The sequence below is a fragment of the Neofelis nebulosa genome, chromosome 2, assembly GCF_028018385.1.
Source record: "Neofelis nebulosa isolate mNeoNeb1 chromosome 2, mNeoNeb1.pri, whole genome shotgun sequence".
Lineage (NCBI taxonomy): Eukaryota > Metazoa > Chordata > Mammalia > Carnivora > Felidae > Neofelis > Neofelis nebulosa.
In genome coordinates this window covers 199,347,588-199,418,307 of record NC_080783.1, presented here as the reverse complement: position 1 = coordinate 199,418,307, position 70,720 = coordinate 199,347,588, and the positions used below count along the sequence as shown (strand labels likewise).

General features: G+C 55.5%; 1 long non-coding RNA gene across 2 annotated transcripts; it reads left to right on the top strand.

Annotated features, from left to right (window-relative positions):
* Window positions 1-35,431: 35,431 nt before the first annotated feature.
* Window positions 35,432-42,312, top strand: LOC131505140 (uncharacterized). Of its 2 annotated transcripts, none has more exons than XR_009258287.1 (3): window positions 35,432-35,617; window positions 37,504-37,573; window positions 41,418-42,312. It is a non-coding gene; the product is annotated as an uncharacterized LOC131505140 (long non-coding RNA). The 2 variants fall into 2 exon arrangements; XR_009258288.1 differs by lacking the exon at window positions 41,418-42,312 and adding an exon at window positions 38,123-39,507.
* Window positions 42,313-70,720: the final 28,408 nt, after the last annotated feature.

Genomic DNA, 70,720 nt, shown 5'->3' with positions numbered 1-70,720 from the left:
GGTGAAGGGCGCCCTGACCCCATTCCTGGCTGGGCTGATGCCTCCCCATGCTTCAGGTTTTTTCCATTTAAAGCTCCCTCCTCAGAGAACCCTCTCTGACCACCATCCCTGTCCTAAATTAGTTTCTCCCTCCTCAGATTGTCTCTCAAATCCATTTCCTCTCCTCCAGAGCACTTAACACAAGTGTAATTACACACAAATTTGTGGGTTTGCTTAATAGACTCCTCAGAGGGGAAGGGTTTCATTCGATTAGCTCAGTGCCTCAGTCCTAGAACGTGGCCTTGAACATAGTGCGTTCTCAGTACAGACTTTGGAAGGAAGGAGGGAAGGAAGAAAGGGGGAGAGGGAGGGAGGGAGGAAGGAAGGAAAAGGAAGGAAGGAAGGAAGGAAGGAAGGAAGGAAGGAAGGAAAGAAGGAAGGAAGGAAGGAAGAAATGGAAGGAAGGAAGGAAGGAAGGTAAGAAGGGAGGAAGGAAGAAGGGGAGAGGAGGGAAGAAGGAAGGAAGGAAGGAAGGAAGGAAGGAAGGAAGGGAAGGAGGGAGGAAGGAAGAAGGGGAGGGGAGGAAGGAAGGAAGGGGAGAGGGAGGAAGGGAGGGACGAAGGAAGGAAAAGGAAGGAAAGAAGGGAGGAAGGAAAAGGAAAGGAGGAAGGAAGAAGGGGAGGGGAGGGAGGGAGGAAGGAAGGAAGGGAGGAAGGAAGGAAGGAAAGAAGGAAGGAAGGAAGGAAGAAATGGAAGGAAGGAAGGAAGGAAGGAAGGAAGGAAGGAAGGAAGGAAGGAAGGGAAGGAAGGAGGAAGGAAGAAGGGGAGGGGAGGAAGGAAGGAAGGAAGGAAGGAAGGAAGGAAGGGGAGAGGGAGGGAGGGAGGAAGGAAGGAAAAGGAAGGAAAGAAAGAAGGAAGGGAAGGAGGAGGAAGGAAGAAGGGGAGGGGAGGGAGGGAGGAAGGAAGGAAGGAAGGAATGGAAGGAAGGAAGGAAGGAAAGAAGGGAGGAAAGTACAAGGGGAGGGGAAGGAAGAAGGAAGGAAGGAAGGAAAGAAGGGAGGAAGGAAGGAAGGGAAGGAGGGAGGAAGGAAGAAGGGGAGGGGAGGAAGGAAGGAAGGAAGGGGAGAGGGAGGAAGGGAGGAAGGAAGGAAGGAAAAGGAAGGAAAGAAGGAAGGAAGGGAAGGAGGAGGAAGGAAGAAGGGGAGGGGAGGAAGGAAGGAAGGAAGGAAGGGGAGAGGGAGGGAGGGAGGAAGGAAGGAAAAGGAAGGAAAGAAGGAAGGAAGGGAAGGAGGGAGGAAGGAAGAAGGGGAGGGGAGGAAGGAAGGAAGGAAGGAAGGGGAGAGGGAGGAAGGGAGGAAGGAAGGAAGGAAAGAAGGAAGGAAGGGAAGGAGGAGGAAGGAAGAAGGGGAGGGGAGGAAGGAAGGGAGGAAGGGAAGGAGGAAAGACAAAAAACCCTCTAGTGCCCACTGTGGGCCAGGCTGAGGCTGGGCCCCGGGGCTGGAGGGATGAAGTGGGTCTCAGCTAGCTGGTTCCTAAGGGGCAAGTAGGAGTTTGCTTGGCGTTGAAGACGAGGTTGCTATGCTGGGGCCCTGGGAAACCACCTGTCTCTTCCTGGCCACCGTGAGAAGAAGCCATTGCCCGTTTGAAAACGATTCATTGAGTGGTTCTGTTCAACGTGTGTCAGGATGAACAGGTCGGAGCCCGGGCCTCAGCTCAGTCAGCCCAACCTGGGTCGAATCCCGATTCTCCTCTTGACACTAGGTCCCCCTGGGCAGGTCACTCAGATCCTGAACCTCCGCCTCCCACTCTGTGAACAGATGACCACTCGTGGGTGCTCATTCAAAGTCCCATCCACCGTAAGGGTGGTGGGCATGCCATGGTGCCTCCCCTCCTGGTACAGGGTGGGGGGACACACCCGGGCACAGGCAGCCAGCTGGGAACACCAGGCAGAGCAAAGGAATTGGAAGGGAGAGGCAGAGGGAGGACTCCAGGAGCCAGCCCGAGGCGAGGTCAGGGAAGGCTTCCTGGAGGAGGAAGCTCCTATGACCGTGTGTACGTGTGTGTGTGTGTGTGTGTGTGTGTGTGTTTCTCCCCTTCCTGTTCTCCCTCTCTCCAAGCTCCTGCTTTTCTCATTTCCTCACCTCTGTCTCTCTCTGCCCTGACAGGTGGCCTGAGGGACACAACCCTCAGGAATGAGGCTCTGCTCCCCCAAAGCAGATCCATAGACGACCCCCCGCACCCTGGTTAAATGCCCCCCACCTCGCCCCCCAGAACTGTTTCTCTCCAGTTTGGAAGCTCTCAGGGCTAGACGCCTGCCGCTGCACCTCTCTCGACACACACACACATACACACACACACACACACACACACACACGCACATGCACGCACAAGGCCCAGTGCAGCGTGGGCAGTGAGGGGGAAAAGCCAGTAGCTGAGGATTAAGAGAGGCCCCTGCAGGACTTAGAGTCAGCTCTCAGGCAGCAGCCCAGGAAGCAGCGGGGACTGTCCCCTGCGGGGACAGGCCCCCTTTCCTCCCCGCCTGCTGGGCGGGTCTGCTGGCTGCTCCTTCCCAGCCCCTCTTGGCCCAGCTGAGTGGGTTAGACCCTTCCATTCTCGGCGCTGCCCTTTCCTCCTCTGTAAAATGGGCTCAGTGACGCTCGTTCTGAGAGCAAACGAAGAGTAACAACGGCACAGCGGACACAAAGGATTTGCAAACTGCAGGGTGCTGTGACCACCCGAGAGTATCGGTGATGCCCGAGGGGTGGGAGCGGAGAGACCGAGCTCCCGGCCCGGCTCTGTCTCTCGGCCGCTGGCTCAGGTCCCCCTCGGTCATTCATTAATTCACCAAGCCATTCTACAGATCTTTAGTAAGCCCCTGCAGAGTGCCCTGCATCGTGCAAGGTGCAAGGACGCCACGGTGAGCAAAGCCAGACCGTGACCCTCAGTGTCCTCCTCTGTAAAATGGGGGGATCACCTGGATGGTCCCGGGGCCTCTCCAGCCAGCCTGGAGCCTTCCCTCTACAACGACTCCTTGAGGCCAGGCTAAGGGCTCGGCCAAGGGCCCGACAGGCGTCTGGGAAGTGGGTTGAAAAGAGGCCGCAGAAGACGCATCGAGGAGGGGGAGGTGGTTCCCCAGCGGGTTCACCCCCCAGACAAGGGAGAGTTTCCAGAGAAGACCAAGCGTGTGCCCCACCCCACCCCTGGTCTGCCCATCAACCTGCTGGTCTGCTGTGACCTCGCCCTCTGGAGCTCCAGGCTAGGGGAGGAGCCCGGGCACCTGCCAGGACTTGGAGCTTGACCCCATGGTTGAGCAGGGAGTCCCCTCACGCCTTGTGGCGGCGGGGGGGGGGGGGGGGGGGGGCGGTGAAAGCAGGAGGGTGAGGAAGGCCTCTTGCAAATTGGTGACAATGAGTTCTTACTAGGGTGTCTGCTTCTGATGAAGGTACTTAGAATAATAATCATGATAAGAGCCAGTGCTTGGGCACCTGCTGTGGGCCAGCGCTAGCTGATGAGATTTCACTTCCCCCTCAACCTCTCCTTGGGGGAATACATGCCAGCCTGTGTCACAGATGAGAAGACAGAGGTGCAGGGACAGCACCCGGTCCAGGGTCACCCCCATTACCACCTTGTTTTTTAAAATTTTTTTTAATGTTCGTTTATTTTTTAGAGAGAGAGAGACAGAGTGCGAGCAGGGAAGGAGAAGAGAGAAGAATCGGAAGCAGGCTCCAGGCTCCGAGCTGTCAGCACAGAGCCCGATGCGGGACTTGAACTCACGAACCACGAGATCACGGCCTGAGCTGCAACCGGCCACTTAACCGACTGAGCCACCCAGGCGCCCCAGCCCCGTTACTACCTTTTAATCTCCCAGGGTCATCTCTACCCCTGCAGGGGATTATTTTATTCACGTCTGCCCCTCCCACTGGTTCCCAGCCTCCAGGTGGCCAGTGACTGTGTCTGCCCCATGGCTCACGACACCCCAGCGCCCTGCACAGTGCCCACCATGTAATAAGGGCTCAATAAAACTTGTGAGAGAGGGATAGGATGAGACCTCTTAGGGAAACTGAGTCTCTCAGAGGAATTATGCCCCCCTCTTCATCCTGGACCCCCAGCAGCTGCCTCCCACTCCCCGTCTGGCCACATCTGGCGCTAAGTGACCGGCTGACCCAGGCGTTAACGGCCTGCCTGGCGGGCCAAGCCCTGTAACTGAGCTCTGCGTGGGGAGAGCCAAAGTGACCCCCTTCCCCTCCTGGAGCCCCAGCCCTGGCTCAAAGCGCCACCTACCCCCCACCCCGGGCCTCCCTGGACCAGGCTGTTTGTGTTTGCACAAGAGCGGGACCCGGGGAGGGGAGGTCACAGGCCCCAGGTAGAGCTGGGACAAGGGGCCCCTCCTCTGAGTCCTCCTGCGTCCGTCATCCCCACCTGCGCAGGTGGTGGAACACGCTCTGATTTCAGCGTCCCTGAGCGCTTCCCCGCCCTCCCCACCACCCTACGGGGCACTCCGCCTGTCACCCAGTCCCCTGCTAAGTGACAGTCCCCCCAGGAGACAGAAACCACATAGGAGTATGAATGGCGAAAGCTGAACACAAATTTAACTGCAACCGTGGGTCAGAACAAGTGATTAGCTAGTAAGACGTGAACGCTATAGAATCCGAAAAAGCAAATATGAGGGGCCAGCCGTTAGCTCAGGCTGAGGGAGGACACCCGAGGAAGAACCCCCGACCCCAGAGGCCGAGATCCAGACCTGGACCGAGAGGGCACAGTGTGGCTTACTGCGTGGCAAAGAAGTCACTGTGATGCCATTCACATGGAACATGCCGGAAAATCTGCCCTCCAGATCTTGCCAGAAATCGTCTCTTTAGCGGATGCCCGTAAGAGCTGTTGATAGGGAGGTGACTCTGGGTGTCCCTATTATGAAACCACCTTAGGGGGTTGCTGGGAGAAGCTGCTAGCTGCTTACCCTGTGCACTGCCAGGGGGTCAGCCCCTGCACCGCAGGACCCCGGGGAACATGACCATATTGCAGGAGTGGGGTCCCGGTGAAGCTTAGGCCACAGCAGGTGAGTGCCGGAAAAGCCACACGTGTCACAGAGGCTCCCTGTGGCCAGCGCATCCCCGTGTCCTGTGGGGGGGAAGCCAGTGCTGTGGTAATACATTAGCTTGCCCAGCAAAGGGGTCCTGGGGACCTGGGAAGCCACGTCTCTCCACTGCCCCCTATTGACTGCGTTTAACATCACGCCTACTGAGAAAGGGAGATACTGAGAGTGGGGCCCGTTTCTATTTCCACAAATCAGGCGACAAAGGGACTGTGAGAGGCATGGACCACTCCTTTGGTTACTCCCCTTCCCCGCGCGTGCTCAGACCCACCTCTGAATTTCTGTGCAACGGCAAACAGGGCGCTCTATCGGCACCCAGCCAGAGGCAGCTGTGTCTTATAAGTGACCAGATCTTCCCCTAAAACGAGGAGACCCGCAGCCCTGAGACTCACTGCCTCCACTGCTGGCTGTAACTTACTCGCCCCTCAAGTTCATCACAGTTCACTGGCCAAGGACTGAATTGCCGTGTTAACTCGCGACCTCTGGTATATAAAATGAGAAGAAAAGGAGAGAGAAGCAAGTGGCTGGCATACGTAAGCAAACGGGACGGGTAGTGAGCAAATGGAAAATACGCAACGCTACTCCAACGCTCGTTTTTTTCCAGTTGGCCACGAGGCCACGATTGATATCTCTGATTTCCTTCTCCCGTCACCCGTTCCATATCCTCCCCCGCCACCCACCCACCCCCTCTCAGCCAAATGCTCAGGGGCCCAGAGTTCTTCGCCTGGTGGAGTGACCCGAGGCTTTGGCACTGGAGAGTCTGAGCCCTCCATCAGGCTGCCCTTCTTTGCAAGGAGGGTTTGCCGGAGTTTTCCGTTAACCTTCCCTATGGGGTCAGGAAGGGGCACCTCGCAGAATCCCCTGTCCCTGACAGAGTTCCCCTTCCAGCCTCCGCCCCTCCGCCCCATTCTGAAGCAGCAACTCGTTTCCCTTTGGTAATCAAGATCCAATCAAGATGAGACTCTTTCTTGACTGTTGGTTCAATAGCGTTAAGTCCAGAATGGCCAAGGGACAGTTTTTTGTTTTTTTTTTTTTTAACGTTTATTTATTTTTGAGACAGAGAAGGACAGAGCATGAACGGGGGAGGGTCACAGAGAGAGGGAGACACAGAATCTGAAACAGGCTCCAGGCTCTGAGCTGTCAGCACAGAGCCCGACGCGGGGCTCGAACCCACGGACCGTGAGATCGTGACCTGAGCCGAAGTCGGACGCTCAACCGACCAAGCCACCCAGGCGCCCCAGTTTTTTTTTTTAATGTTTATTTATTTTTGAGAGAGAGAGGGAGACGGAGAGCGAGTGGGAGAGGGGCAGAGAGAGAGGGAGACATAGAATCCAAAGCAGGCTCCGGGCTCTGAGCTATCAGCACAGAGCCTAACGCGGGGCTCGAACCCACAAGCCGCAAGATCATGACCTGAGCCAAAGTCGGACGCTTAACTGAGCCACCCAGCCGCCCCAAGCCAAGGGACAGTTTTCATCTTGATGTGTCCCCCGGTGGAAGCCTTATTCCTTTGGGAGCCAAACCCTCCGAGCCAGCAGAGTAGCGAGCTGGCACCATGAGAACAGACTCTGTGAGTGGGTGATTACGCGTGACAGTGACAGAAGACTCTCTCTAGTCTCTTGAACCCAGGGCTCCGGGTTCTGGGGAGACAGCCCCAGATAAAGGTCTCAGATTCACAACGTCTCCCGCATCCTGTAAGAGAGAACACAACTGAGTCTCCACCCACCGTTCCCTCTTTCAGTTAGGCCAACCCCTCTGGGTACGTGGTAAGATTGGTCAATTCCATGGTCACGAGCCAGTGACCACACTTCCCTCGCTGAGACCTGAGCTCCCTTCTTCCCTTGAAGAACGCCACAATGGTGGCCAAGGCATCCTGGGAGCCGACGCAGGCCGACGCTGGAAGAATTGAGGGCGGGGAAGACAAATCCGGGCCCAGAACACGCATCCCTTCCGATGAGGATGAGCTCTGCCCCCTCCGTGAGGACCGGGTCTCACGGCATCCCTTGCCCCCAGGTGGGAGACAGTGCCAGGCCCGGGCCCCAATGTGGCTCTCTGCTGGTGGGGGATTAGGCTCTTCTCGGTGACCTTCACCTTGGTGAGGAGCAGCACAGGCCACACGGTGAGGGCCCCAGAGCCCAAGCACAGCCTCAGGCTCCGCCACCACGACCACTCTGTTCATGTGCCCATCGAGTGAGCACTGGGGTGGCTGTGGGGCAAAGGGCTGTGCGGAAAGCGTCATCGGGTCCACCTGATCCCTTGGGACCTCATCCACCGTGGATTCCCTTTGGTGAGCATCCGCTTGAGACACAAGTATCTTCACCCCCGACCCTGCCGCCCTCCCCGCCTCCCCTCCGCCCGCCCTCCCATCACTGACGAGCAGCTGCTCCGGCCGGCACTGCTCCAGGCACAGGACAGGGAGGCAGAGGACAGAAGGCACCCGGCCCCTCCTCGCGGCGCACGCGGTAACGGGGAGAGGTGACAGACTCACCAACGACGGGCCAACTCCGTGACAGGCCAGCTGGTGAGGAGCATGTGAGGAGGACTCTGCCTCTGACAGGACAAGAAAAGGGCCCCGTGGACAGGACGGGGACACGGAACAGTGTGGGGGGCACTGGGTGACCAGAGGGGGCCGGGACCTCAGAGGGAGGTCAGGAGGGGCTGGGGGTGGGGGGAGGGAAGACACATGAGCTGGGATGTGACGTGAAGGACCCCGGGGGCCGGAGGGGGGTCGTTATTAACAGAGCCCCTCACTGTCCCCAAGTGTCCCAGGTGTGACATAAGTCAGGAGGTCGCCTTTGCCAAGAGAGCTAAACGAGCTCATGCACATATGTCTGAACCCAGTGTGGCGCTCGGGACACGAGAGCTGTGACGTCCTCCCCGCCGTCACCCCTGCACTCCGGTTACTTCTGTCTGGACCCAGGTGCTACCCGGTCACCTGCTGTTTCAAAGTCTCAGAAACCGGCAACGAGGGGTGTTTGGGGTGAGCGCCGTCCCCCCCTCGGACAGAGCCGCCCCCTCTTGCCCCGGGGCTGTCGGGGGAGACTGAGACCTGAGCCCCCACGGGCGGGAGTGCACCCAGGTGCGCGCGGTCAGCCTGTCCCCCGTCCCCATCCCCGCAGACCAGCCAGCTCCTGCTGACAGGCCGTCCTGTCGGGAACCTGGGGAAGTCTAATTAATTATGCTAATTGACACCTTCGCCAGATGTCTGCCGTGTGACGCCCGCTCCAGCAATACGACGTTCAGATAATTCTGTTTGAACAGCACTTTCCGAGCAATATGCTTTCCATTTGGCTCGCCCGGAAAATGATTTCTTTTCGAGGACAGGGCCCGGGCTGGGCTGGCCGGCGCTCGGCCCTACTTATTCCCCTCTTAGAGGGTCATGGAGGGTGCCAGCGTCAGGCACCGGCCACGCTGTCCCTGGGGCTGACCTCGAGCAGAGGGAGGGCACTTAGAGCAGAAAGAGCTGACAGTTACGGAGCACCGGCTCCGGACTGGATGTGAGGGTGACTGGCCTGCGTTTCGTCCTCAGGCCACCCTTGAGGGAGAGTGTTATCTCTGATTTCTCAGGGCAGGAAAGTGAAGTTCAGAAGGACGGTGATTTGCCCCAGGCCACTGCTGCCCCCGCCACCTTCACCCATCACTGGCCTTGGCCCTTGGTCCTCCAAGTCCGGCCCCGTGCCTGAGATGACACCTCAGGGTCCCCACAGTGTGGCTGACAGCCTCCTGGATGGGAGAGGGGCTTGTGAACATGCTGATCCCAGGACCTTCCCCGGATCCCAGAACCGGGACCCCTAAGGGTGGGGTACGACCAGGGGATCTGTATTTAACCTCCTCCCCGAGTGAGTCTGATGCTCTCCAAGGTCTGAGAGAGCACCTTGTCTGAGTCTGTCGCCTCCCCGCCCACCTCACCCCCGGACCCTCCCCATAGCTGCCGGCCTGGGCTGACCTCCACCCCCCCACCCCCTCCCCCCCCCACCTCCCGCTGCCCCTCGCCAGCCACCCAGCAGCTCTGGGCCCAAACTGCCACCACCCTGACACTGTCCGGTCCCTGCCCTTGGTTTCAACCCCATCACCCTGACCTTCCCCCTGGACCCCGACCCTCAGGCCCGAGGGCACAGACTGGTACAGCCCCTGGGGTGGGGGCGGGGCCTGGGTGGAGAGGCCCCGCCAACTCTCACGCCCGCTCCGCAGGAGGGACTGGGGGGCTGGGCTTCGAGCCCCCAGGCCCGGACCTTCAGTCCTGCAGCAGCAGAACGAAATCCAGAAGCCCTCCGTGGGTCTGGAACTCAGCTGACCCCCGCAGTGATTCACCTGCTCGTCCACAGCCCCTCTCCGTCCACGCCAGGACCGGATCCAGCCGCGGGAGCCGCACCCCCAGCACCTGCCCGAACCCTCAGAGCCCGACCGGCGCCTCCTGCTTCCATTATCGCTCCCGGATCGCACCCGGCTCCAGGTGTGCGGTCTGGAGAGAGACAAAGTTAACCACCGCTTTTTGCCTCCACACCGTCCATTACCAGGAGACTTGGGTCTGATGGAAAGTTCTGGAACCCCTCCGTTTAAGGTCCCCGAAAGCTTGTGCCAGGCACACGGACTTCACCTGCCTCACCCCACCCGACCGTCACAAGATCCACCGGGGTGTTGTTACTCGCCCATGGTGTGCATGGGGAAACTGAGGCAGGAGAGGCGTGGATCCCGGCCCACCGGCAGCAGGCAATGGCCCCGAGCCCCCCGCCCCCGCGGCGCTGTCCTGGCGCCACCCGCCGTGAGGGGGCCTGGAGCCACCATGGCTCCTGGGCAGGGATCTCGGGGTTCCACCGCGAGCACCCCTGGGAACGAGCGGTCACGTGCAACCGCCTCCCGCGGACGCGTCTGCACCGGGGATCCCGGCGCCAGAAGAGCTCGGGTGAAAGTCACGTCCGACGGCACCACCGACTCGGACCCACGAGCTCCATTCGGACCCCGTGACTTGCTCCAGAGGCCGCGTGGGGCCCACGCTGTGCTCGGTAAATGTTGACGCGGCCTCTGGCCAAAAGCAATGAAAATCTGACCTAGAAAAGTGAACAGGACTTTGAAATCATGAGCCCCGAGCCCCGGCCTGATGTCTGGGGGAGGACAGCGCGAGGCAGCAGAAGGAAGAGAAGGAAAGCGACCCGGTGATCTCCCCTCCCGCATGCTCCCTCCAGGCCTCCATTAACCTCTGCGGGGCCAGAGCCTGGCCTGCGAATGGAGAGCAGAGGAGGCAGGGTGGCGTCAGGAGGGCACCCGGCCCCCAGCACGGGGAGGCACCCTCGCAGGGTCACCTCGCCCTGGAGGACCCCCCCCCCGGACCACCTGCAGCGAACAGCCCAGAGAGAAGGAGCGAAGGGGCACCTGCCGACCCTGCCAAGGTCATGGCTCTGAGCACTTCCTCTCCGTGTATTGGGGTTGGCGGCTCTGTGGAGTTTTTAGCCACCCGCCTGAAGGTGCCCAAAGCCTCAAAGGCCACCGAGTCTTCTCCACGACAAGGCCATCATGGTGACATCTCGTTGATGGTGCCACGGTGTTTTGCCCCGTCCACCAGAGCAACCACTCTCTCATCAGTGCCCTCTGCTCTCTGCACCTTGACTTGAGGGCCCCTCTTCCTGCCCGGACTGGGCCCCTCCTCCACTCGGGCTGCTTCACCGGCAGCGACAGGAAGTGGAGGAGGAGGCTGTGGAGGAGGGGCGCGATCGCGCTGCCAGTGACTGTGCCCACTGGGCGTCTCAGACCCCGATGAAGCCCAACACCAGTGTCTTCCCCCATCGCGGGGTGGGGTTGGCAAGGCAGGTGGTAGGAGAGGGGATCTGGACTGGGATTATCCCCCCCTCCTCCCGGCTTGTGCCCACGTCGCCCGCATCCCCTTGGCACAGGGCTAGCTGACTGTCTCCCCCGCTGTGAGCACTGGTGACCCCGGAGCCGTCTGCAGTCACCACGGAGAACACATACCCCACCGCCCTGGGTGGGGGGGGGGGGGGTCTTTCTGGATCTCAGAACTCCGAGCCAAGGGGCTTCAGACAAACCCCTCACGTCTGGGATACGGGACCTTGAGGACACAGGCTGGAGGAAATTTGTGCGGCTGCTGTCCAGACCTCACAGGCCGCGGCAGACCTGCTTGGGCGTTTACGGCTGGAGCTGGAGCCTATTTCCCCGTCTAAATAATCAGGAAAACACCAGGGGCCCGCTTGTATCACCAGGTTGAGGGGCTGCGAGCTGGGGGGGGGGGGGGGGGTAAGGCCCTTCCCCCTGGTGGGGGCGGGGGAGGGGGGATGGTAGGGCAGGAATGTCGTCCCACCTGGAAAATGGGGTTGGCCAAGATCTCCAATGTGCCTTTCAGGCATTTCACAAATCATGTTTTTAAACCGCTGCTCTCAAACCTCCCCCATCACCTTGCCCAATTCCTCAACAGGCCAGAGAAGGTCACCGTCTGCCCGCCCCCCCCCCCCCCACCGTGGAGTTACTGGGCGCAGACCTGCCGCCTAATTTCATGCAAATCCCAGCCCACCTTATCCTGCCCTGGGTTTCGGCTCCTCTGTGTTTTCTTGGTGACACAACCCATCCTTGTCTCCAGCCGAGTCTCTAATCCCTGCAATTTCCATGGCGCTCGTAATTATGAAAAAAAAAAACCAAACAAATCTGAAGCACAGAAATTGTCCACCCTGGCTGTGAGATTACACACTTTAGTGGACTTTATTGAATTTATTTTGCAGTTACTGAGGAGATGAAGCTCACTGTGCTGCTCCAGAGGGCAAAACAAGGCCCGCTGGGAGAATCTTCCAGAAGGCAGGCTGGAATTCAAAAGGGAAGGAGCACTTTCTGATGTCAGAGGGAGAGCATAGGCCGGCAGAGTAGAGAGCCGGGCGTGGTCCCTGTGGGGACAGCTGTAGGTCATAGCTGGGTTCATTTCCTGACTTGTACTTCCCAGGGGTTTGTTTGGACGAGCGAGTTAACGTGATGCCCCCGGCTCCCCGTTTCCTCCTCTGTGGGATGGTGACAGCCATGCCTAGCGAGTGGTCATGCTGTGATTTCATTATTCGGTGTCGGGGAAGCTTCCTCCCACCCCGAGTGTCCCCCGAGTGTCCCCCGGATACCTCGGCCTCCCCACCCACAGAGCTGAGCGAGTTTGAGGAGGAGCAGGAAAAAATCATCCGTCTCGCTCTCTCTTTGGGAGTCTGGCCGCTGGAGGGGAGCTCCCCACCCGATCTGCTTTCCCACTACCAGAGGCTTATACACCCACACCCCAAAACCGGGGAAGCCTGCCCCACGGGTCCAGCGCTGCCTCGGATGGTAAGGTCAGCCCTGTCTAACCCTACGGTCCACGGTAAAAGTCCACAAGCCCCGCAGCTTTGTCAGTGATAAAGGGGACACTGCTTCTCCACCGGCCATGCCCTGGATCCTCTGGTTGGTTCAGATTCAAGGCAGGAGATGTTTCTGTCCCACCCCTTAAAGCACAAGCATTATTAATACAAGGGCTGAGAGCTTCGGACGGCACAGACAAAGGAGCTGACGTCAGGTCTCTGTTTCTAGAACATACACTCCTCAGAGGCAGGAACCACGACATGTGTCTTCTCCGCTGCCAGTCCAGCCGAGCATAGAGACCAGGATGGAGTAGATGTTCAATAAATAACACTGACCATGTGAATTTTACCGCCATGACAGGGCTGTGAATAAGGGCTCCGGGAACACAGAATAGGGGCGCGTAAGTCGTGTGAAGGGCGAGGGTAGAGCTGGGGAGGGCTGAATCTTCAAGGGGAGCCAGGAGAAACCGGTCAAGTCCAAGGTGACGGTGAGACCAGGTGTTTCAGGAACTAGAGGGCCGCCGCAGGGTCACGTGGAATTCATGAAGAAACAGGAATGACGGTAGAGAGTCTGCGGGGCTGGATGATGACGAACCACGAAAGCCAAGCCAGATTCCGACATGTTCCTGATGCCAGTAGGGCATTGATTCTCCCTAATGTTTGTGGAACACCTGCTATGCTCCAGGCACAGCCCTAAGCACCTGACCTACGTGAACCCATCCAATGAGAAGCCCGGGAGGTAGGGGTCACTATCCTCTCCATTCGCAGCTGTGGAAACTGAGGCAGCGAGAGGTGAGGTAAATTACCAAAGGCCACACAGCCATTGAGTGGTGGGGTTGGGATTTGAGCCTGGGCACATGGGCTCTGGAGCCTGAGATGTCAGCCACTGCACTGCTCTTCCACAGGAGGAATATGAGGGTCAAGCATGTAGTTCAGAAGGAGTGTTTGGAAGGCGCATCTGGGGACGGGATGTGAGGGTTAGAAGAGCCAAGCCCTTCGAGCCATTCAGAAGCCAGTGGTTGTCATCTGTCGGGAGAGGGAGGACAAGCGGATGGGCGCTCACTCGGGAGTGCCATTGCAACAACCTCTCTACACCACAGCTCTACAGAGACTCTTCACACCCCAGTGAATCCAAATCTCACGTCAGTCCTCCCCGCCTCTGAGGGTCCGACACCGCCGTCCCCAGCCCGGAGACAGCAGGTGGACAGGTGGTGTGGAAATCCCACCACATCCCTCCCCCACCAAGAGCCCCCTAGCAGCCCAGCCTGCAGGAACCCCTGAGTGCCTTCCGTCAGCCCCGGCAGAGACCAGTGGGAGCCATGAAGCCACCAGATGGACAACCTCCCAGTCAAATTAGAAGAATTGGACCGATTCCCCCAAACCCCAAACTGGTAGAGCTAAAAACCAAGATGAAATAAGTGGTCTGAACAACCCTACAGCCATCAAACAAGTTAAATTTATAATGCTAAACACTCCCGACAAAGAAACCCTTTCAGGCCCCCGTGGCTTCACCGGAGACTTCTACCCGTTGTGGCAAGAATTAATGGCAACACGTCACAGTCTCTTCAAGAAAGTAAGGGACATCTATACTGAGCCTGTAGTTAACTTACTTAGCGGCGAAACACTGAATGCCTTCTGTCCAAGATTAGGAACAGGGGCTAAGATGCCTATTCTCATCTCTCTTATTCAACGTGGTACTGGAATTTATAGCAACAAGTCAACTGAAAAAGGAAGAAAAAGCATGCAGCTGTTTCCACGAGCTACCAGAACACGCAGAAACCAGAATTAAAAACACAGTTCCGTTGTATCACAGAAAGCCAAACCCCGAGCCATACCCCTAACAAAGCATGTACGGAATCTGCAGGCTGTAAATTTTAGAAATTAGCCACACGGGAAATTTTAAGAGACCTGCATAAATGGAGAGACAAACCATGTTCATAGATTTGAATACTCGGCGTGAGTAAAGACGTCAGTTCTCACCAAACTGCTTTGTAGGTTTCCCACGATCCTTATCAAAATCCCACCGGGAGCTTTTGTAAACATAGAGAAGCTTATTGTGATATTTCTAGGGGAAAACACCGACCCTAGACCAGTGAACATACCTTGACAAAGAAAATGGGAAGAATCGCTGTACCTCACATTACGTCTTATGCTGCGGCTGCATTAATCAAGGCACTGAGGTGTTGGTGGAAGGACAGACTCATAGATCAATGGAACAGAAGAGAGAACCCAGAAATAGACCCACACAGATATGCTCAATTGATTTCTGACAAAAGCGCAAAAGCAATTCAGTGGAGGAAGAATTGCCTATTCGACAAGCAAAGCAATAGCAATTACCCACCCCGAGGCAAAAAAAAAAAAAAAAAATTAGCCTCAACCCATCTTCAGACATAAAATGGATCAAAATGGATCATATACGTAAATGAAACCCATAAAAATAGAAAGCTCCTAGAAGAAAATATGGGACAAAAATCGTCACGATCTGAGGCTAGGCAATGTGTTCGTAGACTTGACACCAAAATGATGATCCACAAAAAAATATAGATGTTGATAAATGACGACCTCCCTGGAAATAACATCTTTGCTTTTGGAAAAGCCCATGTGAGAAGGCTTCTCTGACAGTGTGACTAGGGCCATTTAAGCAAGGTCAAGGACGCAGAGTGGGAGCTGGGACTCCCCAGGAAAGGGTTTATGGAACTTGAACCGGGCAAGACAGAAGAAGACAGAAAACTTTTCACGTCACACTTGGATGAAGGGTTTTTGAGGGTTTGTTTTGTTTTGTTTTGTTTTGTTTTGTTTTGTTTTGTTTTTTCCCATCTGCTTAGTGAAGAAACATTGGAAATGTATGTAGACACTTCATTCATTCATCTGTTCATGCATGGTGCATTTATCGGATACCTGCTATGTGCCCCTTACTTTCGTATGTGCTGGGGCCCGAAGTGGATGAGGTAGGCAAGGTCTGTCTCTCCCACCCAGGACATGTGGTCCCTGTAGTAACCACTGCAGAGCACAGGAGGCCTGGAGGCATCACACTCATGTTTAACTGCTTTGAGCCAGAAATGAGCCAGGTAGGGGCGCCTGGGTGGCTCAGGTCATGATCTCGCGGGTCGTGAGTTCGAGCCCCGTGTCGGGCTCTGTGCTGACAGCTCAGGGCCTGGAGCCTGCTTCGGATTCTGTGTTTCCCTCTCTTTCTCTCTCTGCCCCTCTCTTGCTTGTGCTCTGTCTCTCTCCCTCTCTCTCTCAAAAATAAGTAAACATTAAAAATTAAAAAAAAAAATAATGAGCCGTCAGCTCTTGGTTCACGGGCCAGAACTAGTCACATGGTGACAGCCTGACTATAGGGGCTGCTGGGGAAGGAAAACAGGGATATTTGACGCATCCTGTCTCAGGCACCAACTCCAATGAGTATTATTCAAAGTGGGTTGCATTAAATCACCTGCATGGCGAACTGTCTATAGTTTTCTTCCCATAGACTGACTTGATTTCATCGTTCTCGAGGATTCCTCGAGCCATTTCTCAAATCTAGAAGTCAAAAAGCCGCTATAGGCAGTGCCACTCACGTCCGTAGGGATGGGGGAGGTGCCTCATAGTGACTATAGTCAAGATTCCGGAGCCCAGAAAGGGCCAAACCAGAAAGGCAGCCTGTTGGAGAATGTCACTTCAGCAAGACTTAGCATTTCCTCTGGGTGACAGACACCTTGAACACCACCGTTCTCCTGGACGTGACAGGGAGGGGAAGAGAAACGAGTCTGGAGAAAGGTCTGGAGTTCCTAAGAAGAGCCTCATTAGTGGGAAGGATTGGGGGGGGGGGGGTAGCTCCGGGTGGGGTTTCCGACGACAGTGACCGAGTGGCTGGGCTTGGAGCCTGCATTAAAAGTCACAGCAAACAAACCAGGAGACATGGCCCATTCACCACGTCTCCTACCCGAGGGGTGTTAATCTTTCTGAGTGACCGGGGCTCCCTGCCCGGGAGGCTTCTGGAGCCGGGAAAGCAAAAGGCACCAAGTCAAGGGCCTGGGAGGGACCCTGGCATGGTGGCCAGTCCAGGCTCCACATCCCAGGGATGGCCCCGGTTGGGCTGTGCTCCCATGGTCATTACCTCACTAATTATCTCAAACCCAACGGAGAGGGGCTATGGGTTGCATTTTGTCCCTCAAAAAGATACAACGAAGGGGCACCTGGGTGGCTCAGTCGGTTAGGCATCCGACTCATGGTTTCGGCTCACATCACAATCTCCCGGTTTGTGGGTTCGAGCCCTGCGTCAGGCTCTGAGCTGACAGCAGGACGCCCACTTGGGTTTCTCTGTCTCCCTCTCTCTCTCTTCCCCTCCCCTGGGCTCCTGCAAGGGCCCAGAAAGAGATGCTGTCCTTGCCAGACCTCCCTTCTCTGCAGGGAATGGATGTCTTTTCCCCTTCCCGATGCATAAAGGAATTCTAGCCCAGGTTCGAGGCTGACACCTTACTGAAGGATGGCAGGTGGGTGACTGAGAATTCAAGGCCGAGCGAGGTGGAGCTGCCTGGACAGTTCTCAGTTTCCTGGAGCAGAATCTGGAGCGCTCAGAGGGAGGGAGTGGCTGGGATGGCCACGCGTTTCCTGCTGGATGTGGCTTAGGGGAGTCCCCCCCTTCCCCATGGCCGCTGCCCAGGACAAACCCTGATTCTCTGCCTTCTGAACAAGTGCCAGAGCTTCCCCACTCCCCCTCACCCTTCCCTCTGTCAGTAAACAATTATTGAGCCCCTACTGTATACCTAGTATAACTAGTTCTGTATATCTGTATACATACTGTATATCTCCTGTATAACTAGTTCAGGAATGGGCACATGACTCAGGCATGGCCAGTGAGACTTCATCCTGGGACTGTGTTGGAAAACTGAGCAAGCGAAGTGCTCTTTCCTACTGAAGCTGCCGGGGGCCTCCGGGAGAAGGGCTGCTTGGAGGGGAAGCTCGCTCAAAGGAAAGCAGATCTGAGCACCTAGATCCAGCCATACCTGAATTCCCTTGAACTTCTCGGCTACAGAAGCCTATAAATTCCCTTTTCTGGCTTAAGCCAATTTGAATATCTTCTTATAACAGAAACGGACCCAATTAAAACAGTTATTATCCCCGTTTGCCCACAGCACCATGAGGTAACCTGCTGCCATTTGCACACTGGTCACTTAGTGCCCAGTTGCTGGGATTCAAGCCCGGGTCCGGCTGTCTCTAACGGTGATGGTCTCGGAGAGAGCTTTAGGAGTTGGAGTCTAAGAGAAGCAAAGTGACAGGCCCTGCGAAGGGTCGGCGGGGAGAAGACGAGCTCAAAATGCAATTTGCAGAGGTTGAAATTGCTCGCTGAGCCAATCTAATTTGAGATGGCCCACGTTGCAGACAATCTCCACAATTTCCTGGAACCCTCGCTGCTCACCTCAGGGCCAGTCTGACCGTGACAGTTCCATTATTAGGTTTGGCAGGACTGGATGTCACTGTACCCACCTGCTAGATCGAACAAGGAAGCGGGGGGAGGAAAGTGATCTCTCTCCCCTCACCCCCAGGGGAGCAGCTTTTCAGCGGCCATCAGGGCTTTCCGTGGGTGGGTTGGGGGGAGGGGCCTCCGGGAGGCCAAGGCCTCGAAGGAACCTTGACGGGTAATCATTCCCCAGAGTGGCAGGTGAGCCATGATTAGCGCTCCAGGCTCGGGAAGGAAGTGGCCCTGACTCTGCCAACTCCCTATGACTCCAGCCTGGAAGTTGCTGGAACCCGTGCAAGTGAGCTGAGGCCTCTCAGCGCCGTGGGGTCCTTTTTCTGTTATAGCCCAGGATCCACCACCAGAAGACCCTTCTGGATTGTTCTTTGTTCAGTGAGCAGACATCTCTGCTTCTATACCAAGAGCTCTGAAGGCGGGAATCAAATCTCATTCAGGTTGGATCCCCAAAGCCAGCACAGTGCTGGCACATTGTAGGGACCTAGTGCACATTTCTTGCCTAATTGGATAAATTTTATATATATATATATATATATATATATATATATATATATATACATAAATCGATGGGGAAGGGGATGCATGGGCCAAGGAGGCCCATCCTCAGCCTTGGGAGTGCACTATGGGATGGGGTCACCTACTCCAGGGTGAGCTGGGGGTGGGATGTTCCAGAGGAGTCTTGGGGAGACGTCCTGGAGAGGGGGATCTGAGCTGGGCCCCCAAAGGACTGAGAGGATTTAGGAACCAGAGGGAAGGGGAATGTATTCTAGATGCATTCGAGGCGTACCTCATACGCACCCAGTGTGTGTGTGTGTGTGTGTGTGTGTGTGTGTGTGCGTGTGTGTGTGTGTGTTTGCTTAGAGACTGGTGTGATGGGCCTTATGGGGGCAGAAATGAGATTCTATGATTTCAAGGGACCCACGAGTTCTCCTAACGGTCCTGGGAGAAGGTGTAATTGTTCTCACTCTGCGGCTGAGGGAACCGAGGCTCAGGGAGGTGGGGTGATCCACCCTCGGTCACACAGCGGCAGAGCCAGAATCTGACCAAGGTCACGTCGCCCACTCTCACCCCAGCGTATCTGGGGAAGTCAGGTCGCCTGTCCACGGAGGTCTGGGGGAGTCGGCTTCTGTGTACCGGGGGAGGCTCTGCAGAAGGGGCCCTTCGGGACGCAGCCTTCTCCCAGGGGTCTTTCTTGAACCATTGGCAAGGACCAGGAAGACAGCTTTCAGGGTCAGCTCAGGGCAGCGCGGTGGAAAGCTGGAGACCAGCGGATACACACCGGTGGTCCAGCCCCGAGTGCAGACTGACCTTTGAGGCATAACACAAGGCTGGAGGCCGTGTCAGAGTCTGAGTCCCGACTGGCTTGCACAACCCCCGCCCAGCCCAGGGCCTCACCCCGGGGCTGGGAGGCGGCCATGCGCTCTGGGGGTGGGCACGGGGCCTCGGAGGTGGGAGGGCAGGGCTGGGGGAACCAGAGTGTGCGATCAGGTCCAGGGAGGGGTAAAGCAGCCACGAGTCCCATGTAGCCCGAAGCAGTCTGTTTATTCTGTAATTAAGAACAGTGTCCCCTTGCACTCTCAAATGTCCTGGCTTGGACAGTCATAGTGGGTCACCCTAAGGTGGGGTGAGAACTAACACTGGCCGGGCTCCTTCAGTGCCCGAGGCACACGCAGCCCCCCATCACCGATCCGTCACTAGCACCCTGGATCCCGTGGGGCTCCTCCGGCCCCGCCCACTGGCAGGTGACAGGCGTTAGTCCCAGAGGCTCTCCGGGCCAAGCGCAACTTCCTGTGGGAACGCGCACCGCAGGATGGAAAGACCCAGTCCCAAGGGCGTGGACACCTGCTCCAGCAGGACCGCTGGCCGGAGATGAAGCTTCACAGAGTTTCTCCTTGGCTTACGGCTGGGGGCAAGAATTTTCGTTGTGTTTGAGGCAAAACAACAACAACGACAACAACAATAATCAACTTTCAATAGTGTGTGGTAATTACTGAAGGATGGAAACTCAAAATAGATGCTCTTTGCTTAGCCAGGCAGGAGAGAGGATTTGGAACATTCGAGCCGGGGCCCTAAGCTTCATGTAGGGTGGGGTGTAGAGGCAACGGCCAGGGGGAGAGGGGTACACGGAGCGAAACCAGGAAGCCAGAGGGACCCTCGGCCCCAGGGACGTGCTGGCACTTAGGATGTCCCACAGCACACGGGATGGGGCTCAAGGCAGTTGCCATACTACCAGGGATAAAGGACGAGGAGCCGGGGCCTTGGGGACGCACTGGAGACACGCAGGGCCTGGGTGCTCTGTGATGCTTCAGGAGGAGCCCGAGAGAGCAGGTGGGACTTGCTCCCAGCTCCTCACCCTGCGCTCTGCCCTCCGCCACCCAACTCCCCAGAGGATGCTGCAGTGGACAAAGCCTGCCCTCCCCTGACCTTGTGATGTCGGATGCGACTGTGGGACTCGTGTTGGCCAAAGGAGCATGGGGAGGGGTGACAGTTGCCTATTCTGAGCTGAGGCCTTAAGAGACGTCCCTGGCTCATGTGCCCGCTGTTCTTGCATCCCGGCCCGTGGGCCTTGAGAAGAACGCGAGACAAGACAACCAGACAAGACGGTGCCCCTGAGAGATGCTCCCCCCCCCCCCGGGGCAGCCCTGTGGCGCACGCAAAACCGGGAGCAGCTCCGCCCTACCAGGCAGCCGAGACCCGAGCCTGAGAAAGAGCAGCGTGTGCTGCTATCAGCCCCTGAGATGTTTGAGGTTGTTATGAAGGAAAAGCAAAAAGTAAAACAGAAGGAACTAACGCAGTCACGCAAGCAGATTTCACAAGGCAGTCCTTTTCCTGGAAACACCTGTCAGCGTCTCTCAGCACACCCCGTCCCTCGGAGCTGCTGCTCTGGGAGGGGAGATTATTCTCCCGCAATCAGAATGGCTCAGAGCAAGACATAAACGGGCCTGGTTAATGTCAGACGACAGTCCCTCTCCCACCTGAGGAGCACAGAACCTCGCTCCCTGCTCGGGTCTCCCCCCGATTATCTGTGAGCGAACAGGGTTGGGAGACTCATGCTCAGGCCTCCGTCCACCCTCAGCCGTCCACGCTGCCCTCTTCGTGGACTGCCGACCCCTCCGGGCCATCAGTGGGGCCCGTCACCCCTGCCACCGATGCCGGGGTCCCCGGGAGCCTGCGCCCTGCTGAGGGCTGGGGTCTCTCCCTGTCGGATAGGCAGTGACCCCAGAAGGCCCCGGGTGGTGCTGGGTCGGTGGCTCGCTCTGGAGAGAAGGACCCGTCCCCACACTGGATGTGACCTGGGCCCCCACACAGCAGGGCTTGGGTTTGGGGCCTCATGCAGCCTCTCATGACACAAACGGGCTCCAGTCCTCACCCCTCTGCCCAGGAAATCAGAACCCTGTCCCGGAGGCAGGGGAGGGAAAGAGCTTGATAAACACCCCCGCGTCCCCCATCATCACTTCCGTCTTTCTGCCCAGACGCCTGCCTCCTGAAATAAACTCCCTTCTCCTTTATTCCAACGCATTTAACTGAGACCAACACGTACTCAGGATGATGCCTAACTACCCACTAAAGAACAGGGACCCAGTTCCAATCTGCCCAGAACACCTCTGCCCATTTAACAGATGGAGAAACTGATGCTCAGGGAGGTGCCACAAGTTGTCCAAGGTTGTGCAGGTGCTGAGTAGAGACGGGATGGGGTGGGGTGGGGGGAGCCCCGGCCCCGTGCTTCCAAAGATCTTTTTTCCTCCAAAGCGTCTTAACTTTTCCTGGAGGACAACCCTTGAAGTCTGGTGTTTGCTCGTAAAAGTCACGTGGCTTTTGCAATCTACTCCACGATCTCTCTATCTCAATTCTAATCCAAAAATATGTTTTATATCCCTTGCCACCTGAGACCAAAAATAAATAAAAACTAAGTGCCTCTGCTTATTCTATGGTTTCAGGCGCCCCCTCTGGTACAGGGCAGACCCCCAGGGTGAGCTAGCCCAGACTGAGCGTCCTAGGAAGACACAACACACTGTCTGGGGATGGGGCAGAAGGTGCCAAGGGTAGAGGGCGGGCACGATTGTCCTGAGGCTAGAGGTTCCAGAGGATTGGACTTTAGGGGGAAGGGGGGTCGTCTGGCTATCACCCGCCAGCACCAGATGCAGAGACCAGGATATTCAACTTAGAAAACCAAGGAGCATATCCTGGATGCTGACGCTTCCATTTTACAGATGGGGAAAGTGAGGCCCGAAAAGGGAGGGCGACCTGCTCAGTCACCCAGAGAAATGGCAGCCAAATCTGAGCCGGAATGGGGTCTCCTCGTGCCCAGTCCGGGAAGCCTGACTCCTTGGAGTCCAGAGTATGGAGACCGCCCTCCCTCGTCCCCCAGTCCCAGCCCTCGGTGGCCTTGCTCGTATTGCTGTTGACCAGAGGTGAGCGGTTATGGGTTCTGTTCTCCAGGAGCCCATGAGTCATCGGCGTGGGGAAGGAGAACGGGCCACCTCCCCAGGCCCTGCTCAGGCACCTCCAGGCTGTGTGACTTTGGGCAGCAAACACGTCTCTGAGCCTGCGTTGCGTCAGCTCTGAAACGGGGACAATAATAGACGTGTAAGGTGAGGACTGAGTGAGATGGGTCAGAAAGGCACCGACCACGGAGCCCAGCAGAGTGACTGCTCTGCCTGGGTCACCCCTCACTTTCCTTACGACTTTGACTCTTGTCATCACGGTCATTCCTGGAGCCAGATTCGGGCTGCGGGAGGCTCTGGACAGAGCTTCAGAGCCAGGTGATCTCGCCTGCTCAGGGCCCAGGGGGCAGCGCCTGAGTCAGGTCCCCGGGCCCTCGAGGCAGGGAGCAAAGTCTCAGTGCCAAGGGCAGAGGGGCCCAGCGTCGGGGGAAGGCCCTGCTTTGAGCTTGGCCGGTAGGGCCGGGCCCCACCAGGGAACCAACAGAGATGTGGGTCCAGCTCCTGGTGTGGCATACCGTGCCCTCGTCCACCGCTTAGAGCAGCCACGCATGCAGGGTCATGATCCCCAGGTACACATGGGGAAACTGAGGCTGGGAGAGGTTACACGACTGGGCAAGCTGGTGAACCAGTTAGCCCGGTGCTCAGTACATGGTTGGTATGTGTTATTACTCTAAGGTAGGAATAGCAGTGGGCCTTCGTGAGCTCCTACTGTGCGCTCCAAAACAACAGTAAGGCTTTGCCCGGGCTCCGTACCCAGGAGGCCCAGCTGGTGCTGGAAGCCAGCCAGTGTCTGGGCAAGGGTCATCACTAGAAGGTCACCGAAGACAGGCTCTTTCCCCTCGTGGAAAGTTCGCTCCGTCCTCTGTTTCCTCATCCAGACTGGGCTGGGGTGGGCGGACATACCCAGGTCGAGGGCCTACTGTGTGCTGGTGGGTTGCATTGTCAAACCTCACTGAACCTTCCTGAAGCCCAGGGAGGGCATATCATGGTCCCTGCTTTGCTGGGGAACCTGCTGCAGAGCACACAGCTGGGCTGGGGACAGCCTGCACTTGAACCTGGTGAACTTGGTCCGGGAGGCTCCGTTTGCCCCTGGGCTGGCCTCTGGACCCTACCCCTGACTCTCTCTGACGGTCTCTGCTGGGGGAGATTGACAAGGAGTGGGGGCTTCCTGGAGGAGGTGGGTCCTGAAGGACAGGTGAAACCAAGGACCAGGGTGCAGCGGGGGCTGGCCAGGTTCAGAGGCAGGTGCAGCCAGGGGCAGAGGAGAGAAGGCTAGCAGGGCCGGGTGGAGGAGGGGCTGGGAGCGCCCTGCAGAGGGTGCAGCCTCTGTCCTGGAGCTGGGGGACTGGGGAGGTGGTGGTGTCCAAGCCAGGAGCCTCGGAGAGAAGCCAGACTGAGCTCTAAGGACCCCGGGCCTGGATCTACCTGTCAGGGGAACTCTGTGGCCTGGCTGGGTCTCCCTCCTGGCCTCCAGCGGCGCCTGGACAAAGCTGATTGGATTCTTCCTTCCCCCTCCTCCTTCTCCTCTGCCCACGGTCTGTGAGTCCTGGCCGGAAGTAGTCAGGAGCAGCCAATCCTGGACCCCACTATAGATCATCACGGAGGCATGATAGCACTTTAAGGGGTCCCCACAACACTGGAATGGAGGGCGGCCACGGACACATCCATCCACACATTCGTTCGCTCACCGTGCTGCGAATTACGTACCCACAGTGTGCGGGGCACTGAGCTCCTTCCTTTGCAGTGGCCACCGCTCCTGGCCAGGCAGCACTCGCTCTGTGACGCTCTGGTCCTCCCGCTAGAGCCCGGGAGGGGAGGACCACTCCTGACCTCGTTTCACTAGTAAGAAGTTTTAGACTCAGGGGCCTGGGGTTCCTCTCCAGGGAAGGTGCTGGAACAGTCTGGGAAGCAGACAGGGAGGCCCCATAAGTGAGGAGAGGGGGTGGGCAGGCCTGGCTTGGAAAGAGAAGAGCCCCCTCCTCCGGACCACCCCTGCACCCCTGCCCGCCAGGCCCTCCGCCTCCTCCGGCCCAGGCCTGCCTGCTGCCTGCTGGGACAGGGACCAGAGGCTGGGGGTGGGGGTGCATGTGTGCATGTGTGTGCACATGTGTGTGTGCACGCAGGGGAGGGAGGGAAAGACACACATGCACACACATGCACACCCACAAAGACATCAGAGAACCGGAAAGATTCCAAGAGAGACTCCGAGGGACACGGAGAGTGGATCAACAGCAAGAAGATAGAGACGGGGAAAGACGGTGGGAGACCCAGGATGAGACGGAATGATGGGAGAGGCCCGGAAAGGGGGAGGAAGAGAGAGACCAGGGAGGGAGAGGGTCCTGCGTTCGGGGAGAGACAGAAGCCCCAAGAGGAAGAGGGGCCGGGCAGGGGCACTGCCAGGCCCAGAGGTGACAGGACCACAGGAAGGCAGGTGAGCTCTGCCAGCACTCATGTTACAGGACGGGGTGGGGAGTCCCCGTGGGGTAGGGGATGGGGTGCCGCGGATGCCGACCTAAGGGCCCCCCCATTGGTGGGTTCCCCACCCCTGCTCTTGTACCTTCCCCCTACCCCTAACATCAGTAAGGCTCAGCTCAGCCACCTAAAGGGTAACACAAGGGTGGATGACATCATTCAGGCCACTGAGGGGTCCCACATGTGATGGGAAGGGGCTGGGGGCTTTGGGGCCTACGGAGTCAGCCTGCTGCACCCTCTAGCCTCTCTGGGCCAGCCCTCCTCTGCAAGGGCCAGTTAACCGTGCCCTGGGGGCGAGCTCGGTGAGGTGCAGGCCCAGCAAACACTGGAGGGACTGGCTGACCCCAGTTAGTAGTGTTACAACAATCATCTGGTCCAAGCAGCCCCATCATACGGAGGAGGGAAACTGAGGCCCAGAAAAGGCAGGAGCAGGAGGGAGGCAGCAGGAAGGAGCCCAGGCCTTCCGAATCTGCCCCTCGGTGCTGACCCGTGATGGGTCTCAGCAGCAGCAGTCCCTTCCCTGAGTATCCGCAGAGAGCCACCCATCTGCCACCCGCCTGCCCCAGATCATGACCGATTCTGCCCGGCAACGTGAGGCCTTCTCATGAGCCCTCAGAGGTTTTCAGGTTTCCCTGCGGATATGAGCAGCAAATATGGGGTGGGGGGCTGGAGAAAGGGGGCGAGTACAAGGAGGGATGAGTGGGGAGAGACAGAGGCCACCAGCACAGAGAGAAAAAGGAAAGAGATTCGTGAGGGGGTGGGGGGAGGGGACACACCAAGGGAGATAAAGGCAGAAAAATACATAAAAAGGGAAAGACACAAGAACATACACCCGCAAACATACCCACACACGCAGACGAAGAAGGAACCTTTGGGAGAGGGGATGGAAATGAGAGCCTGGCAGAGGCTTAAAGAGAGAGAGGAATAACCGCCCCCCGCCCCACCCCCCCCTGCCGCTGCCCCAACACACCCATCCAGACGGAGCTGAAGACGGACAGATACAAGCCAGGCCGAGGGGAAAATGGGGTATGGAAGCACAGAAGGAAAAAGGGACACAGACTGCAAGACGGAACAAAAGAGAGGGAGAGATTAATACACAGAGAGAGAGAGGGAGAGAAAGAGAGCAGGAGAGGGGCAGGAGCCAGCAGCCTAATCATCAGAGGCTGGAGCTCACACATTTCTCCCCCTACCCTTCTCCATCGCACCCCTTTCTCTCCACCACCTCCTGATCTGGCTCATGAGAGCCCGAAACGTTGGCCCCAGGTGACAGGTGAATTCTCCCACGCCCAGCGGCCCGGCCCCCATCTGCCTTAAGCCAGAGTGCCCTTGACACAGAGAGTGTTAAGGAGTCCTCTGCATGGAGCAGGGACATCTTCTCTGTCTTCACCTTGAACTTGATGCCCTGATGGAAGGAGAGAGACCTGCCCCCCTCTGCTCACCAGGCCCAGGCCTCAGAGTCACTTGGTTCTCCCTGCTGACTTCTGAGCCACGGGGGCTGGAGGCGGGTGCAACCTGCAAACCCCAGCGGGCCTCTGTCGGGCGCCCACTGCGGGCGAGACGCAGCCCCCACCCCAGGGAGCCTCCACCTGAGAGGCGGGCACCCCCGGCTCCAATGCCCCTTCCTGCGTACGACTATGGTGAGTCACCTGACCTCTCCAAGCCTCAACACCCACCTCCGTGAAATGGGAATAATCGTGGCTACCTCTCACAGGGGCTCCTACAGCTGCGTAAGCAGAAATGGAGGAGAGCTGCTGACTCCCCTCCTCTTCTGAGGGTAAAGGGAAAAAATGAAAGAGGCCAAGGGCCAACCCCAAGTACCCCAAACTGCATCCTCAAGAGCTCTGCCTGGCTTTTTCCAGCACGGTGGGCCTTTCCGACGCAGGGAGTCAAGGTCCGAAGCATATCAAACGCCCCCATTCCGGCCTATTGTCTCTTGCCACCGTTGTTTCATCCTTCGCGCGGAGCAAGGTTGGGAAGACGGTGCTAATTTAATTTGCCAGAATGAATAAAGATAGGACAGTATCGGAGGGTGATGAAGCAAGGGGAGCTCGTAATTCGCATCCCAGTGCCCCCTCCACACGCCCCGTCTGGACCCCTCACGCCGGAGCTGATTAAGCCTGAGAGTCTCCGTCTATTTCCCTCCTCTGGCACTGTGGGAGGCTGGCAGTAGTGTGAGGACGAGGTGTGTAAAAGGGCAAACGAGATTAAGGGGAGGGAGGAGCAGAGGTCTGCGGGTCCCCTGGTGTCCGCGGTCGCTATGTTGGGGTTTGGGGATACGCAAAGAACATCTCCGTCAAGGACCGTGTCACGAGACACCCCCGGGGCTTGGAGTGGGGCGCGGGTGGAGGGTGTCAGTGGGTGTATTTGCAAGAGGGTCCGTCGCAGAGTCCAAAGGCTGCCCTTCCAGGCTGGGTCTGGGAACAGCTGAGATCAGGCACTCGCTGTGTTCACGGGAGGGTGTTTCTAGAGCACACAGGGGCACCCGCGTCCTGTGCGCACAAAGGCTTTTCATCCGTGCACACAAGGATTTGCGTCATCAGTGAGACAAGGCGTGTGTCCTCTGAGCCACGGGCACGGCTTGTTGCTGGGGCATCCCCGGCAAATCGCCGCGGTCCCGAGACTCTGTGGCCGGGCCTGCCAGGGCGGACTCTGCGGTCGCTTCCTTCGTGTGCCGTCGGAGGGGAGAGCGCTGGGTCTCCCTCCGACCCCTGTGCTTGGGGCGTGGTGCTCCTGGGGTCCCCGGCAGAGTGGAGAAAGAGCTGAGTCACAGCCAGGGCCGGAGTCACGGGCAGGGTGCGGGAGCTGGAAAGGCCGGGCCAGACTCGGGCTCAAGCACAGGTCGCAGCCTCTGAAGCTTCAGGGAGAAGAGGCGGTGAGGCCCATGGGCACTGGGTGATGAGTCAGGTGTGAGACGGTGAAGGGGGATGGGAGGTGGTGCAGTCCTGCGGGGCTGGGGTGCCGGCAGCCGGAAGGCAGGCCTCTCTGGGGCCGAGCCTTGGGCTCCTTGACCTTGCAGGGTCCAGGCCACCCTGGATGGTGCATATGTGACAGAACCTCTTGTCAAGGGCTCAGGGGCCCCCAGAGACTTGGGGCTCAGGAAGCCCCTGCACAGAAGCCGGCCCCACAGCCTGGCAGGCAGAGATACTGCGGTCTAGACGGGCCGGGGCCTGTCCCAGCTCGCACCATGAGTCAGGGTTGAGCCGGACCAAACCCCACGCCGCAGAGAGCGAGGGATACCCTCTGGGGCCTCCGTCCCACCAAGGCATCAGCCTCTGACAACATCACAGCTCAGGTCTCCCTCTGAGGAGTCGCTCCCGCCGGGTGTGCCGTCTCAGGAGGCCCCTGCCAGCGGCTCCCTGCTCCCCGGAAGGGCTGTGCCGGCCCCTCCCCGTCAGCCCCCAGCGGGTCCGTCTGGGACCAGGCAGTGACTCTGCGTGACAGGGGCGGGGTCAGCAGGCAGCGCGAGGCCCAGCGAGCCCGGGAGGAGGGGGGGCCCGAGGGAGACAGGTGCAGGTGCCAGGTGGACGCCGCACCCCAGGGACTGCTCTTCCACGGGGACGAGCCGGGTGTGGGGCGAGCGGTCTGCCCCACGCACACTCCTCTGTGCCCCGGGCTGGCTGTCTCACTGCTCTGAGCCAGGGAAGGGGATAACGACACCGGCCCCCGATGACCGCGGTCCCAGGACCCAGTGATGTGCCCTGAAATACACACCACGCCCGCCCAGAGCCTGGCACGTGAAGGTCCCAGAGAGACAGGGCTCCCTCCTGGCCACCCCCCAGGGCAGGAATGTGTGCTCCATGGTCACACTTCTGGGACTTGTGCCCTGCTCCACTGTTTCCTGGCTGTGGGACCATAGGAAGCATGGGAAGCCCCCTCCCTTTCCCTGGACCTCAGTTTCCTCATCTGCAAAATGGGAATCATGACAGCACCTCCCTCCAAGTCATGGTGAGGACTCAGTGAGATAATCCTCGCAGAGTGCCTGGCACAGGGCTGGGCACAGAAGATGCACGGATCAAAGGCAGCTGGTGTCCCTTCAAGCTGGGGCTCTGCAGGGGCCTTTTATGTTTTCCTTGTTTTTTATTGAACAATAATTGACACATAATACTGTATTAGTTTCTGGTGTGCAACATAGTGATTCTATTTTTTTTTTATTTTTTTAGTGTTTATTTTTGAGAGAGAGAGAGAGAGAGAGGGAGGGAGGGAGAGGGAGAGGGAGAGGTGCAGAGAGAGAGGGAGACACAGAATCCAAAGCAGGCTCCGAACCGTCAACACAGAGCCCGACACGGGGCTCGAACCCATGGACTCATGGATGGTGAGATCATGACCTGAGCCGAAGTCAGCCACCTGAGCAACTGAGCCACCCAGGCGGCCCAGTGATTCTATTTTTATAGACATTACAAAGTGGTGACCACAATAAGTCTAGCTGCCATCTGTCACCGCACAAAGTTGTTACAATATGATTGATTATATTTCCTACTCTTGTACGTTATATCCCCGTTAATTATTTATTTCATCACTGGAAGATTGTACCTCTTAATCCCCTTCATCTCTTTCGTCCATCCCCTCTGGCAACCATCAGTTTGTTTTGTCTCTGAGAGTCTGTTTCTGTTCCATTTGCTTGTCTCATTTGTTTTCTAGATGCCACATGTAAAGGGTGATCATACAGAGTTTGCCTTTCTTCGGCTGCCTTATTTCACTTACCATGATACCCTTCTAGTTCCATCCATGTTGTTGCAAATGGCAAGATTTCATTCTTTTTCTGGCTGAGTTATATCCATATATCACATACATCATTTATATATCATACATGTCAGATATATGTATCATATCACATCTCCTTTCTCCATTCATCTATTGATGGACACTTGGGTTGCTTCCTTATCTTGGCGACTGTAAATAATGTTGCCATAAACATAGGGATGCTTATATCTTTTCAAGTGAGTGTTTTCATTTTCTTCAGATAAATATCTTGCAGTATGTTGTATTTTTAATGTATTGAGGAACATACCACAAAGCTATAGTGATCAAAACAGTATGGTCCTGGCACAAAAGCAGACACACAGATCAATAGAAAAGAATAGAGACCCTGGAAAGAAACCCATGTGTACGTGATTGATTAATCTACAGCAAAGGAGGCAAGAATATACACTGCGGAAAAGACGGTCCCTTCAACAAATGGTGTTGGGAACGCTGGACAGCCACATGCAAATGAATGAAACTGGGACCACTTGTTTACCTTACACAAAAACAAACTCGAAAGGGATTCGAGACTCAAGTGCAAGCTTGAAACCATAAAACTTGTAGAAGAAAACTGGCAGTAAGCTCTTTGACGTGGCTCTGAGTGACATTTTTTTTTTTTTGGACCAGTCTGCTCAGGCAAGGACGACAAAAGCAAAAATTAACAAACGGCACCACATCCAACTAAAAAGCTTTTGCACAGCGAGGCAAACCACCACCTAGTGAAAAAAAAACAAAAAGCCGTCTACGGAATGGAAGGAAATATTTGCAAATGATATACCCCATGAGGGGTTAATATCCAAAATATATAAAGACCTTACACGGCTCAATAATACAAAATAAACCATCCAATTAGAAAATGGACAGAAGACCTGAAGAGACACTTTTCCAAAGAGGACGTCTAGATCTCTTGGATGTCTGTTGGCCAACAGACACATGAAAAGATGCTCAGCATCGCTCAACATCAGGAAAATGCAAATCAAAACCACGATGAGATGTCACCTCACACCCGTCAGAATGGCTGGTCACCTTTTCCTCTTTCTTTTCTTTTTCGTGACAGTGTTTCTTGTTCATTCATGTGGAAGATTCATTAAGAGCGATGAATCTAGAAAAGTCATGAACTCTTGAGAAGCTATGACTCTGTAAAACGTATTTATTTTCAGCATAAGTGAGGACATCGACCATGGGGTCATTGTAGAGCACGCAGAATTATTTTGCTTTGAATTTATTTTAGGTCTGCCCACGTGCACCTGCTTCTGGCTGTTCCGCTCAAGGAAGAGGTGCGGGTTTTGCTGGGTCTGTCAGCCCTGACTGGACCTTGGAAGGTACTCAGGTAAACTCCCACCTGGACCCTGTCACCTGCATGAGTGGGAGGCTGATGGAGACCTCAGTCCTGGAGGCTCCTTCCTAATTCCCATCTGTCTAAGCACAGACCCATTTCCTGGCCAACTCTGTCCTTAGTCAGGTGACCAACTGCCTGGAATTGCCCAGGACTGACAGCATTCTCAGGAAAGGCAGGGGCCCATTCCTGGCCTCTTGAGGAATACCAACTTCTGCGTTTCAAAATCCACAGAATCACAGCATCTTGGGGCTGGCCCTCCTTGATCCTTGATCTTGGCATTGACTGATTACCTGCTGTGTCGGGGCCAGGCTTATGATCGTGCATGTATCCACAGCCATGCCTAGGATGAATGTCCCCTCTGCCCACTTTGCCTCTTCCCTTCTCTTGCCCTCCTAGGAGAATCTTACCTTTGTAGGGGGGTTCCAGAATTGGGGGGAGGGACGCAGAATCAGAAGTAAGAGTGGAGAGAATCCAGGAGGGTGAGTTAAGCTCTGGAATGAAGGCTGGGGTGGTAGGGAGGTGGGGGGCAGAGGTGGTGGCCGGTCAGGGGTCGGGGGGGACGTGGGCTTCCAGCCGGGGGAAACAGCCCCGGCTTTGCACAACCCTTGGGTGGCTCCATTCCTGGGATTCTTGGGGACCCGACTCTGCTGGACCTTCACCCCTCAGCCTGCACCCCTGTTCTCTTCTCCCACCTCTGCGCTGGTGGCTCTTAATATACAAATGAATTCTACACATTGGGCTCCAGTTGGCTGGGGAAGCTGTGCAGAGCCATGACTTTGGAGGGGCTTCTGGCTTCTAGGGGGAGAACCCCCCTCCCCCGACACCATTCCCCAAAGCCGCAGGTGCCCAGGGGGTGGGAGAAAAGAGCATGGAGGCAGAGCCAGGCAGGTGGCGTTTGCACCCAGTTCCGCCCTGCCTGGCTGTGTGACCTCGGGCGAACCGCTGCCCCTCTCTGAGTCTCATCTGGGAGGTGCGGGAGGTGACACACACTGACCAGCCGGTAGCCGGACTCTCAATAAATGTTAACTTGATTACCGCTCTTAGACCACCTTCTCCTTTGTTACTGGGGCGTCCACAATATTTCTGGTGCGGAGTGAACTCCCACAAAGTAAGCACTGTTCTTTGCCGTTATTCTTCGCTTCTTTGTTAACGCCGTGCGTATTTTTCCTACATTCCCCTGTGCTGGAGAATTCCCTCATTCCCCTGTCCTGGCCCACACCAGCCCTTTGAGGACTGACAGCATCTGCGTCCCCGCAGAGCAGGATAACCTGACTACAACTGGGCGTCCAGCAAGTCCAGTCTCAGCGAGGTGCCCAACTCGAAGAAACAGTCCAGCAGCCAAGAATGGTCTTAGAAGGAATTTCAGTTTTTATTTCCATCTCTCAAAAAAAAAAAAAAAAAAAAAAGAGGGGGGTGGAGGGGATCCCGTTCCTAGCCCAGGCAGCTCTCCCCAGCATCGCCATTTCTCACCATGGAGGACGGCAGAGCCTGTCGCCAAGCCAAACCTCCACGCATATGCTTGCCAGGCTGTCCCCTTGGCCTCCTCTGTGTGTCACCAGCTCTGCCTCCCGGTGATGGATCGAGGGCCTGCTGTTCCCAGCCGTGCACCCTGGGTGCGGCCCTTTCCCCGCCAGGAGCCACTCCCGCGTAAAAGGGGTCCCCACCGTGTACCCCGCAGGGGTCGTCGATGACCAGAGATGCTGTGAAGAAGCCGGAGCTGGCGTGGGGATCGGCATCCTGCCTCCCAGGGCCTCCAGGTCACGGTGAGGCTGCCGCTGTCCCAGTACCGCATCGGTCTGGCTGGGGAGGTCATGAACCTGAGTCCGCACTGTAGGCCACGTCCCCTCAGCAGCCGCTGGGGACCTTTAACCAAGGGGTGATATGATCTGACTTCTATAAACTCAGCCTCCCTTGCCCTACACCCTGACCAGGGGCATGGGGGTGGGGAGCGAGGCTCAGCCCCCCACTGCATGAGACGGGGGTAAAGCTCCCATTAGAAACAGTGCTGTGTGGCTTTTGGGTGAGGTCTTGACCCTCTCTGGGCCTGAGCTCCCTCCTCAAGGAAACTCCTTCCTTCACAGGGTGTGGTCAAGCAGCCCAACCTCTCCCGGCCTCCGTTGCCTCATCTGTAAAAAGAGGCTGATGCCCGGCCTCCCTCATGGTGTCACGGTGAGGACCAGAGTGGAGGGTGCGGGTGAGAAGCTGTACCCACCGTTTCTGGCACCTTCGCGTCGTGAGAATGTGGCGCCGAGATCGGATCTTTCCAGCCCGGCGGCAGGTTCGGGGTGACCAAGGCCACCCCATGTGTGGAGCCCAGGACTGGGTAGAAGTCAACTGTTGCCGATGTTATCTGAACAGTGAGTTCCGCTCGTTTGTTCGTTCATCCGTTCATGCCCTCAACAAACACACACCGACATTTCTTCCGCTGCCAGATGCTGAGGACGTGAAAAATGAGACTTGGCTTCTGACCTGGACATGTTCACCATGTAGTGGAGGGGGAACAGACCAGGGGATCGGTAAGGAGGGGGCCCTGGGCAGAGACAGAAGTAGCCTCCGCCAGGAGGGCTTCACAGAGAAGGGGATGTTGGGGCTGGGTCTTGAGGAATCAGTGTGCAGGACTGACGGGGAGGGGGAGGCGTCCAGGCCGCGGGGAGAGGGTGCCCGGCTAATGTCTATGCCTCTGCGTGGCTGAGGCAGGGCTAAGAAGTTTAGACCGTGACCTGAGGATGTCGTGGGCCGTGAGAAGGGTTTCCAGAGGGGAGAGTCAGCTTTGTGCGGCTGAAGATCGCCCCGGAGCAGAGTGGAGGGTGGCCTGGAGGCCACAGGCTTGCAGGTTGTTCCTGCACGGAGCCAGGGCACCAGGGGGATTCAGCCAGAGGACCAGGGAGGGGCCCAGTGGTCAGGACGGGCCCCAGGTCAGCATGGGTGGGAGCAGCACCCAGGTCATGGGCTTGACGCGGCAGAACAAAGCTTCTCCAAACTCCCAACTAACTTCAGTGTCTTCCCCGAATGCTACAGCTGCACGGACAGACAGGGCTCAGCAGCCATGGAGCTGAAGAGCTGGGACAAAGGGAAGGTCCGCCAGGGCTTTGCCACGAGGTGAGGAAGGAAGGAACATTCTGTCAACCAGAACGGGCGCAGGGAAACCTGACGGGACTGGAGAAATTTCCGCCCACCGGAAAGTCGGCTCTGTTTCCATGACACCTTTGTATTTTATAAGAGACCACGTGACCGTTTCCGCGCTGGAAAGCCATGAATGGAAACTTCCAGTGGCTGTCCCTTTTCCAGGCACTAAACCGTGGAGGAAACTTCCGTCCCCAGCTCGCTGGTGCCTGAAGGTCTACCCTTGGAGCGTCATTCCTAAGGCTTGAGGCTTTGTCCTTTATTAAAATGCCAACGACTGCACAGAAGTCATGTCTTCAACGCAGATGCATTTTCATTAATTCAGCGAATATTCATTGACTTCTTGGTGGAAGCCAAGCAGTATCTAGAGGCTGGGAATAGAAAGATTAATTACGACTTGTCACGGGGCGCCCGGGTGGCTCTGTCGGTTAAGCGGCCGATTTCGGCTCAGGTCATGGTCTCACGGTTGGTGAGTTCGAGCCCCGCATCGGGCTCTGTGCTGATGGCTCACGCTGATGGCTGATGCTCTGGCTGATGGCTGCTGGAACCTGCTTCGGATTCTGTGTCTCCCGCTCTCTCTCTGCCCCTCCCCGGCTTGTGCTCTGTCTCTCTCTCTCTCAAGAATAAATAAAACACTAAAAAAAAAAAAAAAAATTTAATTATGACTTGTACAAGCCCAAACCTTCAAGGAACTGGCAAACTCCGTGCGTACTGGGGGCAGGCCAGGGAGATAACAGACACCCTGACCATAATGGCGCGGCACGGCAAGTTACGGTGGTGGGGCCGCCAGCAGGGTGACCCATTTCATAGTTGGAGCTGAAGCAGTGATCTAAAGGATGAAGGGCAGGTAGGGGTGGTTGAGAATCCTAGTGGGAGGGCACGGCCAGGGCAAAAGAATGGGGTCATGAGCCAGTATGGTGGCACGTGGGGATGACATGCAACTCAGCAGGCTTGGACTTCAGGCAGGACAGGAGAGGTGCGACCGGAGCCTCAGGGCGGGCTTCTCATTGATTGGATGAAACGTCATCACCAGAGGCGGCTTCTGTCACAGCGCTTTGCTCCCTCTCTTGCTCCCCCCCTCACCTCCTCCCACCAAGCCCGCAGCCCTGCCCTTAGGGGAACTGCCCTGTGCCTCTCTCAGCCATGTGGCCGGAATGACCCACCCCCAGCTCCAGGGGTGGGGCCTGGTTGGCTTACGTAGTCTGGCCCCGCCCATCCTGCCGGTACCTGATTGGCTCAGGAAAGGGCAAGTGACCCAGCTCAGGCCAATGAAAGGCCAGATGTTTGCCAGGGTTCTGGGAAAGGGCTCCTCCCCTCTCCTCCAAGGGAGCTCCCAGATACTTCTGCCCTTTCCTTCTGGTTCCAGGGAGGGAGGGTGGTGGAGGCCAGGGGTGAAGACGACATGGGGAGGAGGCAGAGAGGAGAGAATGTTGGAGAACCTGGGTCTGAGTAGACCTACCCCTGCTGTTCTCAGCTGAGCCCGCAAATTCCTGTTCGCTTAGCTTGTTTGTTGTTACTTTCAGGTGAAAGTTTCCTCGCTGGGGCCGGGCATTTCTGGAGGACAGCATTGGGTGGAGCTGGAAAAGGAACGGCCTGCGGGTGCCTGGACCTGGATGGGGCGGGGTTGGCCAAATCCTTTCCTTTGGATTCCACCTCCAGGTACAGTTCTTATCATGAGTGAAGCTCTTTCCCCAGGAAACATCTCCTGACCCCTAACACTGGCAGGGCACTTGGATGGCAAGTCCTGGTCGGACAGGCCAGCATCAGCAGTCCTGGGTTCTATTCTAACCCATCCTCTGTCGGACTGTAAGGCCCAGTGGAACCACACACCCTCTCTGGGCCTCCATTGGTGATTCATCCGCCAGCCCCCAGACGGAACTCCCCAAGGGCAGGGTGAAGGCTCCCCAAGCCAGCCCTGCAGCCCTAAGAGCAGGTGTCAGTGGGGCTGTTGACCAGTCGGTATGGGAGTTGCATTTTCCCGCTCTAACCTCCCACGGTCAGGACCGTGTGTGACGCTGAGAGGGACCAGCTGCTCTTCCTGTGTCCACCCCCAAGAGCCTCCTGGAAACCCCAGCCCCGTGTTGGCCCAGCAGGAAGAGATGTAACAGGAGAATTAGCATGCAAGCCGCATGGCGGAGGCCTCAGTTCACACAGAGTCTCTAGTGCTTTGGAAGGTGCACTGAGCCACAATTATACTGCAGGGTGAGAAAAATCCCCCCCTCCCCCCCACCCCCTGCCAGAGCTCAGCCATGTACTTTTTAGCTGCAGCTGACCTGGGCAGCCAAGCTCTGGGATTCTCTGCTCGGTCCGCTCATTAGTGGGGGTGGAGAAGGAAGTCATAATGAGGGCCCATGCCTGGGGACCAGACTCAAAGAATGAAATAAATCAGTGGAGGCCAACCCAGAATTCTTCCCTTAAAATAGCAGAGCCACCGCTCTGCCCTGGTCGGGGGCATGGGCTGCATCAGAGTGCGGGACACATGTCTGCATTCACAGGCCGGAGCAGACAGGCCAGGCACGGGGAGACAGTGGCTCTGGGTCATCTCAGGTGCCTCAGCAAGAAGTAGGCAGAGCGCAGAGGGGGAGGGCTCCAAGGGGGGTGCGGTGGCCTTGGGAGGGTTATAAGGTTAAGAAGAGTCTTCGCGGAACATTCCATCACTCATTCCTTCGTTTATTCACTGACTCGCCTCACCAGCACAGAAATTTCCGGTTGCTGGTGAGGAAGGTGACCACAAACAGAGAATCCCACGAAAATATATAATGGCCCAGTTGTAATAAGGATCACGAAAGCAACTACAGAGGACTGGAAGATGTTAAGGCAGACATAATCGACATTTATTGTGCGTGTATCTCAAGCCTCACAGTAAGCCAGCAAGGAAGGGGCGATCACAGGAAGCTGAGGCTCAGAGAAGTTTTGCAACTTGCCCAAGGCCACCCAGCTTACAAGTGGCGATGTTGGGACCCCTGACAAGTTAGGTCTGTGTTCCTAGGACCACACAGGAGCGCCCCTCCCTCTTGCACCCCAGCCCCCACCCCAGGAGAGGGTAAGTCCGTGGTGGAGAAGTCCACAGTACCTCCTAACAGGATCGGACCCGGGGACTCTGACTTGGCCCTGAGAGTGATGTTCTTCTGCATGAGACCCAGTCTGGAGCTGTATTTGCCATCTAGAGAAATTGTCCCAACTCAGCGGCCCCAAAGAATCAAGAGAAGGTGGGCCTGTTAGGGTAGGCTTTGCTTTCTGGCTGTGGGGAGTCATGCGGCTCACTCAGTGGCCAGTCCCCTGGAGGCAGGAAAATCGTAGAGCCCAGCCTCCAAAGAGCAGATTGTCAGCCTTCCGTAGCCGAATCCCAGAACGGCTTTCAAGGAAGAGAAAGTGTGGTTGGGTTTGTCTCCTGCCTCTATCTCTTACTAGCTGGGTGATCTCGGGCAAATGACCCAACCTCTCTGAGCCTCTTTTCCCTCCTATGTGAAGACTCGCTCATCACCAATATGGAGCCTGGCTATGGGGCACAGCATCACGGGTTTCCCCGCCCCCTTCACTTTCAGCTAGACCCCGTGGAGCCTGGTTTTCCCATCTCTGCCCCTCTGCTGAGCCATTCTAGAGCCCCTACCCATGGTGAGTCAAAGCAGTGAACTGAATCCAGGCTGAGATAAAACTAACTGGAGAGTGGGGAGGGGCCCCACAGTGATGGACCTCTAGCTGGTTGTCCTGGGAACCTGCATGGATGCTCGTGGGGACACGATAGGCTCATTCCCGTTGTGGGCTGGGGGACCCAAATGGCATTCGCAGTTTGGGCTAATGCAGGGGTGGGGAGATAGGGGAAGGATAAGTCAAGAAAGGGACAGATTGGAGGTGATTCGCTGAGTGTTGTGTCCACAGAGTCAAGGCTGGACAACCTTTCCTACCAGCTCCAGCCCCATCTTACAGATGGGGAAACTGAAACTCAGCAGGGGGACAGGACTCGCCTGGACCGTGCTCCCCGTTGGGGCAGAGCTGGCACCAGCAGCTGAGGGCCCCCCACCTGTCACTACAGCCTCCTAAGGGTGGATCCACACTCCCAGCTGGCGATACTCAGCTCCCATCTCTGGGCGCTTCCGGGCACCCAGCCCCGCACTAGGGGGTTTTGCTGGCATTTGCTCACGGGGTTCTCTTTTGACTCTCCAGGAAGGGCATGGAGACGACAGGGTGTTTGAGGCCAGATGTGAGTGGCAGGCAGACGCAGAGTCTTCGAAGGGGCAGGGGCGGAGGAGGTGAAACTCACAGCCCCACCTCGAAGCTTCACTGGCGGAGCCGGGAGTTCAAGTGCATCACAGACCTTATCTTGTCCCTCCTCACACCAGCTCCCAAAGGCGAGGATTGCCCTCACTATCGTGCAGATGAGGGAACTGAGGCCCGTGACACTTGTGCGACATGCCTGAGGCCACCCAGCTGATTCCCTGTCTGAGCTGGGGTGCTTGGCTCAGGCCAGGCTCTCTGCCAGGTGTGGCTTGTGTGTGTTAACTCAGTCCACACAACCACCTAATCCGGGAGGGACTGTCATGATCCCCATGGTACCGATGAGCAAACACCAGCACAGAGAGGTTCAGCGACTGCCCCAAGGTCTCAGAGCTTGTCAGTGACAGAGCCGAGTATCAACCCCGGGGCCACCCGATGTCAGAGCCGATGCTTCAGCCAAGGGGCAGCAAAGCTGCCTCAGAAGCTGGTAAATGATGGGGCAGGGCTCGAACCGCTGGCAGCCTGACTCCAGAGCTCCCACCCTCTCTACCACCAGACGCAAGGGACTGAGGAGAGAGGCCCAAGCCTGGGCCCCAGCCAGAGCCGGACATGCTGTGGCAGGCATCCAACTTCCAGCCCGGCCAGTGCTTTGGAGAAGGGCCAGAGGCAGGGGAAGGCCCCCAGTCAAGGCCTTCCCAGAGCTGGTCCTCAGGCAGCCCCGGGGCTGGGACCAGCCTGAACCTGCTGAGGGGAGGACGACAGTCAAGTCTCCCCAACCCGTCCCAGAACAAGGAATCAGACTCTCCTGCGGTGGGGCTCAGAGACCTGCGGTTCTAAGAGCCTCACACGTGATTTTGAAGCAGCCTTCAGACCCCAGCTACCACCTGGGACCCGTGGCCAGAGTCCAGCTTAGAAAGTCCGGGGTATCAGACCCTATAGAGAAAAGTGACAACAACAGCCACATGTTGTATGTGCCAGGAACATAGCCTGTTGTCCCGTAAGCCTCATCTCCTCACAGTGACCCATGAATGAAGGGGACTCTTGCCAACCCTTTTTTCAGATGAGGGAACTGACCATCAGAGAAGGAAGAACCTGCCCGGGTCAACCAACCGGTGAGGGAGAACTGGGACTCACACTAAGCCTGGTCTTAGGCCTCCCTCCCTTCGTCCCTCCCTCCCTCCTCCCCTCTCTGCAGGAGGGCCTGGGGTGGCACTGAGAGCGGGGGGGGGGGGGGGGCTCCCACCCAGAGAACTCAGGAAGCAGCTTTTGCCCCTCCTTCTCCATCCAGCTGAGGCCAAGCCCCCCTCTCCCACGGTGAGATCATCTCTGCTTCATTCACCACTCATTCCATTTGTCAAGCTAATAATTAGAAGGTTCTGCTCCTTTGATAATCTCTCTTCAGCAAAAAAAAAAAAAAAAAAAAAATGGGGCTGGGTCAAGGATAGAGGTAGAAGACAGAGGCCCCATCCCCTGCAAGCCACCCGCATTGTGTGCTAGGAGGCATCTCCAGAGAGGGCTCTGCTCTGTGTCCTCATCTGTAAAACTAACTGGGAAGGGTTGATGAAAAGCTTACAAGAGATCTCACATGCGAAGGGCTTAATGTGTGTGGCATACAGTAGGTGCTCAATCAGTGCTGGTAGCCTTCCCCCAACTCAGGGGGACGGTGTGGATGTTTACGCTCTACCTAGGGAATGGTGACAAATGGTGAGTGGTGTAGGGGCTGTGTGAGCAGTGGTGTGGGTGGGTGTGGGCCTGTGTGTGGTGTATATGCTGTGCGTACCTCTGTGGTGTCTGAGATCTGAGGGTGAGGCTGAGAGGAAGGGGGCGCCGGGGGCAGGTGGGGACATGGGGAAGGGAGTCAGGGGCACGCTCAGAGAAGCCCGGGGCTTATGCAACCCTAGGGAGCCTCAGTGAGAGAGAGGGAGACACAGACTCTGAAGCAGGGCCCAGGCTCCGAGCCATCAGCACAGAGCCCGATGATGCGGGGCTCAAACCCACGAACCGCGAGATCATGACCTGAGCCGAAGTCGGCTGCTTAACCAACTGAGCCACCCAGGCGCCCCTCGTGATGTGCCCAGCATGGAGCCCAACGAGGGGCTTGAACTCACGACCCTGAGATCAAGACCTGAGCTGAGATCAAGAGTCAGACATTCGACCGGCCGAGCCTGGCACCCCTTCTCGATTGTTGTAGTATGAAATAAAGGGCATTTTGTTTTTCCTCAACTTGGAGCGAAGTGGACACCCTAGAAGATGTCTCAGTCCTCTGTTCTGCCTCCTGGCCTCACCCGGGAATGCCGAGCCGTGAGCGGTGGAGCGAGGAGGGGCGTTTTCCGAGGGCGTCGCCTTTACTCCAAGATCTAGGAAAATGCCCGTTATTTTGTATTCAACATACCATGGATAAGTCCTAGAGGATAAAGTTGCATGGTTTTGAAATATCATTCAATTGGGAAGTTCGAACAACAAGTATGCCGGTGGCTGGTGGCTTCAGTCTCTGCCTCCTGACACCCTGGGGACACAGAAGCCCTCCCTCCACGTGAGGGGTGCCCCAGGGGAATCCTCTGGGAATCCCTGCTTTTCAGGAAATGAAGGAGCAGGAAAAAGAGCAGAGCTGTGATTTGCTCTAGTGGGGGTGGGGGGGGGTGGGGGGAGGGTTCAGAAAACTGTCCCCGAAGAGGGGCTGGAGGTGGGAACACTAGAGACCCAACAGGAAGCTGTGGCAATAACACGGGTGAGGGAGGAGCGGGGTCTGGGAGCAGGAGGGGACAGAGGGGACCCAGGAAAGGGGAGGGAAGGATATCCTGTAGAAGAGCCTCTGCACTTAGGGAGGGAGGACTGTAGGGATAGGGGAGGGAGGAGTCCAGTCTGCATGGGGGGGTGGGCTTTAGCCCCGAATGTCAGCTGTGGGCGGGGGCAGCCAAGTTCAGGATCACAGGAAGAAGGGCGAGTGTTTATTCTGCAGAGAAGGGGAGGGTGGGGGAGGGGGCAAGGCCCTCATTGGTGTGAGCGCCCATTTTTACTCAACGAGCACAGATGGTGCCGATGAAATAGAAAGGGAAACGTTCTACGAGGCCAGTATTAACCTGATACCAAAAGTTGCCGTAAAGAAAACTACAGAACAATATCCTTCATGACCCCACGTGGCCAGTGCCCGTCGCCCCCTCGCCCATCTAAATAATGGTCACCCCCCCCCCGTCTCCACATGTGACCGTCATTTACTCGTCGTTGACCTTGACATTTCTTCCAGATTGTTCTATCGACGCTAACGCTTGCCTTCGACTTATCGTCACGATAATCGTTATCATCACCATTGGACAGTGAACCCCCGACCGAACTCTCCCCTGGAACGGCTGTTACTTACAAATAATTCCTGTTCTCACTAACATCGTGACAAGGAGACAGATGCAACCTGTTCGGGCTTGGTGGTCTGGGAATCCGTCCTGCTGCAGCACCCCGCGCACAAGCCCCTTTGTCCTCCGGTCCCCACGGTCCGGTCCACAGGGCGGGCTCCACAGCCCCTCCCTGAAGGAGGGGAAACCCTGCGCGGGTTTGCCGCTGCTTGCTGGCTGCTGCATGCTGGGAACTTGCCAACATCACCATCCGGACAGTGTTCACAGCAACCCAGGGTTTGGACCGGCCAGCGACTTGACCAGAATCCTGCAAATACTAAGTGACGAGCCAGCCATTGGCCTCGGGTCTTTCCGATTCCATGTTTTTCACCAACGTATGGGGCCAGAAGTGCTCCCTCTTCCGTTCCTCCTCTCTCCTCCCCAGCTCTTCACCCACAGCCCAGCACCCCCAGCACCCCTTGGACAGGCAGCTGGGGATCTGAGATGCCGTGTCACTTGCTGGGACTGTGAGAGGAACCTGGCTTTGGAGACCCCCTGACCTCACGCACCTGTGCCCCCAAGATCCGTAGTCCACCCCTGGTTTGGGAACCACCTGTCTGGGGATGACACACGGGTGTTCCCTTCACTTCTAGCGGCTCAGACGTGCACCCAGGGTAACCCTGAGCATCACCTGCTGCAGATGTGTGAGTGACGATCACGCTGTGCCCAGGGTTACTGTCACACGTTTGTTCCAAGGAGCGTCTCTTCTGGGCGTCTGTGACCCTCACAGCATCCTGAGAAGTAGAGCCTCACTTAGGCTCACAGTGATTTTTGAAGCCAGAGGACTCCAGAGTTCCTTCAGCTTCTCGTTGACAGATAAAGAAGCTGAAACCCAGAGAGCAGTGACCAGAGCGAGTGGGGCTGAGCTGGCACCAGATCCCGGGCTCCCTCGGTCCTCAGGCCGTTGCCTAAACAGAATGGCTGGCATCCCGCGGACCAGTCCCGGATGTTGGTGGTTTTTTGTTTGGTTTTGTTCTTTAGCTTCAGCAGGTTCCCAGCCTGCCTGATCTCCTGAGAAGCTGGAAAGGAAGTGGGGGGGGGGGGGGCAGATCTGCCTGGATTCAGATCCAGGTCGGCCACTGCCTTGGGGCGTGTGACCTTGGACAGCCCCTCCTTTGCCTCCACAGGCCTCAGTTTTCTCATTTTTCTCATCTGTAAAACCTCTCCCGGGACCAAGGAGCTGAGTCTGCGGCTCTGGCCTTCTGGATGTGCTCCGAGCGCACCGTTCCCCCAGGGGTCTCGAAGCCGGACGTGGTCTACACCACTGCTTGGCTTGGCACAATGCTCCACTTCCCCAGCAACGATTTTCATTCCTCCTGCTGGAAAGTTGGCTCCATGCGTTTGGGCTGAATAAGTTGATTTGTAGAAATTACCTTTTCCTGGAGCTCCTCACATCAGAAGCAGCAGGTGGGTGCTCTGAGTGCTTCTGAATGCGCCCCGGAGTCCAGCTGGGACAAATCTATCCCTCCAAAGCGACATCTGCTGGAAGGTGGCATTGAATTCTGTCACATTATAATAGCTTCTCACTCGGTTCCAGTAACCTTTATTTAACCGGCGTCGGAATCTCCCCTCGAGAGGCGCGCATCCTTGTCTGGGACTTTTTTTGGCAGGAGGGGTCCTGGGAGCCCACTGTGTTACAGAGGACGGAACCGTGATGCTGGCAGAGTGAGGGGCCGCGGAGCCTGGCAGGGGGGCAAGGGATAGGCCTGATGGGGGAGGAGAGCCTGGTTGAAAGGGCCACACTGATGGGATGACTAACTCTGCAGGGTCCGTCACCCTGGATAGGCGCCCTGGAGACTGTCGTTCATCCGTTCACTTTCTCATGCACTCACTCAACAAACACTTGCAGTCAGGGATGGCCGAGGGATGTGCAGGTGAAGGGGGACACAGAGGTGAGTAAGAGCTGTTCTTTACCCTCGAAGGGCTCAGGGTCTGTCACAAGAGATATACTCTGCCTCAAGAAATACAATAATAGACACCAGGGAGCAGGAGAAGAAGCATGAACTCCCTTGGGGGTCAGGTGGGGCAGGTGGGGGGGGCAGGTGTGGGTAGGTAGGGCAGGTGGGGGTCTGAGGGTAAGTCCCCAAAAGCAAACCCTGAAACAAGGGCTCTGGTACCAATAGTTTACCTGGGAGATGAGCCCAGGTAAGAGAATGGAGAGACCGAGCAAGGAAGGGAGAAAAGCTGTGAGTGAGTCACAGCGATGGGCACCCGGGACCCAGGGCCATGTGGAAAGCACCCCAGTGCCACCCTCCTGGAGCGGGGGAAACAGCACTTACCTGCTGACTCCCAGGACACTAACTGCCCCCTACACTTGGAGAGAACACCCAGTGGGTGGGCAGGGAGGAAATGGAAGGAACTCAGGGGACCAGGGGATTTGAAGGGAAGGATTTATTTCAGGCTTCCATGTGGGGAAAGTCAAGCAGAGAAGCCATGGGAGTAGAGCTGGACAAGCTGAGGGAATGGGAGAGAGAGGAGATGGCTGCACGGACAGGCCCCCACAGAGGGGGGAAGCGGATTGATCCACGGGTGGCTGGCCTTCCACCGGGGGAAGCGGGTCTCGTCCAGAGATGTCTGAGAATGTGAAACCACTCATCGGTAAAGAGACGGGCATGGGTGCGTCAGGGCGCTATTTTCCACGTGGGAAGGACGTCCGATCCAATGCCAAGAGTGAGGGGGCCGATGACTGGACAGAGGGCTTCAAGAGGGTGGCGGCCAAAAACGGCATTTGAGGAGCAGGGCGGTGGACACCACCCACAGGAAGGTCAGAGTAGGGACAGTGCCAGCTGAGGTTGGCATCTGCTCCTTCACAGCAGCACAGTCGTTTCCAAGGCAGCCACCTCCACATTCCAGGACCAGAATGGCGAAAGCAAATGGTCACGTTCGTCCTCTGCTGGGCTTGGAAGGACATGGGTAGCTAAAGAGGACACTGGCCAATGGCGGGTGAGTGATCTGGGGCGGGATCTTGCTGGCTCCCCATCGCCTCTCCCACCTGAGGTCCAGGGAGATGGGGGAAGGGGGGGTAGGCAAATCCCAGCTGGGAGTTAGAGGACTGGACTCTCGGCACTTGCTTCGTGACCTTGGGTGAGTCCGTTCCCCTCTCTGGGCCTCAGTTTCCACATCTATTCATTGAGATGATGAGACCTGACCAGCTAGTTTCACAGGGGTCCCCAGGAGAATCACATCAATTAATGTTTTGATGGGAGAAGTCCTTTGGAGGCTGATTAGAGCGGCCCCTCATCACAAATCCTCCCCTTCTTCCGTGGGAACCAATTAACAAATTCAGTAAAATTTCAGGATGAAAAATCAGCATACAAAATTCAGTTGCATTTGTATATACTAACAATGAGCTATCTAAAAAAGAAATAAAAGGGAGCCAGGGTGGCTCTGTTGGTTGAGCATCCAACTCTTGGTTTCGGCTCAGGTCATGATTTCATGGTTCAGTTCATGGGATCCAGCCCCGCATCAGGCTCTGCCCTTCCCCCACTCAGCACCCTCTTGCGCATGACATGTGCGTGCTCTCTCTCTCTCTCTCAAAATAAATAGACAAACATGAAAAAATAGCATCAAAAACAATAAAATACTTAAGATAAATTTAACCCAGGAGGTGAAAGAGGTATATATATATGTGTATATATATATATATATATATATATATACACATATATATATATAAAACTATAAAACACTCATCAAAGTATTTGAAGACAGAAATAAATTATAAATATATTTATAAATTTATATATAAATAAATTATATATAATTAAATTATATGTAATTATATATTTTATACATTTATATATATACATATATAGTATATATACCTGTATGTATATTATATATGCATATATAATATATATATATAATTATGTATATATATTATATATATGTAATTCCATGTTCATTGATTAGAACAGTTAATATTGTTAAAATGTCCATACCGGCCCAAAGCTATCTATAGACTCAATACAATCCCTATCAAAACTTCAATAGCTTTCTTCACAGAAATTTTTTAAAAAACTTTTTAATTTTAAATTTTTTAAAATTTATATGAAACTACAAAAGACCCCAAATAGCAAAAGCGGTCTTGAGAAAGAACAAAGCTGGAGGTCACACTTCCTGTTCAAACTACATCACAAAGCTATCATGCTCGAAACAGGACGACAGTGGCATAACGGGCACATAGCCCAGTGGGACAGAATGGACAGCCCATGGGGCGCCTGTGTGGCTCAGTCAGTTAAGCGTCTGACTTCGGCTCAGGTCATGATCTCACAGCTGGTGAGTTCAAGCCCCGCGTCGAGCTCTGTGCTGACAGCTCAGAGCCCGGAGCCTGCTTAGGATTCGGTGTCTCCCTCTCTCTCTCTGCCCCTCCCCTGCTCACGCTCTGTCTGTCTCTCTCTCTCTCAAAAAATAAATAAACATTAAAAAGAAGAAGAAGAATAGAGAGCCCAGAAATAAACTGACATTTGACAAGTGAGCCAAGAACACTCACTGGGGAAAGGATGGTCTCTTGATGAACGTTGTTAGGAAAGCTGGATATTCACGTGCAAAATAATAAAATTAGCCCCTACCTTCCACCACTCACAAAAATTAGACTTAAGACTTAAACATAAGACCTGAAACCAGGTCTCCCTAGAAGAAAACACAAGGGAAAAGCTCCTTGACATTGATCTTGGCAAAAAAAAAAAAAAAAATTTGACAATGATTTCTTGGATATGACGCCAAAATCACAAACAGCAAAAGCAAAAATCAAAAGTGGGACTACGTCAAACTGAAGCAAAAGAAACAATGAACAAAATGCACAGGCGGCCTACAGGATGGGAGAAAATAGCTGTGCACCGTATACCCATAAGGGGTTAACGTCCACAAGGTATAAGGAATTCATACAAGTCAACAGCAAAAGACCAAATAATCTGATTTAAAAATAGGCAGGGGACTCTGAATGGCCATTTTTTTCTCCAAGAAGACATCCAGATGGCCGACGCAACACAGGAAAAGATGCTCAATGTCACTCATCATCAGGAAAACGCAAATCAAACCCACGATGAGGTATCACCTCACACCTGTCAGAATGATTAGTATTAAAAAACAAACAAACAGGAAACAAGGGCTGGCGAGGATGTGCAGAAAAGGGAGCCCTCGTGCAGTGTCGGTGGGAGTATACGTTGGTGCAGCCACCGTGGCAAAAGGTATGGAGTTTGCTGAAAAATAGAAAGTAAAAATAGAACCACCATGTGACCCAACAATTCTACCTCCTTAGGTGTCTGGCTTAAGGAAACAGAATCGCTCTCCCAAAGAGAGCCCCGCGTCCGTGGCAGCATTATTTTCAGCAGCCAAGACACGGGGGGGAGATGGTGTCCATCAATGGATCAATGGAAAAGGGAAATGTACATACAATGAAATATTACTCAGCTCTAAAAAGAAGGGAAGTCGGCCACCTGTGACAGCACAGGTGAACCTGGAGGGCACCGTGCTGGGCGAAATAAGTCAGAGAAAGACAAAGGCTGCATAATCTCATATGTGGAATCTAAAGAAGCTGAACTCATAGGAACAGAGAGTCAGGGTTGTAGGTTGTCAGGGCAGGAGGGTGGGGAAATGAGGAAAGGTTGATCACAGGGTACAAACTTCCAGCTGCAAGATGAGAAAGTTCTGAGGACCTAACGTGCCTCATCGTGACTGCAGGTACCAATGCTGTGTTACAGACTCGAAAGTTCTTAGGAGAATAGATCTTAAGTGTTCTCATCATCCCAAACCAATGGACGTTATCTGAGGTGGGGGATGTGTTAACTAAGCGTAGCGTGCTAATCGCTTTATAATATACGCATGTCCCAGATCATCACGTTGTACGCCTTAAACTTGCACCATGTTATGTCAGTTATATCTCAAGAAAGCTGGGGGAAAAAATTTAAATACGGGCTTTGGGGGAAGACAGACATGAGTCTGAGTCCTGTCTCTGCATCTTTCATTCATTCAACAAATAGTCCTCGAATGCCTGGCATGTGCCAGGCACTGGGCTCAGGGCAGGGGACACAGGGGACCAGAGCCACATGGCCCCGGCCCTCTCACAGTCTGGTGGGGAAGGCAGTCAAAACCAATCAACGGAAAGCCAGCGAGTCACCCACTGTGAGAGGGCAACAAGGGACAAACATTCAGGGAGGGACCATCTGAGCTGGACCTACACACCAAGAAGGACCAGCCAGGCAGAGGCTGGAGAAGGGCATCCAGACAAAGAGCTCGGATTGATGAGGTGACAGCGGGCAGGAGGGACATGGGCAGAGACAGGGCAGAGGCCACATCGGGCAGGGCCTTGGAGGTCACGGCCAGGAGCTCAGCCTTTACTTACAGAGCAGTAGGAGGTCCCTGGAGGGTCCGAGCCCGCAAGTGATGTGACCTGGCGTATTTCTTTCAGTCACTGTGGCTGCTGCAGTGTGTGTGGTACCTGGGGGCTCTGTGACGTTGGGCAAATCACTTATGCTCCCTGAGCCTTGATCTCTCCATCTATAAAATGGGGATAACAGTACCTACCTCTCAGGCTTCACAGAGCGGACACATGACAGTCCACACAGAGTTCTTGGCAATATGCCCCCGGCACCGTAAGTGCCCAGTAAGGCTTCCCTTGTTCAGATCCCCACGTCCCCAGCCTTCGTCCTCCACCGACAGGACGCAGCTTGGCCCGTACCAGTTGAAACCATAGGTCCCCGCAACCCATCCCACCAGCCAGCCTCCCCTGCCCTGGGGGCGCCACCACGCCTTGCCTTTTTCTCCTGTCACATCTCAGATGTGACACTGAGGCTCGCGGAAGGTCAGGACGCCTCGGCGCCCCCGCGAGGACGAGGCCCTCGGACCGAGGCCTGACACCACGGTCCCCACTCTCTCCACCCCATGGCAAAGTAGGTTCTGTCTACGCAACGGCCCTGTTATTTCTGTGCGGCCCTCGGCCATGGGGTGTCTATTAAGCTCCTCTCCATCAGAGGTCAGCCGGGGGAGGGGCGGGGGCAGAGGCCCAGCGGCAGGCCCCGCTCTCAATTAGGGCCTCGCAAGCGGCTTTCGCATCCATCGAAGCCACGGCTCCGTCCTCTGGGTGCCCGGGATGTATAACATGTCCCACTCAGGGGCCGGCAGAGAGGTCGTGAGAAGTAATCGTTGCCTGGGCCGGCTCCCACGGCCAGATTGATTAGGACATAAAAAAGCAAACTCAGCTTCTGGCAGTACTAGGCAGCCGGCCCATCTGCACTTCTAGAAACCCTTTCTGCGGGGATCTGGGTGGGCGGGGGCTCCTACCCCACACCTGCAAGGCCTGCGGCCCCGGGGCAGAGCCAGGCCGGACCTTCCGTCCTCTCGTGCTATAGGCTGCCTTGTCCGAGAGGCCCCCACCTCGGACCCAGGCTATGCTAGTTCTTTGGAAACATTTTATTTACCCCTAGACGTCCTGCAAGGCAGGTGTGGGGAATGGGACGGGCCGCTGAGGCCAGAGGGGGAAGGCTAATAAGGAGAGGTTTTGCGCAGGCAGGCCGGCCCCCGAGAGAGGCCCGTGGTGCCGGCAGCTGGCTCCAGCCTCCTCGGGAAGCCCGGGACCCTGGGGGTCACCTCGATCTCGATCTTTCTGTGTACCTGGTATGAGGAAGCAGCCTCAGGAAGGGGAATCTGGTTTAACTGATCCTTGGAAAGGCCATCCAGGCTTGTCCAGAGCCACCCAGGTCTAAGGATTTTCCCACTCGGGTCCCACCAGGGCCCAGGCAGATCTGGGTTCGAGTCCCGGCTCTGCCCCTGAGGCACCTTGTGTCGCCCGCAAGGGCCCCAACAATGGCTGCCTCCCGCTTGCTCTGCATGCAGGGTGACAAGTGGGGTCTCCGGGCCCCCTCTCCCCAGGGCAGAAGCCATGCTGGGTGACTCCCCAGGCTACACCTTGAAAGACAATGCATTCCTCACTCCTGAGCAGCTCTCGGAGCACCCCTTCCCCCACCCCTGCAGCCCAGGAACTCCTAGCTGCCAGCTACCAGCCAGGTGAGTGAGTCACTTAGAAAACGATCCACAGTCCCAGGTGAGCCACCCCACTGATGTGGCAGGGAGCACACAGAAGCCTTGCCAAATCCTGACACACTGTGGAGTGTTGTTTTCTAAGCTGTGCTTTTGGGGGCGGTTTGTGACACAGCAATAGACGAGCCTTTCCCCGGCTACGGCAGCCTGCCTGAGCCCCGTTTTCCTGCAGCCGGGGTGGAGGGCACAGAGCACCGTCCCGGGGCGGTGGGGCTGGGAGAAGTCGTGCACTGGGAGTCAGAGCCTTGGCTGCCACACAGCAGGTGCCCTGGAAACAGCTGCCGGCGCTGGGCGGGGGCGCTTTCACACTGCCCTGGGTGCGCCCGTCTCTCCCGCTGCTCCCGCACTGTCCCGGTGACAGTTCACCCCGTCCTCAGCATCCAGCGCAGGCCGCACGATGTTTCCTGCACGGACACACAGGAGGAGGGCGCGGTGTGTGCCCGGCGCCCCTTTGAAAGGGAGGTCCCATCGCTCACAGCCGCAAGGCAGGCAGGGGCCCCCCACCCCTTGGCCAGCTCACAGAGGCGTCCCCTCTTGTTCCGTGCTCAGAGGACCATCCCAGAGTCCCCCACGTGGGAGAGAAGAGTGGGGCCATCTCCTCGCCCTCTGCCCAACCCCTGCCTCTGCACAGGACTGACTTACCCGGGTCACCTGGGTCTTACCCTGGTCTCTGTAGACCGGTCCTCATGGGGTCCCCGGCCCACAGCATCTGCAGGGAGGCCCCGTGATCCATGGGCCCTACACCTGCATGTGCCCTCCTGTCTCTGCTGTGGGGGAGGGATCTGGGAGATCTTGTGTTTAAAAAATCCCTTGGATAGCCTGGTCTTGCAAAAAGCCCCTCATTTCGGTATTTACCATGTCCTGACAGGTCAGTCTGCGCATATCCTCTCTGTCCCTCTCCGTCTTTGTCTGTCTCTCTCTGTCTCTCTTGGTCTCTGTCTCTCTCTGTCCCAGTCTCTTTCCGTAACTCTCTCTCTCTCTCTCTCTCTTCCCACCGACAATATGTCAAGACAATCTGGCCCCTCGCAGAGGGACCATCAAGCAACATCAAGCAGAATTGCAACACATGTAACCAGATTACCTGGCTCTCCGGTGGCCATGACGAGCAAAGGCAGTCATAAAAGCCGTACGTGACCGAGCTGTGCCTGGCTCAAGGCTTGTCCAGAAGCTCTGCCTTGGCTCTGCTGAAAATAAGGTCCCTTAACAACAGGCATTTTGTCTTTGCAGAAGGACGCGCCCGAGGGCAGGGGGGGCGCACAGGCAGGACAGCGGGAAGCTTGGCTGTGTGTCTTAGCCTTTCCACCCGTAGCCGTGGACTTGAGATGTGCCACTTACCCGGCAGAGCCCCAGCTTCCCCGCCAGCAAAGGGGGACAGTCACAGCGCCCACCTTGTCTGGAGGATTGGGATTATCAGCAACGTGTCAAGAAACGACGGTTCTGGATGGAGGAGATGACGTCTTCTTGTTTTGTCCTCAGGGCAGCCTAGGAGGCAGGTGTCTTGAGTGCACTTGACAAATAGGAAGCGGAGGGTCAGCAAGATGAGCTGGGGGGCCTGGGGCACACTTCCTAGTGACAGGAGGTACTTACTGGGATCTCAGTGTGGTGTGTTTACTTCCGAAACCCGTCCCAATGGCCTTCGTGCGTCTGTGGAGGGGACACCGGGCCCCCTGGGCTTCTCAGCTCCTGGGGTTCCGGGGCCACCGTGATGTGAGCTCGGCTGCTCTCCCTCACCTGAGCCCAGGTGGAGGCTGCGGACCACGACAAGGACAACTCTGCTTCCAAGGGGGCAGAGTTGGGACATGTGAGCCACCAGGTACTAGGCTCCGGGCCCTGGAGCACGTCCCTTCTCCTCTCTACCTCAGTTTCCCCCACTGGACCACGATGGGCTTGGAAGTGGTTCCTGCTGTTGGCGGGTAGGACTCTGCTGAGACCCGATGCAAATCACACAAACAGGAGCAGGTGCCGTGCACAAATGACGTCATGAGCTCTGGAGTCAGGCGCTCCTAATTCCAGTCCCTGCCAGCTTGGTCCCTCAGTGGCTTCGTCTTGGGCAAACCATCTGGGTTCTCTGCGCCTCTGTTTCCTTAGCCATGAATTGGGTACGATCACAGTACTTAGTGAACGGAAGCGACCAAAGCTCTTCACGCTGTTGTTAGTGAGTAAGACGTGAGATGGCTTTTCCTGGAGACGAGGGCAACGATGGAAACCTCCGTCCCTGAGTTTCACCTGTTGCCAGATTCCCCACCCGATGTGGACACAGAGTTAGACCGGACCACGGGGATTATCTGTGCAACCCCTTTGTTTTATAGCCGGGGAAACTGAGGCTCAGGGATCAAGCATCCAAGTAAGGGCAGGGGGTACTCTGCCTCAGCCCCAGTCCCGGTCTCTGCATCACCTCCAGCTGCCAGGCTCCTCCTCGCTGCCCCGGGGGCGTCCCTTTCCCTTCCCAGACCGATTCAGTAGCCCTAGCCCTCGACTCTGGCCTGTCCCAAAGAACGCTGATTCTGAGCCTTTACCGTTAGGTTCAAATAACCCCGGAAGCACCCCAAGCACTTTCTGGGGCCGTGTGTCTGTTCTCTCTTCCCCATGATAAACAGGTTCAGAGTCATTAGTCTCTGGTCACAAGGAAACTGAGGCCCAGAGGGGCGGGACCTGCTCGAGGCCACACAGGGCTCCCTCCCACTTGTCCCTGCAGCATGATTGCACCTGCCAAGCCACTGTGAGCTTTTGAGACTCTGTTTCCCAGGGGGGCCATGAAGTCAGGTTCACCTGTGCCTCACCCACACTCTGGCCCCGACTGTGGAGGCATCACAGGGTTTCTCTATGGCTCCCCAGCTTCCTCCTTCTGATCACTTAAAATAAAAAGCTTCACCGCTTTCAAGTGGTTCATTCTTGCTGCAAAAAATGACACCAAAATACAAAGAATCTAACATCCCTACAAGACACCCAAGTAACACCGTTAACCTGGTCAGGAATATTCCATGCCTGGCGCTTCGCCGCACTAGTCCCCGTCCCTGACCCATTTCCACCCGCTCCGTCCTGCTCTGTGCCTGGAGGAAACCCACCCGCATGCGCTGCACTGGGGGGGTTCCTGGTAGACGGGCTTTCTGGGTCTGGGACCAGCGGGAGGCCCCCAGGAGCCCGGGCGGGGGGAGGAGAGGGAGGTCAGGGTCTCTCCTCCCTGCTCCGGCCACAGCCTGAGTGCCCGCGCCCTCCCTGCGGCCACCGCTCCCGGGGCGGCCCCTCCACGGCCCCAGCGCTCACGGGGCTCCAGGAACGGTGCTCCCTGTCCTCGTCCCCTCATCCGCGGGTGCTGACAGCTGCCCGGTGCCGCCGCTCTTGGGGTGCCTGCCCTCCCCGCTTGCTCCCTTCACCCCGCCGTCACCTCCACAAGCGGCCCCGACATGAAAGCCTCTGTGTTTGAACCGCCCAGAGCGAATGCACTTCCCGCCGGGGGTTCTGACTGCTACGTCAGCCCTCAGCATAAATATCCATCACTGTGGTTTATCCAGATGAGATCCTGCTACCCCTCTTTCCGTGATAAATATTACCATTCACTCTCTCTTTTAGCGACATTTAGATATGTCATTTAACACACACCTACATATGTCATGTAACATACTCCTTACAGAGCCTGGCCCATGGGAAGAGCTTGGGGAGTGTCAGCCCCATGGGTCTCCCCGGGAACAAACGGGAACTTTTGCTCCAGCTTCTTCAGGACCACCACTGCGGGGCGACAGGTGACTCCCCAGGAGAAACCGAGATACTGTTGCCGTAAGAGGAATGGATACTCCAAACTGAAACAGTGGATGTTGTCAGAGGAGGGGATAGCTTTGTTGGGTTTTGAAGGATGAATAGGAGCTCCTTAGAGAGCCAAGGGGATGGGCATTACAGGCAAAAGGAAGGAGCCAAAGAGCGTCAGCATAAATAACTTGGAGCAAACCATTCTGTATCATCCTCAAGACAAGCCTGTGAGGTGAGTGCATTTGTTACCCGTACGTTACGAATGGGGAAACTGGGGCTCGGGGCTCGGGCTTCTTGTCTTCGGGTCACACAGTGAATGACCAAGCCAGGATTTAAAGCCCAGTCTGTGTGCCCCCCAGGCCTGTGCTTCCTCTTTCTTTGGTCCCGTATGCCTCTGCCATTGTCACCAGTGGGACTGATGACGCTCTGCTTGGTCCGCGTGATGGACTCAGGCCTGTCCCCAACCTAACCGTGTGTTTCCAGGTGAGCCTGATCAGTGGGGCAGCAGGGCCGGCACACCCCGCAATGTAACTCAATAATTAATTACCCTGCAACAGACCATCAGGGCTGCTTCCTGACTGTGGGGACTCAACCCGGGTCCCCCAGAGTCTCATATTCTGTAGCAGAGGCCGGGGAGAAGGATGTAGAGGGACCCAGGGGCTCAAGCAGGACAGGATCTGGTGACCACTGCTGCAAGGCCAGGCCGAGTCCCCACCTACCCCCAGGTGAGCCCTGCCCGCACTCCATCCCTTCCCCTGCTCACCGCCCTCTGCCTGGATCCCCCAGACCTCGGGAAAGGGCATCATGGCTGCCTCGTCCCCAACTTGCTCATGGTGCCTGGACCAGAGCCAGTAGCTCAGCGAATGCACGAAGAAAGGAAGAATGAATGGGTGCACTTTCCAAGGCCCTGCCCTCTGCGTTCTCTGCTGGCCCTGGATGTAAATGTCCTGTGCCTTGAAGGGCAGGGACAGGGACCGGGACCAGGCCAGTTCTTGGAAAAGGCAACCCCAGGAAGCGTGGGCTGACTTGGCTGCCCGCCTGACCACAGCTTGGGCTCTGCCTACAAGGGAGCCCGACCCTCCCCACCTCCCCTCCTCATGCTTATCCCCGCCTGGGCCCCAACCACAGGAGGGGGGCTGCTGCTGTCTCCCTTGTCCCCACCTCACCTCACCCCGGCAAGGGGCTCTGCTTCCCAGGCCAGGCTTCCGCTTGCTTGTGCAGGGCCAGGGGTCATGGTCGAGGAGGTGATGACAAAGACAGCGTCTCCTCCACTCACCTGCTCCTCCCCAACCCCTCCCACCTCCCTCCCCTTCCCCCTTGCACCCTCACCCCCTGGCATGATGGGCTAGACTGCTTGGTTAGCCATCGATCTGACCCTCTAGTTTGAAAGTGCCGTGAGGCAGGACACTTTCTGGATGTGACTTTGTTCCCTTTGGTATCCATAGTGCCTTGAAGAGAACCTGGGATGTAGTAGGCACACAATAAACTTCGTGACGGGAATGAGTGGATGGATGGATGGATAGATGGATGGACGGATGGATGTGAAGATCTCCCAGTCAAGTGAGGGGCAACAGGGAGAGTTAAGAGTGGCAAATGCCTCCCTGTGGTTACAGGATGGTTTGAGGACACAGGTGGTTTGAGGCCAAGGCAGCATCGCAGAGAAGGAGCTCACAGGCCCCTCGCTTCATCCTTCATGTCCATCAGAGGTTTGCTGAACAGCTCCTGTGCACCTGGCCCTAAGACAGGACTAAGCGCTGGGCCCATCAGACCCCTGCCCCTGCAGAGAAGCCCGCAGCCAAGTGAGGGGGACCAGTGAGATCAGGGAGCTACAGGCCACAGCAGTGACACTCACCGTGGCTCCCGCTGGGCCCCAATGGTTTACGAGTGGTATTCCATATCATGATTCCTGGGGGTGGGCTTATAGTTTCCATATCATGATTCCTGGGGGTGGGCTTATAGTTTCCATATCATGATTCCTGGGGGTGGGCTTATAGTTTCCATATCATGATTCCTGGGGGTGGGCTTATAGTTTCCATATCATGATTCCTGGGGGTGGGCTTATAGTTTCCATATCATGATTCCTGGGGTGGGCTTATAGTTTCCATATCATGATTCCTAGGGGTGGGCTTATAGTTTCCATATCATGATTCCTGGGGGTGGGCTTATAGTTTCCATCTGACAGTGGGGGAACTGAGGCTCAGGCCTCTTGATACCAAAATCCATGGCTTTGCTCCAGAATCTGTTCCCATGTGGATTCCTGGTTCACCAGCTCTTACTGACAGCTGAACTGGCTCCAGGGCCACAAGGGGTGATATGTGTGTGGCCGCAAGTCACTCCCGTCATGTGAGATACCCCTGCTGAAATTTCCTCAACACAGCCCAGGTCGGACAGTGAGGCATGATCCAACAGAAGACAGCGGACCCCAGGGGACCAGCCTGGAGACCCAGGAGGGCAGGGTCCTTTCAGTCTCTACCTTCTCAGTAGAAGCTGAGTTATAACTGAATGGATGGATGGATGGATGGATGGAGAAAGTGATAAATCCTGACTTGTGCCAGGGGGAAGAGACCACAAGAAAGCTAAGAACATTAATGGCAGTGCCCCCACCTCCCTAGGTGACCTTGGACAAGCCCCTTTCCCCTTCTGTAAAACAAACGAGTCTGTCCTGAAAGTCCACGGTCACTCACCATACTGAGCTTCTTGCATTTGAAGCAGGAGGAGGAGCTGAGCCAGCCCAGCTCATTCCACCAGCCTGGGCACCTTCCAGAGGTCGAGGGGGGCCAGGTGCCTGCTGCCTGTGGTGGAAACGGTGTGGAGCTCAGCGCACCTGCATGGCACGAGCAGCAGGACCTCCGGGCAAGGCCAGGCTGGCAGGTGGTCGGCACAGCTGTGATCCCCCCGCATACCAACTGGAACAAACAGGTCATTCTGTTCTCTTGGAAGAAACTTGGTCAAGATGCATGGACCCGTCGGGACCCAGAGAGGGTCTGCGAAAGGAACGGTGGCTCCGAGTGCCTGAAGGTTTGTCTCTGCTTGCCCACAGCCAGCCACGCCTCTGCTCACGCTGCTCCTCTCGCCTGGAAAGCCTCCTATTCTCTTCTCAGGTAAGGGATGTGAAGAACAGGGACCACAGAGGTGAGTGGCAGCCACTCCTGTGCTCGAAACAAACACACAGATGACTGCGACTATGGTAGTCATAAAAACCTGTGTTCCTAAGCATTCCGCTAAGCCCCTTACTACGTATTCCGTTTAATCACCTCCCCACCATCCCCAGAGAAGTAGGTCTGTTGGTTAGGATTCTTTTGTCACAGACTAAATCCAAAGTGGTCAAACTAAAGAGTGTTCCATAGAACGAGAATGAGCAGAGATATGCCTGCTTCAGGCATAGCTGGATCCAGGGGCTCAAACTAGAGAACTGGGTCTCTGTTTTTTCTTACTATCTCTTTGCTGTTCTTCCCTTCCCTTGTGGTGAGAATTGGGGTGGCTCTTTCTTCCCCCTTACTGCTGGAATCCATCAAGGGGCAGGCAAAGGAGGGAGGGGGAAAGGGAGTCATAACCATTGGCATCAGTAACCTTGCGTCACCCTGTCTGGGACTCCTTAGGGAAGAAAGCACTGCTCCCTCCCAGTATCCAGATATCAAAACCCAGGCAAGGATTCTTCTTGGCTTAATTTGGATCCAGGGCTGACTCCTTGGACCACTTACTGTTTCCAGGGGTCGAGATACTAGGAGTGGTCTGGCTGGACCTTTCACTGTCTCTATGGACAGGAGGTAGGTTAGGAGGCTTGTTGGAATCCCATGGCCTGGCAGGTGCAGGAGGCTTAGTATCCTAAAGGAAGGGGAGAGGGTGCCACACCCAGACAGGGGAGGGGGTGACAAGGGGACAAAGCAACGCATGTCAGTTACAGTAGATAGTATTAATCCCACTTTACAAAGGAGGAAACTGGGCCTTAAAGAGCCCCAGTGACCACGAGGTGAGTAGCTGGCAGAACGGGAACTCAAAAACCCCTTCACTGCTAAGCAAGTTTTCCCAGGGACCCCAGCTGGGACCACGTCCCCAGCACCTCCCAAACCTGAGTTCCGAAAGGTTGAAACTCATTAATTCCAGCCCAAAGAAGACAATCCCCAAAGTTCAGACACTCAAGCCCCTGGAAGGTCCTGGAGCTTACCGACCTAATCTTCATGACGGATTTGCTTTGAAGTCCCTGCCATAACCCCTCAGCCACCCCCACAGGGCACAGAGCACGCTGCCCCTGAGGGCTCCTTGTCTGCCAGGCAGGGCCGAGGGGGGGCACATCGAAAGGAACAGAGACCAGTGTGGTGTGGCCGGGGCGACAGTAGCATGGAGGGGGTGGGGGGTGGGGCGGTGGCTGAAGTGTGAGCTAATATTTGAAAAGTTCTCCAGTGAAGCACACGGCTCAGAACATTCCAGAGCCTCCCTGACCTCTCCTTCCAGTTCCAACCTGCCGGTTTCAGTGAGGGGATGTTGCACGACACAGCACAGCAGGACCTCAGTCCAAACCCCATTCGGTCTACAGGTGAGGCCCGGGCACGCGTGCGAGGTCGGAGAGTGAGTTAAGGGCGAAGCAAGGAACCCCAGGGAAGAGGGTGTTCTGTGCCAAACACCATGATGGCATGTCCACACTCCAGTTAATTCAGTCTTCAATCTGTGATGTTCATGGGGAAACTGAGTCTCAGCGCCCCCTTCTCAGGACCCAGCAGGAAGCCACAGAGCTGGTTTTGAACGGATTTGGCTGGTACAAAAGTCAAGTCTCGATGTGCTCGTCCTTCGTCCAGTCGTCTCGGCTCTCTGCTCGGCGGCCACTGTCTGTGCGATGACGGACCCGCAAGTCACGTGTCCCTGCCTCCCTTGACTGCCGGTTCCAGCCAGGTTAGGACGATGAGAGGTGCTGGCCCAGGACCGGGAAGGCAGAGGTAAGGAATCTGTTCCTGCCTCTCTCGTCCTTTCAGCAGCGGCCTGTGGCTCCAGCAGCAGCGGGGACTTGGGGATCTCCGAGGCCGTGGTGCTCAGCTCCACCGGAGGCCACAGCAGGTGCAGGGTTCGTCCCGGGTTCCCCAGCCCCGGGCGGCAGCGTGCCGAGTCCCTAAGCCCTGGGGGCCCTTCCCTTCCCTTCCTGCTCCGTCGGCCCCGACAACCCTTCACGACCCGTGTCTCTGTGGACCGTCCTCTCTGTGTGGGCTGGTTGGAGATTCTGTTTTCCTGAATGAACCTTGGGTTTGCCTGGGGTGAAATGTCACTTGAGGGCACGGCTTTACACCGGGTGACCTCTGCACTTGGCCGTTAGTGCTGCCCACAACAAGAAGCCTGGGGCTTGGTGGCCACTTCTGAATGTTCCAGGGAGAGTGTGGAAAGAAAATAACAAGCTAAGGACTCTGAACTCTCAGATCAAAGTATCCTCAGGGAACACAGATTTTATGAGGCCCTAAAGAAGTGTTTTACCTTCTGTAGACACAGGGAAGACACAGCTGAAAATCAGGCCCAAAATTTAATCCAAGCACATTGGAGTCCAGCCCCGCGGATGGCAGAATTACGGTGTAAATTGAACTCGACCCCCAGCCTTGCCGAATCCCGTAGGTGAAATCAATCAGGCATTGATCGAAAAAGAAAGGCGTCCTGAGGACTGGAACGAGAACTCAGATGAATCTGAGGACCTTGAACCCCGAGTCTCCCCAAGCCTCCTTCCCCATCTACGGCAGACCCTGCTCCCTCTTCGAGGAAAACACCCTTCCCTGGCTTGAAGACCCTATAATAATAAAAGACGTTGACGTGGTGATCCAACTCTGCATTTTGCATCTGACTCGCCTGTGCCTTGTGTGCTGAAGGCAGATCGATCTTGGAGAATGACCATGAATTATTATAAACTCACTCAGGTGGTGCTTCCAAAGGCACCTGTTAGTCCAGATGTGGTATTTCCTCCAGCGGAGAAAGTCAACACGGCTCCCGACCCCGCGGGTGGCTGTTGTCCTCGCAATAGCAGAAGGAGTTCGCTATAGCTCAAGAACAGAACACCCTGTCTTGCCTTGCGACCGTGTCACCTCTCCTGCTAGGACGTGATCTACACCAGAGGGCCTCGACGGTCAGCATGTCGCACAACATCATGCTGACTCGACCAATGACGCCATGCATTCTGGACCTGCTTGCCAGGAAGCGGACAACACCCCCAGAAGCTTGAATAAGACACACGCGCACCAGCTGGTGGGAGCAAACCCCACCAAGGTCACGGCTCCGACACCTAGGTGAAGCTGCTGGGGTCGAACGCAGTGGGCATGTTTGAATATCGCCTCTGTGATGACAGATAGCTTGCTCCTCCTGGCACGGTCTTCCACGGCTAAGCCTCAAAGTGTCCACGATAGACGGGGTAGCTATGGGACCTGCAACAGGTCCCAATCGCCCAGGTCCTCAGGGAATTGGAGTAAATCTTTGCACCCTTAAAAGATAGTCTGCGTGTGGCATCAGGTGACCCTGAGACACTGGAGGATTATCAGAAAACAGGAGTCACCTGACCCACGCAGCCGTAAAGCTGGACATGCATGACAGGTTCATACTCTAGCAGACCTGGGAGTCGCAAAGAAATCGCGTGGGCAGACGGCTCACACTCTGCCAGCCCCCACCCCTTCCCGCTGCTGTTCCCTTCACTCCCACCGGTGACCTCATGTGAGGCTCCCGATGCCAAGTCAAATGAGGGAAAGTGCTCAGATGGTCGCCCCTGACGCTCTTGCACCAGCTGGACCCTCTGCAGCATTTCAGCCCCACCCAGCAGTGTCCCTGAAAAACCACAAGGAAGGAAGGGCCTCCCCACGGTCAGAATTACTTGGAGCGGCACATCTATGTGTGTGTGCCCTCTGCCTGGGCAGACAGATGGCCAGAGATGAAGGTCTACGTTGGTTCCAGGGCAGCAGATTGGAGACACGATTGGGATCGTGGAAAAAACAGGATTGGAAACCGGGGGACGTATGGATGTCCTCACACGCGGCTGCCCTGAGGGGCCACCAGGCTCGGCTGAGAACGCCGGACACATGGATTTGGCCCAGCAGTGCTCTAGGAGGGACGCTGGTCGGGGACACGGTCAACCTCGTCCCCACCCTCCAGGAACTGATAAATGTCGAGTAGTAGCTAGATTTCCGTTTTCACGCATGATCTCATTCAATCCTCATGCGTGATTCCTCCATAATGATGTCATGTCACAAAGGAGAAACTGAGGCCCAGGGAGGCTCAGTGGGTTTCCCGAGGCACGGGGCGGGGGCGTGGTATTCATTCCCATGTGGCTCCAGGCCCTATGTACACAGCTTCCATGGCAAATGTGGGAAATGAGATCACGCCGCACATTTCCTGGGGCTGTGAGAATGACCTTCACACAGATGCCTGGTGAACTTGACCCTTCCTTACCTCTCCAGTCATGTGCAGCTGGCAGTGGAGGAATCAGCACTTACTGAATACTGCCTGGGAGCCAGGGGCTTCGTGACGTGCCCCTCATCCTCCCTCACCACTGCTCGGCCAGTGGGTATCCTTATCTCTGTTTTATAGAAGAGAAAACCAACGCTCAGAGGATGCCCGACATCAGACGGCAGCCAAGGGGCAGGGATGGAGCCAGACTTCAAGCCCTGGACCCTTATCCTTGGGACCACGTCACCCTCTGGACAAGGACACCACTGAGTCTCTTACATTCCATAACCCAGATTAGAGTCTCAGGTCACCACCTACAAGCCCCACACCTGTCTCCGCACCAGCCCTGCCTATCACCCGTGCCCTTGCCCACCTGCACCATTGCTGGGCTCTTTGCTGGTCCCCAAACACACCGCTGCCCCCCACCCGTCCCTTGCTCCTCCCTCAGCCTGGAATGCTCCTCACCCCATCCCAACATCTCCGTTGTCCCGACTTCTTGCTCTGTTCAGGTCTCTGCTCAAATATGACACCCTGGCCGCCCTCCCCTTGTCCCCGACAGCCCTCCCCTTGTCGCTCTGGCTAAAACACGTCCCCTCCCTCCCGTCGGCCATCTGGTCCTGCTTTATTATCCTCTGTAGCCCTTATCATCACGTGTGCCCCCTGTCTGGTTTTCACCCAACCTAAGACAGGGTGGGCCCCCCCACCAGAAGCAGAACTTGAGGGAAGGATACAGGGACACGTGCTTATCGGGTGGTGCAGGCAGTCCTAGCAGGGGCACAGGGAAGTGAGACAGGGAACAGATGGGTACCCAATCTTCGGGCAAAGTGACCACCCGAGGTCTGGGACGAGCCTTTCTTCCTGGACTCCAGGAGCCGACTGTCCTGCCCCAACCTCTCTTGGGATCCGTTAGCACAATCGGTACAGGGTGAGAAGCCACAGGGACAGCTAGGAACTGAGTGTGAGGTGTTGGGAGTCTGAGAGTGAGGAGAGAGGCCCTGGCAGGAGCCAAGCCTACACCTTTGAGTGGTTCTGAGCGGCATTCCTCTGGCAGGTGAGGACAGCTCCCGCTGTCCCCACCTGTCAGCAGAAGGCCGTGTGAAACTGCGCAGGGCCCCCACCTGGAATGAAGGGAGTTTGAGTAAAGGACCCCGAAGGCCTCCTCCCTAGTTCCCTGGCATCCCTCGTGGTCTCCAGCACGTTCAGGGCTCTCCGAGGAGCTGGCCTCTCACGTCCCCCCAGGCCAGGGGCGCCTCCAGCCCAGTCCCACGTCTTCCCCGCCTCCCTTCTCTCCACCTGCCCTGCAGCTTGGGCCTGACCCTGCCTGCGGGGAGGCCTGCCCGACCCAGAGCCCACAGCGTCGCCAGAGGCCGTGTCATGAGAACAGAGCTCTCGCGGGACTGCAGGGGCTGTGTGTGTGACAGAGCGAGGCGGCTCAGGAAGTCATGGCCATGGCATCCATCAGCCAATGGGAACCACACGGTCATCCCCAAGAGCACGTGGGGCCAGATCCACCCACCGTCAGGGCCAGAGAGCTTCAGGACCACCGGCCCCTGCCCCCTCCTGGTTCTGAGCTCTGGAGGCTCAGAAGAGAGGTGAGCGCCCCAAGGTCACGGGCCAGAAAATGCAGAGGGGCAATGAGCAGACAGGGCTCCAGACTCCCATCCTGGGAGCTCCCGCCGGCCTGCCCACCCCCGCCCATCAGCTCCCAAGCTGCTCTGGATGCAGATCCAGGTCTCAGCACTAAGTGAGCGCCTCCTCCGCGGTGTCGTGTCCGCGTTTGATTACATAACCACCCAGGGGAGGAAACCCGGATGCCCCAAAGAAGCGGGCGCCAGGAGATGGGGGGTGCCCACCCCTCCCACACTCCCTGTCTGCTCTCAGCCTCCGTGTGGGGGGTGGGGGGAGAGAATCTAAGTTTACAAAGTGTTCTTTTCACACTTCAAGGAATGTCGCCTGTGAAATTCAAACAGCATTTTTCTATACTTAACGCATAATAACTGGTCTTCTAAACCTAAATTATCCCTATAAATCTAAATTAAATGCCCAGGTTCCAGTGTATTTAGGACACTTAATTAAACTGCTAGCAATAACCACTACTAATCTGGTTTTCAAGGCAACTTGCGTTTTCAAAGCACGTGTTTCTCCCTGGTGCATGGTGTGTGGGTAGAAGGGGTGAGTGTTTTTCTGGTTGCTGTGGGCGCTGCCCGTCCTCACGGTGCCCTCCAGGGCTCCCGGGGCCTCCCTGGGCCCGGCCTTCTCCAGCCTGGGCGTCACCGCCCTGCCAGCGCCCAAGGAGAAGGTGGCCAGAGCAGCGTGCAGATGGAGAAACCCTGGGGACGCAGCTCCTCGTGTGGGAGACACCCCAAGGCCACTCCTCCGGGCCAGCGCTGTCCTGCTCACCCCTCCTGATGCATGGCCTTCCGGACATCTCTGGCATGACTTCGTGGGCCCGGTACCCTCCCCTATGACCGTGCTGTGTGGCAAGTGCTGAAGGGGACATGGCAAAGGGCTCCGCAGACGGCAGGTCAGGGTCGGGGTCTGAGTCTTGAGGCCTGATTCTACTTGGGGCCTCCCCGCCAGGTCCCGCCAGCTGTTCCCAAGAGCAGCCCTCCCCCCAGCTGTGAGGCCTGAGCTCTGGGCAGGCCTGCAGGGCACAGAGGCACCCCGCTCATCCCCAGCCTCCCTGGTGCAGACGGGTGGGTGGCCGTCTGCCTGCCCTGGTTTCAGAATAGCCCGGCCTGGCTTGGCGGCTGCAGCCTGACATCAGTGGTCCTCCCAGATCAGCCCCGCCACCTTTGCAGCCACCGCTCCTCCCCACCGACCACCAACCTTCCTCTCCCCACCCACCCCCAACCATATTCCCCACACATCTCGAACGGGCACTTGGCAGAAATAACAGAATCGTAAACCCCATGTTGGAAGAGATCTCAGGAGATCACTTACATCCCCCAGCCCCTGCCATAACCCAGGTGGAGGCAGCTCAGTGTTTACTCTCCCCACTTTCCACAGACCCCCAACCAGCCCCTCCCTGGGACAGTGCAGTGTCTATTACACAAGGAGATTCCCCCATCGGGGCTGACTGATGTCACCATGAACCACTCCCTGGCGACCACGGTCTAGAGGGGGAGAAGGACACATGGATGCACCCTAAGCAAGGGGGAGACTGATGCTGTCACAGAGGGACTCTGCCCCGGGATGGGGCTCTGGGAGCAGAGATCAGGGAAGGCTTCCCAGAGCAGGTGACACTTGGTGTGGCCCTTGAACCAAGAGCGTACTTTCCCTGATGGAAACACCGTGGGGCAGGTGGAGGCCACTCTGAGAAGAGGACACAGCAGGTGCATCATTGAAGCTCAGGGTCAGGAGCACAGGTGCCAGAGTCAGCAGTTGAGGTGACATCTGTTGGTCAGTGCTGGGTGACACCTCATCCATAGACCCTGATGGCCCTGCCCAGAAGGTGAGTGGGGACTGAGGGAGTTAGCCCACCGCGTGCCCTTCCAGGTGCCTGGAGCCAGTGCTCAGTGACATTAGTGATCCGGGGGACAGAGCCCAGAGGCAGCGGGTAGGATGACGGCAGATGCAGGGAGGGCACAGGCTCTGAGCCCAGATGCCAGTGGCCCTGACTGGGCTCTAGTCCTCCTCGCTGGGCCCCAGCTTCCCATCTGTAAGTGGGGGGTGGGGTGGGGGTCAGGCCCACCTTGCAGGGCTGCCGGAAGCATCAGTGACAAACCGGCAAAACACCGGAGCTCAGGGCAGGCGTTCACATGACCATTGTTGGAAGGCCTGGCAGCAGGCAGAGTCTTGGGTGTGAAGTCTGGGAATCAGCAACAGGAAAGTGATAATTGAAATCTCGAGAGTGGACGAGTCCCCTAGGAAAGAGTGTTAGAGGAGAAGAGATGAGGGGAAGTTTCACCAAGGGGAGCCCTGGAATCCTTGGCTGGATTCTGCCCACGGACTCCTGTGAAGTCAGAAGGGGGAACTGGACTGTGGCTGCAGCAGGAGAGTGAGCAGTTAGACGCAGAGAAGAACTTTCTCACCCTGGAGACAGTATAGTGGTTAAGAAGGTAAGTGTGAAGTCCATCTCCCCTTCTTATTCAACACATAACCCTGGGAAGGTGACTTGTCCTCTCTGTGCCTCAGTTTCCACGTATGAAAATGAGGACAACAGCTGTTCCTGCCTCATCAGTTGTCAAAAGGATGAAATGAGAGATGACCATGTAGAGCTCTGTGCTCAGCATGAAGCGGGTGTTTAACATGAGTTAGATAACGGAGGTGGTGATGGTAATGATGGAGGTGACGGTGATAGTTATGGTGGTGAGGATGAAGGTGACCTTGACAATAATGACAGAGTTGATGGCAGTGATGGTGGTGATGATGAGAGTGGGGATGGTGAACATGGTGATGATGGTGATCAGGATACTGGTAAGAATACTAGAGATGATGGTGGGGATGATGGTGGAGATGATGGAGATTTTGGTGGAGATGACAGTGAAGATGATGGTGGAGAGGATGGTGGAGATGATGGTGGAGAGGATGATGGAGGTGATGGTAGGGATGCTGGTGGAGATGATGGTGGAGTTGATGGTAGGGATGATGGTGGAGAGGATGGTGGAGATGATGATGGAGATGATGATGGAAATGATGGTGGAGAGGATGGTGGAGATGATGATGGACATGATGGTGGAAATGATGGTGGAGAGGATGATGGAGATGATGGTAGGGATGCTGGTGGAGATGATTGTGGAGTTGATGGTAGGGATGATGGTGTAGAGGATGGTGGAGAGGATGGTGGAGATGATGATGGACATGATGGTGGAAATGATGGTGGAGAGGATGATGGTGATGATGGTAGGGATGCTGGTGGAGATGATGGTGGAGTTGATGGTAGGGATGATGGTGGAGAGGATGGTGGAGATGATGATGGAGATGATGGTAGGGATGCTGGTGGAGATGATGGTGGAGTTGATGGTAGGGATGGTGGTGGAGAGGATGGTGGAGATGATGATGGAGATGATGATGGAAATGATGGTGGAGAGGATGGTGGAGATGATGATAGAGACGATGGTAAGGATGATGGTGGAGGTGGAGATGATGATGATGATGATGATGATAGAGATGAGAGTAGTGGTGGTAAAGATGATGGAGACTGGCATGGAGTGAATTGTGCCCCCCCCCCAATTCTTAGATTGAAGCTCTAATCCCCTATGTGACCGTTTTCGGAGGTAAGACCTTTAAAGAGGTAATTAAGGTTAAATGAGGCCATAAGGGTGGGGCCAATACAACTGGTGTCCTTATAAGAAGAGGAAGCGATACCAGGGGTGTGCACACAGAGAAAAGGCCATGTGAGGACACAGCAAGATGGCCACCTGCAACCCAAGGAGAGAGGCCTCAGGAGAAACCAAACCTGCCAACACTTTGATCTTGAATTTCCAGCCTCCAGAACTGAGGAAAATAAATGTCTGTTGTTTAAGCCTCCTCACCTGTGGTATTTTCTTGTGGCAGCCCAAGCAGACTGTAACCAAAGTCAGGTCCCGGGGGCCAGGATTTCCTCATTCTTTCCCCCTTTTTGCCAGAGATGCCCTCATGGTCCATTGTTCCACCCTGTACTGGCCCCAGGATTTGTGGGATGAACCTCAGTCCCATCACTCTTTCTATTTAGTCAAAAATCCAGGCTGAGAGCTAGGAGGGGATACAAATACTGAAAACCCATGAACTGTGAGGGGAGAGAGCACAGATCTGTTTCTAAAATTCTAAAATTTGAAAGTGGGAGGAAGCCCAAAAGTGGATGAGAACAGGGCAACGAGGGCGATGATGGTGGTGACAGTGATGACGATGGTAACGAAAATAGCGAACACTGGTTGAATTGAACAGATTTAACGGGGGGAAGAACACTGGTGGGGGACATGTCTTGTTCCCACTGGGAAAGCAGAGGAGGCTGACAATCCACAGATGTTGTGAGCTGTCCCCTACAATCTGTATTCCTGCCATATCACCTGCTCTGCAGGAGAGAACCCAGGAAGCCTCTGGCTTTTCTGAATTCCCTTGAGGAGGACTCGGGGGTTGGCTAATTACATCTCTGGGGATCAGCCGCTGTTGTTCCTTCCAGGGAAAGTCTGGGGGCAGAGACGGGAGTGGGCAAGATATAGTAGGTGCGGACAAGGGTGTGGCAGGTAAGGCTCGGGCTCCCTGGCATGTCAACAGAAGACCACAGCCCCGCCCTGAGATCAGCCTCCCTAATCTTCTTAACAGTGTGGATAATTAAACTCTACACCCCAACATGAGCCTACTCTCCTGAGAGTATTTCGGTTCCGATACTGCTTGGATAGGAGATGGTTCCTCTGGTCAAGGCCAGAGGCAAGGATGCAAAAACCAGAGATGGGAACTGTAATTACCAGTTCTGACTGCTCGCGGTGAGTTAATACAAAAGCAAAATAAAAACCATCCTCCCCCAACAAATAAAAGTAATTGGCACTCTGTGTTCTTTCTTTACTTCTGCTCTGTTGAAAGGAACAAGGTTGGGTCCACAGAGCTGACTGGCCTCCTGGCCACGGGCAGGGGAAGAGGAAGGGGAAGGAGGGAGCAGGTCCAGAGCCATCACCCTCGGGGCGCTGACCCTGCCGCGCTAGTGAGCGGGGCCGACCAGCGTCCCGCCTCTGAGCAGTCAGATCTACACAGTTTCCTTCCTCGGGGAGTGCACAGGGGTCTCAGAAGGACACCAGACATGAGTCTGCCATGGGGTGAAAGTCAGAAGTCCTCTCCTTAACAATAACAATGAGTCAGGCTGTGACAGTTGCCATAGTAATGGTTTGAAAAAGCACACTGGAAACACAGAGGTGAAGGATGTTCGTTTCATTCAGGAGTCAAAGAAGTTTCGTGGAAGTCCTACCTTTGATCTTGCCCTTAATCATGAGCTAGGATTTCAATGGGCAGAGATGGGGTTCCATGCGGAGACAGGACAAGAAGAAGTCAAGGCAGTACGGGGCACAATTCAGAAACACCGAGGGGCCTGATGTGTCTGAGGGTAGGGTGCAGTAAATTGGCCTGGATTAAGGAAAATGAGACCCCAGAGGAACAGTAAGGCTGGTGAGAGCAAAGACAGAACATATCGACAGGGCAGAAGGACAGATACCAATACTCCAGGTCTGTCAGACAGCTGGCTAAAACCACGTCTGGGAGAGAGGGGTGAGGGTGGGGTTCATAGTATATTATTTGAAGCACCCGGCCTCACATTACTAATAAGCTGTAGACAGAATTTGGTATCTTTTTTTAAAAAAATCGAAGCACTGGGGCGCCTGGGTGGCGCAGTCGGTTAAGCGTCCGACTTCAGCCAGGTCACGATCTCGCGGTCTGTGAGTTCGAGCCCCGCGTCAGGCTCTGGGCTGATGGCTCGGAGCCTGGAGCCTGTTTCCGATTCTGTGTCTCTCTCTCTCTCTGCCCCTCCCCCGTTCATTCTCTGTCCCAAAAATAAATTAAAAAAAATAAAAAAAATAAAAAACGTTGAAAAAAAAAATCGAAGCACTAACAAACACCATTATATTAATTTCAAGGGCACGACGTCAATTAATACGTGCATCTATTGCACGATGATCACCACCATAAATCTAGCTAGCATCCCTCACTGTACCCAGTTATAGAATTCTTCTTGTGATGAGAACTTTTAAAATCTATTCTCTCAGCCACTTCCAAACGTGCAACAATGACAGTATTATTGACGATACCTCCGTCCAGTGCATTACATCCCCAGGACCTATTTATTTTATAAATGGAAGTTGGTATCTCTTGACTCCCTTCACCCATTTTGCTCAACCCCCACCCCCACCCCCTCTGGGTTACCTCCGGCAACCACCAATCTGTTCTTTATATCTACGAGCTCGTGGTTTTGTTTTTGGTTTTTGTGTTTTTAGATCTCACATATAAGAGAGCAGGCAGTCTTTCTCTGTCTGACTTATTTCATTTAGCATAATGCCACCAAGATCCATCCATGTTGCTGCAAAGGGTGAGATCTCCTTCCCTTTTGATGGTTGAATAATATTCCATTATACAGTATTCGATTACATATGGTATTCATTTTATTATATATAAAATTATATTTTATATTAGTATTGTAGTATATATATATCATATTACATATGTGATTAATTTAATTTTCTTTACCAATTTATCCACCGGTGTAGGCTTAAAAGTTGTTTCCATATTTTGGCTATTGTAAATAATGCTACAGTGAACATGGGGGTGAAGTTCTATTTGAGGAACCGCCATACTGTTTTCCATAGTAGCTGTACCAGTTTGCATTCCCAGCAACTGTGCACATGAGCTCTCTTTTCTTCACATCCTTACCAACACGTGTGTCTTATCTTTTTGACACTAGGCATTCCGACAGGTGTGAGGTGATATCTCACTGTGGTTTCGATTCACGTTTCCCTGGTGATGAGTGATGTTAAGCATCTTTTCACGTACCTTTTGGCCACCTGTATGTCTTCTTTGGAAAAAAACGTCTATTTAGGTCCTCTGCCCATTTTTTTTTTATTGAATGGTTTGTTCTCCTGCTATCAAATTGTATGAGATCTTTCGATCCTTTGAATATTAACCCCTCATCAGACACATGATTTGCAAATATTTCCTTTCATTACATAGGTTGCCTTTTCATTTTGTTGATGGTTTCCTCCGCTGTGCAGAAGCTTTTTAGTTTGACGTCATGTTCCACTTACTTTTGCCTTTGTTGTCTTTGCTTTTGGAGTCAAATCCAAAAAATCATCACCATGACTGATGCCAGAGAGCTTACCACCTGTGTTTTCTTCTAGGAGTTTTATGGTTTCAGGTCTTCAATTCAAGACTTGAATTCGTTTTTGAATTAATTTCTATGTATGCTGTAAGATGGTGGTCAATTTTCATTCTTGCCCGTGTGGCCGTCCAGTCAAACTCATATCCCTTTTAATGGCTTTGGTGAAGTGTGATTGATACTATCAATGTTGCACAGCACACCATTTGATAAGTTTTGACATGTTATCAAATATGGAAAACATCACCACACTCAAAATATTACCCATCACCTCCGAAGTTTTCCTGTACCCCTTCCTCCCATCGCCAAACTCATCCTGTCCCTGGCAATCATTATTCTGCCTTCTGTTGCTCTAGATAAGTTTTTATTTTCTGGAGTTTTATACAATGTAATCATATAGCACGTCCTTTTTATGGGTGGGGGGGGGGGTCTGGCTTTTTTCACTCAGAATAATTATTTGAGATTAATCCACGCCACTGTGAGTAACAGTTTATTCCTTTCTTACCGTTAAGTACTGTTCAATTGCATAGATAGATAAACCACATTTTGTTCATCCACTCCACAAATATTGGATATTTGAATTGTTTCTAGTTGTTTGAGCCATTTTTGAAAAGGTGTTATGGATATTTGTGTGCATTACAGACCTATGCTTTCTTTTCTCTGGGGTAAATATGTGGTACTGGAATGGATGGATTTATGGCAGGTATGTGTGTGTTTAACTTTTCATATACCACCAAACTTCTCCAATCATTTCACATTCCTTTAAAAATTTTGTTTAATGTTTATTTATTTTTGAGAGAGAGAGTGAGACAGAGCATGAGCAGGGGAGGGGCAAAGAGAGAGGGAGATACAGATCCCAAGCAGGCTCCAGGCTCTGAGCCATCAGCACAGAGCCTGATGCAGGGCTCGAACACGAACCGTGAGAACATGACCTGAGCCGAAGTCAGATGCCCAACCAACTGAACCACCAGGCACCCCTCATTTCACATTCTTAACAGCAATGGATGAGAGTTCCAGGAGTTTCCCTCTTCATCAACACTTGGTATCATCAGTCTTTTTCATTTTGGCCATTTTAATGGGTATGGAGTGGTAGCAGATTGTGGTTTCCATTTGCGTTTCCCTGATGGCTAATGATGCTGAACATCATTTCAATTGTTTATTCGGTATCCGTATGTCTTACTTAATGAAACATCCATTCAAATC